Here is a 72,089-nt window from a genome sequence, read left to right as displayed (position 1 = left end):
GCTTGGAGATGCTACTGCATTGAAGTCAGTGTAGAGTTCTTCCCTATTTCTATCCAAGTGAAAGCTTGGATTGAATTTTTGCTTACTTAAAATTTTGGACCTAATTCAAGCTTAGCACAGGTGTAAGCACAATACTGATCAGATGTAGGAATCCTATAAAATGCATAAATTTAGGTTTGTTTTTTTTTGTTTAAGAAGTCACAAAATAGAACAAAAAAGTGCAGGGTTAGTCTATTAAAGCCAACTTGCAATTCAAGCTTTCTTTCTTAATATTGTCCAAATTAGTTGTTTTTAGCTTGTCTTGCTTGTGCTGGGTTCCCTCCACAAACCAGTAGAATAGGAGTGGTATGTTCACAGCGGTAACACTGCAATCCATTAAATTGTGATTCCCACAGTAGAATATAAAGTAAATCCCTCCTTTCTTAGAATTAAGGAAATTAAATGTAACAGCCTATAAGATCTTACTGCTGCCCCCTCCCTTTCAAAAATTAGAGGTCTCCATTAACAGTGGTGTAAGTGGGTTTCATGCTCTGAGAAAAAGAAAACTGTAGTGTTCTGCTGGTACATCTTGCATACAGCTTTCTCCATAAGACCAGTAAAAGGTGTAATTACCTTCCTGAGAGCATTTCTGAAGTTGGGTTTCCAGCAAACTGTCTGTATCCTATTATTTCCTCCAGTGCTCTGCAGACATGTTTTGTGTCAATGTGTTCTGCTCAAAGTGAGATCACACTGAAGCAAAGTATCTTGCCTTAAAGGTTAAGATCTCAGTGCTTGTGAGAGCAAGCCCAGGGTATCAAGCTGCCTCCATCCTCCATAAACTCAAATAGGTACTAATTTCCTCTCCAAGAGCTTCCAAACTCATTGTAACTAGTGGGTGCTTCATTTCTGTATATCCAACTGTAGACTCTTCCTTTGAACTGAGTTTTAATAAAATTACTGAGAAAATGTGCTTTGAAAATAAAGTCCTTTCAAATCTTTTTTTTTTTTTTTTTTTTTTTGTGTGTGTGAAGAAAACATTAAAGCAGGTGAAAACACCAAAGAACTGTTTTGAAGCATGTCCCAAGCTTGAAGGGACATTTTCTTCCTCTTGAACTGTATTCTACTTGCAACTGAGAAACAAAGAAATCTTTTCTTCATTTGAAAGCCAAAACAAGCCAGAAAGCTAAGTGCTAGATTTTTATTTACTTTTCCTTGCACCTGAACTAATATTCCTTAAAAAAAAACAATAAGTATGATTCAGATTATATAAATGCAAGGTTCTTCACCAGCCGGATTTGGTTCTATCTTCAGTTAAGAAAAACATTATATAGGGCTTGTGAAGCCCTTCCCAGTAAAATAGCTACATTATGGTAGAAATAGTAAGAAAATGAAAGTATTTTAAATCAATAAATCTCAGTAGACTATAAAGCCTTCCAGGACTGTGTAGGCATATTGACTGAAAATGGAATATTGTGGTGAAAAAAGAGGTTAAAATGACAGAAAACATAGTAAAAGCTATGTTGATTTGTTATGCACTCCATCTAGCCAGTTACCCTGGCCATAATGCATTTATTTTTCATTAAAATTGAGTTAAAAACAATTTTCTTGTGAAGAACAACTTTCTTGTGAAGAACAATTTTCTTATTTAAAATAAATGTGAATAGAACTTTTCCCTGGGTATATGTGGGATCCATATGTTTTAAAAAATAAATGAAAAATTATTTAGAATTTTTTGTTTGTTGGAACACACAAAAAACACAGGGAAATCTTTCTTGTATAGCAGAAGGACAAAAAGACAATGGTCTTTTGTGGTTGGATTCCATCATGGAAATCTGGAGCAAAGGGAAATGCTTCAAGAAGTTTTGTATCAGAAACTTCCAGACTTCCTGAAGATTATGCTGCCAGCCTGCGGCAGAGTTCTATAAACAATCTGTGGCTTGGATCCTACTGCTTTACCTCTAATCTAGATTTCTTTTGAAATGCAGTCTGTTGAATACTGTGTCTTATTCAGGAAAAAAGGATCTCAGATATATTTCAGACTGATGTGCCACAACCTTAACCACTGCCATAAATTTTGCCAAATATTTTCAATGCATCAGATAATTGTAATGCTTTTTACAACTGCCATAGAGCAAATTCCCTGATATCTTACCAGGTTTTCCATTTAGACCTGATTTATTGAGTAGTTCATTTTCAAAAATACCATCTTCTTAACCCACAGCAGACCCAGAGAAGATTTTTTCCTTTTTTTTTTAATGGAAATTTCTACTGAATAAAATTAAATTTTAAAGGATGGATTCTAGCATAAACATATATTCGTCACTAAAATGCCAGGCATTAAATTAATAAACTTTGTTATATAAAGTTTTTACCATTAATAAGAATACTAAAGTCAAAAGAGTTGTTAATGAGAGAGAAAGATAGTCTCTGCTTGTTATTTACATTAAATGTCTTCCAACCATTTTGTCATGCAAAAATATGGGGATTACTTTTGCTACTTTTGCTAACTTCTCCCCGTCTTTCCATCCATGTCTGAGCTTGTCAGAATTTTCAGCTGGAGGAAAATGGGGACCATTTATCAATTCTGCTTTTGAAAATCAAAGAAAAAACATTTCTGGATACATAATATGGCACCGAATTATCTTGCAAATGACTTAGAAGTGGCCACATATCACTGGCAGTTAATTACCTTTATATGGCTGAAATCTGAAAAGCAATTTCTATCTGTAGCCGTTTTTATTTTTAGCACATAGCCTTTTCCGGTCTTTGAGTACATTGTATTCCTTTAGAATTGCAGTCCTTATAAAACTGAATTTTCATTGTAATGCCCTTTCTTCATAAGAGAGATGAAAAGAAATGCTAACCTGAGCCAATTTGCCCCACAAAGAGTGGATATAGTCTTGATTAAACCACTTAGATTAATGTTAAATACAAGATGGAGTGGCTACTCAACTGACTGCTTTCACAGAAAAAACTTAATGAGTCATCTAATCCTGTTTTATACTACAGTCTGCTTCCAGTTTCAGTAAATATCTCCTGAAAGTATTGCTCGTGTTTACTGCCACAATAGTGTTTCAGGAAGAGAGAAGCTTCAGTTTTACAGAATGACACAGGTCCAAAAGCCACTAGTTCTCCCAGTCAGCGCAATGACATGTACCTGAATCCTGATACAGCAGGCTTAGGCAAGCTGTAGGTGAGGGTACATGCTCATGGCCTCTTCCTGATTGCAGTATAGAAGCATCTCTTATAAAGGACTGTAAGGAAAGCTGCTGTTAGCCAGACCTGCAGTCCCAAAATGGGAATGGAGCCAAATAATACTTCTGGGCTATGCTGACCTTTGGACCGTTACAAAAGAAAAGTGAAGATCACTTTTTCCATTTGATGTTTTCAGGCATGAATGCATTGTTATGTACATATTCTGAGACAGTGTCTGAGGAAAGTGCATAGACTGGCATGAGAGAAAATTATTATAGAGCAACAGAAAATGACCAGTTGGTACGATTTAAAATTTCCCCCTCATTTTCAGAATAATCACTAAAATGTAAATCTGAAAAACTGAGTTAAAGATATGTGTGCATATAATTTGTTCATTATAAAAATTATATTGTGTAGTGCTTCACATACACAGTACAATCATATGCAAAACTTCAGTTTTAAGGCATGACTTTGTCGGAGATGGACCCTTAAGGGTGAAAGGAAAATTCTTGCACTATGCTGACAGTTTCAGCAACAAAGGGCATCTCTGAAGTATTTCACACAGTTTTTTGTCCCATCAAAGGAATCTATACTGTTGAAAAATGTATGTTTCAGATTATAATATGCTATATAGTAGTATGCAGTAGTATATAGTATACTATAATATAATATTAAATAATACTGCAATTTTACTAGAATTAGTAATGTAATTATGTGAAGCATTTAATATATAATTCTGGGAAGTTATATTCTGTGACAGAGTAGTGATTTCCTGTTCTTTGATTTAAAAGGAAAATTCAAATATACCAGAAGCAAGATTCACAAAAAAAAAAAAAAAAAAAAACCACAAACCAAAAACCAAAAAACACTTGTCCAGTTTTCGGTATGAAAAAATTAAAGAAACATGAAATAAGCAAATCCTTTTATAGAATATTAATAAGAGACTTCATACCCTGAAGTTGCTCAATTTCTGTAGGGGGTGACTTTCCTTTTAACATCTGCCAGCCTTCATGTTCATATTGCAGAAACACAGAAAAAAACTGACAAAGTCTTCACCAGTGTGAAAATCTCTTCTTTGATCTTGTTGTCCATGGAGGGTGATGAAAAAAACAACACTAATTTGCCTTTTGTATTTTAGGTTGATGAAACATTACCAGTTGTCAGAGGATTTTTAAGTATTCATGAATACCCATGCTCTACAACATGGATAATACAAGTGTCTCGATTATTTATAACCCAAGACATCAAACTGGAGGCTCTGAGCCAGCCAAACATTTAGCTTACATTCTAGCTCTTTTATTTTTATTTGCTTTTTTGCTTATTTGTTTCCCTAGAAGAGATTGCTTTCTGTTTCTGAGACAAATTCATTGCTGAGAAGCATTTGTAAATGAGAAAGCAGTCTTTTTTCCTTGTGGTCTTTCTCTCAGAGTGTCATTTTAGGCTGACTACGCTCAGCTATCTTGTACTTGATGTTTCTCTTCAGTGGTACCAAGTGAAGCTGATGCCATTTTCTGCATTGAATAGTGGCTTTGTGCTTTCGAAACTTGCCAATTAATAAAATGGGTGTCTTACTTAAAAACTTTGGGGTTTAATTTTTGTGAACTAAGAAAGGTCAAAAATATGTATAAAATCCTTAAAACTGTTTTTTTTGTTTTTTTTTTCCCTGGAATTTGATGCAATTTAAATGTCATTCACAGGCTTTATAATGATATTCTAGAAGACAACTGTTAAATCACAAAATGAAGGACATATTTAGTTGGGTCAACAACTGTGTCCAAGATTTAGCTGCCTGGTGTGCAGTGTTTCTGTGCTAATTTTTCTCACTTGCCTCTTGGGACTACATCTCACCTCTAAAGGTGCTTTTGTAGTCAGCTTAAATTTGTCTCTTTGCATAGCATCTTAAAACTGAAGTTCATAACTGCAATCTTCAGTTCTCTCAAGTAGCTTGTTGTTTTGTGCTGCCTGAAGCTCAATAATTAATTACCATAATTAATTTCTAATGCAGTCACTATAACAATGATACAATATTTCTTTTTATACATTTGTTTTTATATTTTCAGTTTTCTGAATATTTATTCCCTTGTAGTTGATAGATCTGAATCATGATAAAATCTCACCTTATTTCCACTTGATGCAACAGTTCCCCTCATCTCTTTCTACTCATTTGCACAATCTTTTCTCAATGTGGAATTTGCTAATCAATCCTGATTTTATTCAAGTGTGCCTTGGAGTTGCTTGGTAGATCCTGCTAATATTTCTTCCATAATTAGATTATTTACAACCTCTCTCCCTCTCTCCACTGTGTACTCCAGTGCTCAATACTGTATGAATTTGCTCTGCAACATTTTTTGAACCATCTGAAATGTTTGCATGAGGAAATCAAAGTATCAAATTTGTATCTATAGATCTATTTTGAGAAACACGTATAACTAACTTATCTGTGGAAAATATTATTCCTATATCAAATTTGTTCAATATTTGCTAATGGGTGTGACAGTTATTGGAAAAGGGGCAGAGGAAAGAGAGAAGTAACAACTAAGAAGGAAACTGATACACAGCAAGATACAAGCCTAGACCATGACTGAGTATTTCTCATTTAGAAACAAAAGGGATTTGTTTCTGATTATTCTATAACACTCATTAAAATCTATTCTCATTCTTTTCTGTGTTTTAATATTTCATTTGCATTTATTAACTTGCCATGTTCCATTACATTTTGCGTCATTCGTACACTGTTTTGTTTCAGGCCTTTTTATACATCATTTTCATCTTTCAGTGCCTGAAGACAATCTGTTCTACAACCATTCCAGGAAACAACTGCTTAATTAGCTGGCTATATCTCTTCATTCTCTCCTTTCATAGAATAACAAAATCACAGCTTGGTTTGGGTTAGAAGGGACTTTAAAGCTCACCCAGTCCCAATCCCCTGCCATGGGTAGGCGCACCTTCCAGTAGACCAGGCTGCTTCAATCCCTGTCCATCCTGGCCTTGAACACTGCCAGGCATGGGGCAGACACAGCTTCTCTGGGCAACCTGTGCCAGGGCCACACCATCCTCATAGTGAGGAAATTCTTCCTAATTGTATGCTCAGCTTAATTTACTATACAGTATTATGAGTATCTTTGGAATCTTCTTTTTTCTATTCAGCCCTTTGAAATCCTTGAAAAGTTACTGTACAAGCTGAAGCTGAAAAAGCAATGGGAAAAAAAAAGAAAGGGAAAGGAGCAGTCAAGATGGAAGGTGATAGTAAGGATATAGGTAAGGTACTTTTCACAACAGGTGACTTGCCAAAAGAGAGGAAGAATTAATGCTATTGTACTCTTGCATGTGCAAGAGTATGTGAGCCCTGTAGAGTTATGAAGGGGAAGTAGAAAGAGCTTCAGCTCAGAGAAAGCAGTCCTGCATATTGATATGTTGTGGCATGGTAGAAACATAGAGTTCATGACTGTTTGGCTACACTACTTATATACAATTATACATGTATCTGTGACTTTTAAGTAAAAGGTTCTGAGATACCGCTTAGATGATTGTTAAAAATATATGTAAGTCTTTGAGAGTGCCATGTGTTGTGCTTTGCAGCACAGTTTTCTCAGCAGCAGTATGTAAGCTGAAAAACTGCCTGGATTAGATACTGATATGAACAATAGTCCAATAACTTCCATAGCCATGTGCAGTGGATGGGAACCTAGATGACAGTTGATTTTCCCTCTCATGACTGAGAGACATAACAAAGTATGGTTTTTGTCACAGTGTATTTGGTATAGTATACATGTGCATGTTCATTATGGCTGCTTTTTGGAAAGAGACAGGAAAATATAGCTGAACAGCTGTTCTATGACCTTCATACTTGGCCAATGGTGTGGCACATTGCCAATGCTCTTGGGGTGGACAGCAGTGAGATCATGAGAAACTGCATAGCTTCATGAGTAAACAATTAGAAATCTGTCATGAAACAGGTTGTTCTGATAAGGGTATAAAAACAGGATTCTCTTGTGGCCATGGGAGAAGCCTCACCTATGGGTGAGTGCGTCACATCGGAATTTTCCCAGTTACCTGAGACTCCTGGCATTGGCTGCAGCGGGGCTTCCCAGCTGGAAATGTGGGTCTGGTTGATGATACAGCGGCAATTGGTGATATATTTCTTCTTAATCTCTGTTCTTTCTATGCAGTAATGATTTGATACATTGCCAACTTTCTTCGGTACTTTACTTGTATACATGTATCTCTGATTTGCTATGTTGTACTTGTTTGGTATAGCGGGAGAGATATTTACCTGACTCGCATTAGTGTGCTTTCTTGCTTTAGTGTGCTTATTGGCTTTAGTGTGCTTGTTTAATAAATTGTGCATATTATACAACTCGTGTGTTGTCATTTTGTGGTGTACCCTGCTGTCAGCAAAACACCATGGGAAAAAGGTAGTTGCGTAGGAAGCATTACTGTGGCACCAACTGGTGGTGCAGCAAAGTGAAACATTAAAGTTTATGGAGTAGGGCTGTGCTGCTTGCATATTGATGGTTTAGCTTGCATATACATCCCTGTATTTCGGAGCTGCAGAGACCAAAATTCCTCACAGAGGTGTATAGGACACAGAGATTATTTATTATATCTTGGCCATCTAAACAAACATCTCAGAAACTCCTCACTGGCATGCACAATGCCAAGTGTGACAGGGGAATCCATTCCAGCGATTTTCTGGTTCATTTTTCTAAGAATGTTATCAAGCCATTGGATCAATACAGTCCCAGACCTGCTGACTTTGTAACTGTCTCGCACACAGTGTTGCCAGTGAGAGGATGCCTGGCCTGCCTTCCATGCTCCCACTTTCCCCTCTTTCTCCTCAGGGAAAGAGACATCTGCAGTTGTCTCCCCGTATCTAGGAGAGGCTTGATCTCCAGCAAAGACTTCAGCTAAGGTCTATCAGTCTGAGGTCTGTGTAGGGAGGCAGCATGTAACTAACTGGGTGTGCTATAAATTTTATAGTAAGGAGAATATTACTGCACATGGGTTTGGAGAGGTACTTTACAAGCCTAGGCCACCAGATGAAGTGGCAAGAAGTCTGTTTCAGAAGCCTTTTACCTCTTTCTTTGAAGAGGATTTCCAAGAGGATTAGCCAATCCTAGTAAAAGGTGAGAAAACTGTAGGTTGTGTACAGAGTAGCAGAAAGTACGGCCTAGTATATTCACTACAGCACAATTTGTCCACTTAACAAAACCATATATGGTGCAAGAAAAAAAGCATTCAGTGTAGAGATGTGTTTAGGTCTATAAGATTGTAAATATTCAGTGCTAGCAACTTGCACGTACATATACAAGTTTTTGCTTCCTGCTTTGACCTACAATTTTGCAGCATCATATCTTTTTTGCCAGAAACAATGGCAAACTTTAAAGAGCTTGAAAGCTTTCATCCTAGTCATAGTGTCCGATTTAACTTCGAAAAAATACAACTGTCCTTTTGGGAATGGAAATAAATGTTTTACTAAACCGATGATGTTTACATTTCAACCTGTACTGCTTATGAATAAGGTACTAAATGGCCAAGCAACTACACGCAGAAATAACATAATATTGTTGCCCTGCAACTCTAGTGTTCTGAAATTACTCTCACCAATAAAAACATGGAAAATTGTTCCATATTCAAAGTAAAGCTGCATTAGTACATGTTATTCTGTTCCACTCACAGATTATGATGTGGCATCTTTAGAGTGCAAATGGAATTTGGAAAGGTACTAAACCTATTTATGTACCTTGAAAGATGTTAGGCCAATTTCTGTTTCAGCATGTGTCAATCCAACTCCAAATGATAATAGAGAATATTTCCACAGGGATTCAAGCTGTATCTCAGTCAGCCTGCTAGGAAACAAGAAGACATCCTTTTGTGAATGTGCTAAACAGCAAAGTGCAAACAAAAAGCCAAGCAAGACAATAAAAAGAAGGGAAAATGTAGAGAAAGAGACAGATGAAAGCTCTGAGTAGTCCTTAAGGCTGGAAGGCTCTCTGAATCCTTTGTCTTTGCATTACTTGTCTCCGCCTCTGACAAGGAATGAAGGATGGCTTTGAGTGTTGGCCAGTTTGCATTTCAGATGGTCAATGTAGTCCAGTTTAGCTCCTTCAGTAACAGAAGCTAGGGATGGGACACCATGCGGCTTAGCTTCCCTAACAAACTCTGCTTCAGTACTGGAAAAGGATAGAGAAGATGGAGAGTCATTATTCATAATTATGTACGATGTCATTTATGAGATTAGCTACTGATGAGAAAGTACAATAAATACCTCGTGTGTGAAAATCAACCACAAAGATCCTTGGAAGAAGATATGAATAATGTTTTAGAAGGGAAAGGAAGAACAAGCTGTCCCCCACTAGTACTCTTGATGTGCCAGTGCCATGACCTGGCTTTTTATATTGCAAAAAAAAAAAAAACAAAAAAAACCCACAAAAAAACAAACCCAAAACTGAGCAAGAGAAACCTTCCTGCACTGAATAACACACATTTCCAGCTGGAAACCTCTATTTCCCATAGCAATTATGAGGTCAGCTAAACTTAGGCACTTCTGGTCTTTGTCCCACATAAGAATACAAGTAAAAGTCACAAACTTTCTTCCATTCATGAGACTGTTTGCCCTATTATCTCACAGGTGAAGAAGTAATTTCATTTCCTTATGAACAGGCACCTGAAATTGTTTTTTGGTCAAAAATAAAAGGTATAAAATATAATCGTGAAAGAGAAAATAAGAGTAGATTTTAAGGCAAGTTTTGAGCAATTTAGTGATTCAGAATAAATACAGCTAACTTTCTAAGTGCATGCTTTACTGTTGCTGAATGAATTGTGATGGAGAATACAAAGTGCTATGAATCAAAGCTGTTTGAAAACAGAAAGCAGGATGAGGGGACACAAGAAATGGAGATGCCTCAAAGCACTGAGCTGCTTGGAAGCCTTTCATGTGACAGTCTGCAGCTGCTGAAGCTGCAGCAGGTGAGACCCTCTGCAGAGCCATATGTTACCTGTAGCAGAATATCTTTCACAGCTGGATCTTTCTAGCCTGTACAGATAATTACGTGCTGTGACAGGGCCATATGCACTGGTGGATAGCACTGCTGGAAAGAGGTTGATTGCAGGGGAGAAAACAAAATGAGTCTTTTGCTGTGATAAGCTGAGACATTTTTTCACATGAGCAGCAATGAAGAAGTGTTTGGTTGTGCTGTATCCTTTACCTAGAGATTCAGTGTTCAATGCAGTAGACTAAGTTACAGTGGGCATTGTTTTATGAAGCCAACTGACACGCAGTTTTGAAATATGAATTCTGAAGCTATTACAGTAGCAGTGAGGGATTAGGGAAATGAAACACCAGGTGAGAACTGTTCTACTGCTCATAGAGTTTAGTTGCAGTGCACCTAGGAAATAAAACCTCTTAAATTTTTAGAAGTGTCACAAGCGGAAAACCAGTTTTTAGAATATGAAACAGAGTACTGCAAAGGAAAAGGGGACCACTTTGACATATGGCTTTGTGGTATCATCCAAAATCATTGGAAATCATTCCTTTTGTTTCTTTACACACTGAATTTAGGTAGAGCACACATAAAAGTTGCCTGCTGAGTTGTTACGCCTAGGTTGTTTTGGGGTTTAGGTTTGTTTATTTTTTTAATTCTTGATATCTAGCAGTACTAAAGAGATTTAAGAGGTTAGAGAATTATTACAGAAGCTAGGGAAAAACTTATTTTGCAAAAACATTCATTAGAGAACCACAGATATTCAAATATTGGCAAAGAAACTCAGAATTAAATGGCAGACATATCCTCAGAATTTAACTTTTAACTTTAAGTGTGTATCTTCCAGTATGAAATTGTGGAATTCTGTATTTATTACTTTTGATAATTCCTTGATTAACTGGTACTCTTTACAAGTCAAATGATGATTTCCTCATTGCTGAACACACAACCTCACTATGACACTGAAAATCAATGATGTGCTGCATCCGGTCACATAAAAAGGATTTCATAACTGCAGCTCTCTTCTACATGAAGAAAGAAGATAAGTAACAATAGCATTCAAAAATGTGTTTAATATTAAATGGGTACTTACTTGAAATTCTGTGACATACCAAAATTTCTAACCACCACAGATTTTTCAGAGAATTCTTCACTGCTTACAAATCTATCCAGATGACTTTTTTTCCTCTGATTGCTGCAACCATGCTTCTGGTCAGAAGGCCAGATCAGCTGTCCTAACCTCTAAGAAAATTTTAATTCAGTTTTGGTTTTCTGCTTAAAACTAAATAATACACTCCACATGAAAAATATTCTATATAAAGAAAAAGTAATTCATACAAAAATGATAGAAAATAACACGTATTGCTATTTTTATGAAGGTAAAAAACGTTCCTGGAAGTCTAGCGGGTGCCTTATATGAAATGAAGTTTGAGCTTGGTAGAAAGTTTTATCCTGGTGGTTTTTTTATAGCTAATGAAACTTTAATAGCCTGTTGAGGAGGCTTTTAAACAAACTAATATGGCAACTTATGAAAATGAGAGACATGAAAGCAGTAAAAAGTACACTTACTACATAGTTTTGGATTACAGTTGTAAACTTATCTGAAGTGGATTCAAAGAAAATTTCTACTTGTTATATGCATTTCATATAAAGTTAAAAACTTGCAATATATCTTCTTTTAGAAGGTAGAAAAAATTTATTACCATCAGCTGCACCTATTTTGCTACTCAGGAAGAACGGCAGAAAATCTGATTTTTACATCTCCATAATTATAAATTTCCTTTTGGAACTACTTATTCTCAAAAGAAGCAATTTGACTACTTGTTTGCAAAATGTTTATCAGCTCTAAAGAAGTCATTCGATTGCTATTCCAAAACTGACCTTTGGGTCAGAGAGGGTTTACTGATCCTAATAGCATAAGTGAGATCAGTGAAACAGTGAAATATTTTAGGCAGCTAACACCTTCCATGAGAAATTTCCTACTGTTTACAACTACCATCATTGCAAGCAAAATACTTGAGCTACAAGGCATCAAATGCATCTCCTATAAATAAACTGTGTTAATTTCTCCTTGCATTCCTATTTAAAGATTTCTGTTTCCTTCAAAGGTACCACAAAACATGCATTTAGATAACCTAGAATAACAAGATCATTAATCAGGTATCAGTGTTTCAAGATACTTTGTTGATCAGCAATTCTTTAAAAATATTAGGAATCCTATAAGTAGACATTGAACTGAATGTAAATCATCCTATGGAAAATCTTGTCAGCTTTTGTAGACTGTATGATAGTGTAGCAAAATCCATTAATTTTGATTTCCTTTCCTGGTCATTGAATAGCTTGGTATGGGAGGAATAACACCCCCAGGATCTCCGAGTACTGACTACTGTGTTCAGTGTAACATTAGTGTAGTAGTTATTCTGTACCTAAACTGTTGGAATAAGAGAAAATAAAAATAGAGCATGGAACCAAAGAGAAAATAATTAAAATGACAAGAAAATAAGTTCTGAATAAGAAGCCTGATTTATCAATCATTTCATTAGTCTTACGGTGATGAATGAAATAAAATCTGAGTTAGTCTTGGTAAAATAATTCCAAAATTAAAGATTTAAGGTTTGAAAGTTTCTTCTTGGATCAAATATTATACTGAAAGATTAAAGACTGGTTTTGCCACCGAATAAACACACTTATTGTCTTTTTTGAATTTAATATTACAGAATTTCATTTCATGCAAGAACCTCTGCTGAAAGATTAGAAGCAGAATTAGGTAGGAATCTCCTTCTGCAAGTATCCAAGAAGTCTTTATTTTTCATCTGGGGAAGCAGATTAAATATCACTAAGGACAAGCATTCAACCCCATATCTTTGAGCTGGTGCAGATAGGTAATTGAAGCCTGTTGTGGTGATGCTAACATTAAAAACATAAATTTTTATTTAAGTATCCGAATAAAGCAGCGTAATTTTTAGAAGAGCTTAGTTCCCACATATTAATGAACACTATACCTCCATGTCTGAGAAGACGACCACTTTCATGTAGGAATACTAAAGAATCATGCATGTAACATTAGACATCACTTTTTGGAAAATCTGTTAGGTTTTGGACCCCCCAAAAATTTAACAAATTTAGTGCTTACAATCAGTGCCTAAAATAGCAATATATATATCAGAAAGTCTAAAGTTGTGTTGTATATGAAAATAACAAGATGGGTTCAAATAGCTAAAGATTTTCAGGAAATCCTTTCAGTTTGGATTCATTAGTTGGTTTTTATCATATATATGTTCAATAAGTATATATTTAAAGTATAAATTGTGAATAGCACCTTCTAACCTTCACATTCTGGTAATTTTTGATTCCTTATTGGACCTAAGATTTGAATAAATTATATACATGAAATGGAGAACATGTTTAAAAAGGCAAATGATTTTAAATCACTTTCTAAGCATTTTGAATGAGATTTGGGTTTCAATCTGATGAAGAAAGAAATAAAACAGAACCCAAACTGAAGGTGATTTGCACACAGAGAATTATGGGAATGCTTTGTGTTGTTAATGTGACACAAAGTATTTCATTCATTTTCCCATCAATTTTGCCATTGATCCTATTCCTGTACTTCTCACAGGGAAGCAGGACACCTGTTATGATTCTGCTAGCTGCTTTAATTCCTCTTTATTTGGAGTCTGGTAAGGCATTGTGCAGGTTTTTTTCTCAGCTTATTTTGGTTTTCTGATCACAGAATACTGTACTGAAATAAGTAACTTACCACAGATATTACTGAACTCAAAACAGAAGACAGATTAAACACTTGCAGGCAGGTTTGGGATTATCCTTCCTCCAGAAAATGTTTCTTTGATGCAACTTTTGTGTGTCAAAAGGCAAAAAAATTTGCTTAAGAAACTTAATGTTTCAGAGACTGAAAAAAGTAAATCTTTCTGGTTTAACAGGATGTACGATGGAATATTTGTAAGCTTTCAGATGTCAGACAGGGAAAGCAAACAGTCAAAGGTATACTATGAAATGCAAGGCTTTTGATTTCTATTTTACATCAATAGACTCTAAATATGTTTATTCCTTTGGAGCCTCATTAGCACATTGACAAATACTCTCAACCCTGCATGCAGTAATGATACTGTGCCTTTGGTAGCAATTCTGAAAACAGACAGGAAAAGCTACTATTATTTTCCCATTCTGCAAGACTTTCACTTCAAGACAGATATACTTCACCATTTTTACTGGCCTGGTCTTTCATTAGATGAAGAATATTGTTCTGTTATGATTTACAGTAAAGTACTCCAGCATTTAGTAATTATCAAGCCTTTAAAAATCTTACAAGTTATTCACAAATTGTTAAAAAATCCACTTCAATTTTATACTATTCAATTAATGTCTTGTATTAGTTTATGAAGATTGCAGTAGTTGGTAAGTCTGTTATACAAAAAGCCCTTACTAATACAAATTTTCAACAGTATTTGCATATAGAAAGCAGTCTCTATAAACAACCATTCTGGAATAGAAATAGAATACATTAAAAGGTATTTTAATTCATACAATTAAAATTAATGGATGTTTAACTGCTTGTTAAAGAGTGTGCATGCTTATATATCTGTGTAGATATAGATTATCACATAGTTAACAGCGTTTGCTAAGAAACAGCATCATTCTGAATGTGGCTTTGTACCATGGAAATAAAGTTAACTAGAAAGGAAATTAAAGCTGACTAACAGCTATTTTTACAACTTAGGAGATTTGAAATATCAACAGTAATTAAGACACAGCAGTATGAAAAATTGTTATTTCATGACTTCATGAATAAACTATGAACCTGGTTTACAACTAATAATATTTAAAAGTAACTACACTTTTTGATTATTTCTCTTTGAGTTTCTGAATATTTAGGTGCAGCTTTAGACACATTTTAAACTTCTGTCCATAATTTAGAAGGTTCAAAATTTATAGGAAATGTAAAATAAGACTTGCACAATCACCTGACTCTAGAAGCAGAGAAAACTAAAAAATGTTGACTTTCACAAAGCTGGTAATCAGGTTAAAAATTAAAATAATGAATCTTTAAGTGACAGAAGTATTTTCCATTTTAATTGGTAGAAGTTTGTAAAAAATATAAAGAATGAAATACTCTTGCCTACATTAGAGGAAGTACGGTAATTGACAAAATACTTAACTTTATGTTCACTTTATGCGTAAACCTTGAAAGGCCTTGAAGAAAATATGAAAAGGGATAGAGCCTTTTTCCCAAGATATAGAAACTCCTTGAAGACTGCATGGTGTAGGTGCCCCAGTAGCAAAATTTTTTGTCTGTACCCTCTTACGCTTAGTTGTGTCAGTTGCATAGCATAAGGCACAAGGGCATAGGAGAATATGATTGGTTATGCTATCTGATGACTGGCTACAACATTCATATCCTTTTCTACATGCGCACAACCACTGCAGGAGAAGAATTTATAAAGTGCAAGATTATGTTTAGAGTTCAAATCCTCATATAAGTATCAATGTGGAAAAAGCATAACACAAGTATCTGACAATATAACAGGAATTTAGCATGTCACTGTGATTTCTAATGTTTATTCAGGCATGACAGGATCCATTTGAACATTTTGGTTAAAATTACAGTGCATATTTAATATGAGAAATCAATATTGTATCTTGTGTGTGTTGCACCAAACACAATGCAAGTTAGAACTAAATCATAACATTTTCTGCTGCCTCAGCAAACGTCTGTTTGTATCTACAGCTTTCTCAAAAGGCAATAAAGCAAAAAGCTTATTCATGTCGCTATGGGGATGTAAATTCTATTTACTTAAAATGACATGCTGCTTCCATTTTTGTATGAGTGGTTATTGCTGTCATTTAGAAGCAGCAAATCGTCACCCTTGGTAAAACTGACTTGCAGATGAAAATATCATATTTACTTAATGATAAACAATTTCCAGAGGAGATACTTGTCCTGAGATAAGTCATGTGAATTTTTAAAATTAAAAAGTACTAGTAGCTTGCATCTATTAGGGATGTATTTAATCAAATGAGTATTCTAAGTGTGTGGGAACTCAAATGTTTCCTGGAGTACACTCCAATCAAGTTTCTTAGAAAGCAGCTTTTCACAGAATCCCAAGGGTTGGAAGGGACCTCAGAAGATCATCTAGTCTAACCCCCCTGCAAGAGCAGAGTAACCTAAAGTACATCACACAGGAACTTGTCCAGGCGGGCCTTGAATATCTCCAATGTAGGAGACTCCCATTTAGAAAAGGACAAAATATTTTATAATGAATATCAGCCATCTTGAATCTCCACACAAAGCTCAAGATGATTCTTATTCACTCCTACTTAAAGGCATTAAAGTGAAGTGCTTGGTACTACGATTAGAGTGATAAAGTGGGAAATACTAGGATGAGGGCATGCTCATTTTACGAATGTGCTGCCCTAGTCTGGTTGGTGAAGGGGGACTTGCTACCATGTTAGGCTAAAAACATTAGGTGAAACAACAAAGCTGAGAATTTTAAAATGTTCTAGATATACTCAAAGCAAGGGAGCTGAGGTATCTGCATTCATACCTGGGGATATCAACACATTCTGTGTCCAGAAACAGGCTAAGATGTAAACAGGAGAATCGTTTCTTCAGAGTGGGAAGTTAGATAAATCTAATAAAAAAAAAAAAAAAAAAAACCAAAGATCAAGCACATAATTCCGTTTTAATTTTTGCTATCCACACTTCAATCTTGGAGGAAAGAACTAAAACTGTTCCATTTTAAAGATTTTCTTATTCAGCCACTTTAATCAACTCGCAGCTCACAGGTCTCAGCAACGAAAGGGTTGACAGCACCCTCTAGTGAGGAGGCCTGGGTCCTTAGCAAAATTAGGAAATGGAGCTTTAAGTGAAAGAAGTAGCCCTAAGGAAAATAGCTCCATATCAATTCTAGAATGTTAGATAAGGAGAGTTGTAGTGTACAGGCCATTTTACAGCTGTGACGACAGTTGTAATATGCAGTTTGATCCAGAACTCAAAACCTCCGTTACTGTGTATATTACTTAATGATCTCTTGATTTCAGTCTTCTCTTTAGTATCTTTCTCTTTGGTCCTGTATGGGCTGCAAGTTGGGTATCTGCTCCACCATGCACCCCCATGGGCTGCAAGGGGATATCTGCTGCTTCATGGGCTGCGGGACAAGTTCTGTGCCACTTTGGATCTCCCTGGCCTGCAGGGGCACATAATGAGCCTGCCATGAGCTGCGCCATGAGCTGCAGGGCAACCTCTGCTCCAATGCCTGAAGCACCTCCTCCCCACACTGACCTAGGTGTCTGTATACTTATTTCCCTGAGATATTCTCACATTTCTCTTCAGCTGCAGTTGTTGCTGGGCTTTTCCCCCACCCCCCTTCTTAAATATGTTATCCCAGAAGTGCTACCACTGTTGCTGATGGGCTTGGCCTTGGCCAGCAGTGGGTCTGTCTTGTAGCCAGCTGGCATTGGTTCTGTCGGACACAGGAGTAGCTTCTAGCAGCTTCTCATAGAAGCCACCCCTATAGCTCCCCCCCTCACCAAAAGCTTACCACAACCCCAGCACCACTAGCAACTTTATTCCATGTACTAAACGACATTGAGTTTTATCTCAACCACAGTGCTTGAGATATGTATATGAAAAAGACCATATATAAGCATTAGTTGGCAAATAGATTTCCAGTTTGGAACAGCTAAGGCAGTTTCCCAAAGATTTACAGTTAACAGAGAGGAATGAGCAGTTATCAAGGGCACAGCCACATTGGTTGTGGGGAGCATGTTTCCTTCGTGGGAAGCAAAAGGGGAATTTATCTTCTATTGGCAGGGGACTTATGTCACCAAGAGGTGAATTGTGGGGAGTGAAGGTAATAAGATTTGCATGAAAAAGAGTTTGGGAATGAGCTCTGAGGCCTTGGTGCTTTGACAAGCCCTGGGGTGATGAGTTGGAACCTTAAAGGACAGGGAAGGTAAACCAGCAAGCCCTGGGAGGATGGGCCAGGATGTAGTTGTGGCAGGAATTTCAGTTGGAGGCCATATGGATGTGGGGGTTGTAAGAGGGTTTGCAACATTGTGATTGGACTATTTACCTGGAGAATTTCACAGTGGCCAATGAGATTGAATATTGTATGTATGTGCAGGTTGGGAAAATACCGAACAGGGGGATGAAAAGAGCTTGATGATAATAAACGAGGATTTGATTCTCTGCATCAACTTGAGTCTGTGTTGTGATATGCCACAATTAATTTTAGTTTCATTTATTTTAAGAAACAACTGTCAACAGGCTTGAAAAAAAAAATGCAGAAACCTAACAAAATTAAGTATCTTTTTTCCTCTACAAAGTTTTATTAATATTTGAAAAATCAGCTAGTGAGGTCGATTCAGTGCAGGTAGAGGATTTTATTTAAAAAAAAAAAAAAAAAAGGGAAAGAAACCTGCAGGCACGAACAGACCCTACTATTCACTTCTTAATGCTGTTCTACAACCACAGTCATTTAAGATTATGCATGCTATCCATTTAATATTTAAAGTTCCAGCAGTTGGGTCAGGATTGAGCCTGTACTGTTACAAAGGGAAGCTACAGGCATCAATGTAAAACTCCAGTCAAACCAGACTTTTGCAAAAGTACAATGATGTGCTACGTAAATTACTCAATGGCAGCAAATCAGTAGCTAAATAAACAAATAAATAAATAAAGAAAGAGCTGTGCAACAGCATGTAGCATTGACATACTCTGAGTACACTGAAGGAAATGTTTGGAACAGGAGGAATAAAAGGGAAGAACAGAAGAAAATGATTAATAGTCACATGCAGTTGGCCCTTGCATGGATAGAATATATAGAATGATAGAATGACGGAAGGGTTTGGGTAGGAAGGCATCTAAAAGTTCATCTGGATCCAATTCTCTGCCACAGGCGGGGACAACTTCTACCAGACCAGGCTGCTCCAAGCCCCATCCAGCCTGGCCTTGGACACTGCCAGGGATGAGGTAGCCACAGCTTCTCTTGGTAACCTGTGCTAACGTCCCACTGCATTCACAGGGAAAAACTTCTTAATATTGAATCTAAATCTGGTGTTACATATTTAAAATGTTCAGAGATGCAACTGGTGGGCTAGAGTAGAAAAAAAGATTGTGTTTTACAGATGACAGCATCAGCTGCCTCAAGCAGAGCCATGTTCTGGTTGAACAAATCTATGGCCAGAGGGTGTTTTTCCCAGCAAATTTACTGACTGCCACTTGTGTTACAGAAGAAAAAAGAAGGATCAACTTATCACATGATACAGATGGCTGCTGAAGTAATATGCTATAATAGCTTCTTTGATATGAATTGCCTGTATAGATTCTGAAGTGCCAACAACTCTGGAAGAAATGGTTGAATTGAATTTTGTAAGGAATATACCACTACATTTTGAATAACGTAGCAACTTTACCAAAATATTTCAAAAGTAATTTAAGGGTCTGCTTAATTATTTGCATGTATTCCTAGGCCATCCAGAACCATAGCATTGAATCATTTTTTAACTGTACATGTTAGTGCAACCTGATCTTCAGCAACACAGATATGGAAATTCATGTGTGCTGGCAAATTGCAGCAATTTATTTGCTGCGTTTTAATTTCATTAACACACATTATAAGAGAGATTGAGCTCAATATCCCTCCTTTTATGTACAAATAACACCCTGGGTGACATGTAATATGAAACCCAGTTACTGTACATAATAAAATGACAGCACAAATAAAAACATATTTCCTAATTCAGTTATACTCAGAGATGAATAGTTAGTAAACAGGCATTTGGCACTGAGTCAGTAATCAGAACCACTTTCTTGGTTGTGGATTAATCTAGAGCATATGATCCCTGGTAGCAGCAGAAGAGGATGTTGAACCCATGCTGGTTCCTGGCCTGTTTGCTCTTTTTTCCTGCCCACTGGTTGAAGTGGGTAAATTGAGGTCTACTATGGAGCAGCTCCCTGGGGCACTCTTATGATAGATAGGTCTGGGCTCTATACCAGCTATCCATAGGATAAATTTCCAGTGTTTCTCTAAAATTGCAGCCAAGTGATTTGTGAACCCATCTGCTCGGGACATGCAGATGCAGGTTTAGCAACTGTAAGATAAATGTGCATCCATTTATCAGGATCACTTGTCATATCTATTGTAATGCAAGATAGGTTAGTGATTTGTTGTCTAGAGACTCTAGAAACTGATTTCAGCAGATCTATTTCCTGTTCCAAAGAGCTCATAATACATGTATCTTATAGCTTGTTTTTAGGGGACCATTGAAAAGACTGACATTGGTATGAATTGGCATTTGAGCTGTGGAGGTAGACAGAAGTGGCAAAACATGACTGCCTGCATCTCAAGTAGTAAAAGCAGTCATAAAGCCTGTCTGTGGGGTCTGTAACAGCCCTGGCACAAGGTTGTGTGGGGAGTTAAGACTGATTGGAATACATTTTCTCGTAGCTTTGAAATAATGCTCTGCCATGAAATGATATAATGCTTTGCCATTTATTTCAGATTCTCCTTACGTTCCTTATCAATTTAATTATTTTTGTGTGAGAGCTAGAACTGGGAATTACAGCTAAATGAAACTCACCTTATGATTCTTTGAACAAGCATCACCAAGACAGTGGTCCTGGCTTAATTAAGCTTAAACAAAAATGTGTGGTATAAAAGCATGCAAGACAGAAAGATTATTTCCTTTCTGTGCCTATAATTCTCTCTCCTCACACTATCTATAAGCAACATTTGTCTTCCATATTTGCTTCCAGAAACATTTACATCATTTTAGACTCATTAAAAATGCAGGCAAATATAAATATTGTTATTTATCAGTTTGCATGACAGTAAACTTGACGCTGCTCTGGGGGCTGTTGAGCTGCATGTTGTTCTTATTAGTAATATACATTTTCAGACCTCAGACAAGAGAACACATACTAACAATAATCCTTTCAGTGTTAACTGATGTAATAGCCTCTGCTTGTTGTTCCAGTCCCTGTTGTAGAATGTCATGAATTCATAAACTTATATATAGGATACAAATAAATACATTTCCTTCTACATGAAAGCAGGACGATTTATCAACCCTGAGGATACTGTCATGAGAAAATAAGTCAGTTGCAGTAATGTTCTTGATACACTGGTTGATGGCACCGCAAGACGTAAAACACAGCTTGAAAAAAACCGATACAACAAAGGGGTCACTTTTCCTCAAGGCTACCCCCCTCAGAGATGCATGAAATGGCCTCCAAAACTTTGGAAGGAGGAGAGCAAAATCACATGCAAACATAAACAAGACATCTTTCCTTTAAGGATATCTCTGAAATCATTTTGGGTACCAAAAATTGGCAGTGCAGGAAATGCCAAGAGCATACTGTATGAGTAAAGCAATTATTTATTGTAGAGTTGGAACCAGTACTAAAAGATTCTGAGTTTAGACTTGGTTCACAGAGAATTTGAAATTTTGGGAACTTAACTGCAGCTTTTGGGCAAAATGAGGTGTGCATGTGCTTATCTTGGGCACTTGTAACTTACCTTTGCAATGGGACAATGAAACAAAATTTTTTAGAGATTATAGCTGAATCTTTGATCCAGAATAAGAGTAAGGTCAATGATGCAATATGGTATTTCATATCTTTATTTCATTATACCCTATAGGCACCCCAAAGTATGAAGATAAAAGATGTTGAAGATAAAAGGTGCTGATATGAAGGAATGACACATGAAAACTGGTTATCATTTGACATCTTTGAAATTATGCTTTCAGCAACAGGTTTTAGTTTGTCTGGATTTATATTTCTTTTTCTATATACTAGCCAGAAAAATAGAATTCCAAGTATTCTACAAGAATTAGTAATAAAAATATTTTGTAGACATTTTCTGAAGCAGCCAAAAGAAGCTTCAGGTGAATGTCCTTTAATAAAGAAAATCTGAGAAATCATTTATGTTGAAGCAAATTGTTCATTTCTTATGAAAGTAAAGAAATATAGATTATAATATGCATCTGTATGTGCCTTATAAATATGTATCACCTAGATAAATTTTGCATTCATTTCCTAATGTTTAAGCAATTCTGTCCTTGTTAATATAATTGCTATATTAACCTGACATTAACATAAGTTTACATAAACTTCCCCTTTAAAAGCAGCAATTTACATTATTCTGCAAAGCATTTTGGCTTGCAAATATTACTATGCTAAATATATAAACATGCATTCCATGCAAAAAAAAAACCCAATGTGCTGCAAGGCACCATTTGCCAATGACATACCTCTGTACTGACCCAAATGAACTGACTGAACTGAATGAAATGTTCTTCTTACTGACCCTTCTTTCCATCAGTAAGAACCTGTGACAGGCTTGTCCTTACACTCTTAGGACTGAAGACTTAGAATTTTTGTAGTACTGGCCTTAAAGCTTAAAGTGTCTGGTTTTCCCTTTGTTTGAAAGTGGTGGTTAAAAAGAAGGCAACAGAAAGTAAGTGTTTTTTTCTTGTCAAATAAAAGGTATAAAAAACTTCAATAATAATCAAGAACTTACATCTCCAGCTGTTAGAAGACATGTAATGTAATGGTCAAAAAGTAAGAACAGATTCTGACTATTAATTAACTTAGTTCTAAAATGTTCTTTCTAATTATTTTATCTTTCTAAAGTGTAGTAATATCTCTTGATTCACATTGATTTTTTTTCAACATGTTCTTTAGTGTTTCTTATATTCTTATTCTTGCATATACAGACTGAAAGTTTATATTGCCTCAGTGTTTACTATTGACACCCTTAGCTATGTAACAAGCCAATTTTAAACACAGTGTGGATTCCGGTACAGAGATTACAAGGAAGATAACTGGCACTTTGTTTTTAAGTTTTATTTTAAGAAAAACGTCTGGAAGCAGGTGTAGCCTGTTAACACCATTTTATGTCAAAGCAAGCCTAGTGTTTTTGTTTCAGTGGGAGCAGGCCTCTGGGAGGGAAAGCTTTTCATAGACGTAGCTCTAATTCTGCAGAGCTTCATGAACCAAGAAATTTATAAGCAACACAATTTCCTTTGCTTGGCTTTCATATTCTGTTTGAATTCCTTACCTTCTGATTTTAGACTTTATAAATGGCAGCTAAGCATAAACTTTTCATTAATCTGAAAATATATTCCAAATGGACTGCAAATCAGAGAAGAAAACTGCTGATATATCATGTCCAGTTGCAGTTGAATGGGACAGTAAAGCCTGAAACTAGACCTAGAGCACCAACACTCATACTTTGGAAGCAAGACTGCATGGAAGACACATTTTTGCCGTCCTGTCTTAAGACTTACAGCATATTAGATTTGCTGAAAGTTAGTCTGGTTGGGACTGACATTAGAACTCTAATTTCAGTGCTAAACATGGGAAAAGATCTGTGGGCATCTGAGTAGGTGCAGGAACACAAGGCTCCGCATTAATGTTTACTAGTGGCAAGCATGACATAATGCTGTAAAACGAACACATGCTTGAAAATTTTTTATTCAGAATATTTTTATCGTCTGAGTATTTTAGTATAATAGAAATTCTAACACAACAATTATTTTCTTGAGAATTTCCACTTTTATTGAAAACTAGCAAAAGATGATATTAATGGTCAAGATTTTTTAACAAAATATCTGGGAAGAATCCCATCTGCAGACTGAAATAGCAGAAGAGCAATATATTTAATAACCCCTAGGTAAGTACATCCCTATATTTGTATAAACCATCCAGAAAGTAAAGGTATTACAAAATCCTGTCCACTCTGAGAAAAATAAAACCACTATCATATGAATTCATTACTTCAATATTGAATTAATATTCACGTCAGATCCATATCCATTTGAAGGCAACAATGCTTAACTATAAGACCTTAAATAGGATAAATTCTCTTGATGCCAAAGACCTCTGTATTTCAGTTACGCATTTGTATTTAATGGGGATTCATCAGCCTCTTTTCATGTGTGAGAGCAGCAGTTTATTTTCAGTGCAGTGGTGCTGGTTGCAAACTTGCATCCAAATATGAGAATTTTGAGGGTGAACTTAAAGGCTTTAATTTCTCCTGAACTCATTCAGCTGAGCTATGGGGACAGCTCATACTACTGTGATATTTATATGTTGGATTGTTAACCCTATCCTCATATTCCCTGTCTTGCAATTACATAATTACATTGCTTTATAAGAGTGTGAGGTTGCCTGAGGAAATACAAAACTTTTCTTGAAAGCTAAAAATAGTTCCTTTCAATGGGACAAAACAGGCAAATTTGAAATTGTATAGCTTGAGGAAAATGAGTAATACTGTATTCATTTCAGAGGAAAAAAGTACAACAAATCCAAAACACCTGATTCTCTCTTGTCTTACGACATTGAGTACTGCCATTGCATCTGATACGTATGGAATCTTCAGTATCATAGTAGTTGTGATTTATACTGCTGTTACATTTCTTCTGTCAAATTAAGTAGTTAATATAAGCTCAAAACTATTCAGAAACTTCTTCACGTCTTAAGAATAATTAAAAAAATGCGTATGAACATTAGAGGCTTAAACATTTTAATTCCTTTAAAGCAAGAAGTTTTTTCAGAACAAAGACTGGTTTTGATTCTCAAGTAAATGAATATGAACTTCGCTTTTAACTCCTAGATTTTCCAAGATTGCAATATCTTATTCAGATAACAGTGAATGTATTGTTCAGTCTTCAGTGAAATATTTCTAAATAGTTGTACAGGCTTCTGAAGAACAGGGAGAGGAACATCCTTAAATGAACTCAGATAAGTCCTGTGGTTACACTTGTAATAAGCATACACTTGATTTCTGTGCATGTTATAAGGAATACTGAATTGCTTAGAACATTGCACTAAGGAGACTAAATAGCTAGTAGTAAAATCAGAGGCATAAAACCAGGAGGCTTTAAGAAAGAAGCTGAAGAAGAAAACATAAGAAATATAAATACAGGAAGCGTGGTAAATTGCCAAATCAACCGAATGGATGAAAATGAGAGTGTGAGAAAAAAGTAGAGAAAAAGCTTTTACAGAAGACTTGAAGAACCTGCACTATGAAATCAATTACTTCCCAACAAAAGGAGAAATGTTCAAAGACAGTCAAGAGTGCAGAATTCTCAGACGACACAGATCACTGCCGAAGCAGAAACAGAAAGCAAACATTATGTGTTACGCTTATTTTTCAACTGTATGTATTTTGTCACTTCTCCCATCTCTCCCATGAGTGTCCTGGGGTTAAATCATCTTTTCAAATATGACAAATTTCATGGAAAAGCCAAATAATTAATTTCAAAGGCTAGGACAAGCAGGGGAGGGGGTTCCCTTCTTGAAAGCTGGTACAAGTGCTTGCCTCCTATCTTCATTCCTTATTTTTTTCATTTCTTGATACCTATATCTCAGATGGCTTTTTATAATGTCTTCTAAGTGCTTTTAAAGAAACTAAGCTACAGTGGAGTAAGAGAGAAAATTCTGCCATGGGTAAATAACTGTTCAAAAAAAAAAAAAAAAAGAGATAGAAAACAAGCATAGCTTGTCAACTGAATGAAGGGAGGTCATCAGTAAATTTTGATGGTGTGTTGGTTCAATGTCTGTGTTGTTTAACATATTCAGAAAGGTTGTGTGAGCAGGAAGGTGCCAAAGCTGGCTTCTGATACACAGTTCAGATAGAAAGGGTAAGGGCAGGCAGTGAATAACTGCAAAAAGACTTAGAATGCTTGAGTAATGAAATTGCATATGAAATTTAGTGTAGAGAATTGTAAAGTGATACACATAGGAAAAAAACATTCTAGTTTCACATATAAAATGATGGGTTCTGGGCTGATGATTTTCAGTTCTTGTCTTGTAATAACACAGTTCTTGTCTTATAATAAATAACTCCGTGAAAACTGCACTTTCTCCTTGTGCTTCTCTATGGACAATGGCAGAACCAGCCTTTTATTTTCATTCTTTTGTTTTATTAATAATAATGCTGCCAGAGGTACTCCAGATAATGAGCCTTTTGAAACACTATTTTTCCAGTCTAGTAAGTCTTCAGTGTTTGTCTTGTGCCACTTTAAGGCCATTTGTTCTCCTGATAATTAGTAAATGACACTCATAGTGATCCCTTAGAATTGTGAAATTAATTTTTATCATTGTGACATCATGCTGAGTACACACAGAACTTTGTTATCAAGCTTGTGAGATGATACGAATGTCAGGATTTATAGTGGAAGCTGACAAGTGCACTTCAGAAAAGCCATATATGTGAAGCCTCTGGCCCACTGTGTAACAAAATGGTCAGTGACTAAGGATAAAGGTTAACAAGGTGGAAGCAAAAAATCTGATTTTAGTGAAGAGCTCTTGATATAGATCTTAATATCATATCTTAATTTAGCTGTGTTTTCCACATGACATAAGAATATTTTTTGCTTCCTTTTCAATAATTACAATACTTGAAAACATAATCAAGAAAACAGACTAGTACAGTAGAGTGCTCAATTGCTCTCTGTTCATAATCTTTTTATGGCATTTTGTGGCATTTTCAAGGCATTTAAAGACATTTTTTCTCTATTTTCAAGGTATTTTAAGACATATTTTCTTTAAAGATTGAGCTTGAGTGAACACTGCACTGACTGGGTCTTTGGGGAGTCACATCTATGGACAGTTCTACCAAGTGTTCAATATCTTAAAAATAGTCCTTCTACCTCTTAAAGACAGAAGATTTCCAGACTCAGACTTCATTATAACCTGTACTGGAACATAAGATTTTCAATATTTTTCATTTGTAGACAGTTGGAGGAAAAGTGCTGCGGGAATAACCTCATTTCAGTCAACAGGCTGGCTTTGTTTTACATGATTCCACTACAACTGCTTACTGACTCTTAGTGGTAGAAAACAAAAAAATTGTCGAGGATTTGAATAATTGGAACTAAACCAGAAAAAAAGCCTATTGTTTCATTTTGTCTGTAGGGGATTGGGAGTTAATTGAATGTGGTGCACACTACTTGAATGAGCTGATTCACCTTATTATAACTTGTGAAAACAAGTGTTTGTGTTCACATACTTTAGCATATTTTGGCATAAACTTTAGACACCTCTGATGGTCTATTTTCACATCACATAATCACTGTTCAAATATTTGTAGTCTAACAGTCCCATGCTGGGCTTTTACTAATTTAGAATGAAACGATACGAAATAATAATAAAACTTGATGATGAACACCAAACATGACAGAACTTCAACAGAAAATAAGCAGAAAAAGAAAGAGATGAAAAAATTGAAGCAAAAAGTAACAGAAAATTTCTGGAAAAAAATAAGAATGAAAACCTAAATTATTATCTATCACCACAATAGTTTAATTCACCACAAATAGTTTAATATCTTTCACTATAAATATTTTTTTGTAATATATTTCCCTACCTATTACATGGAGGTTGGATTAGATGACCTTTGAAGGTCCCTTCCAACCCAAACTATTCTGTGATTCTGTGATTCTGTAAATGAAAAAAGAAGCTGCATAACTGTCTTGAAGGTCACCTGTCAATTTTCAAAGACAGCTGCTGAGAAATTAACATATGTCTAATCAATGTGTCCACTGAGAATTTTGCTAAATGTAGCACAGTCTTGTCAGTAGAACTCGGAACTCATTGCCACAGAGCTGAGGGTGGAAATTAGTCACTACTTGCTTCAAAGTGCAGATAATTGCCCTTGAAATAAAGCCCTGTGTTGACGATATCTTCCTTCTCCAAGCAACAGGGGAACCAATTAGAAGAGGCGTTGTGCTGGACCTTGTCCTCACAAACAAGCCGGGGCTGGTGGGCAATACAAAGCTTCTATGATTTTATGAAAATAAAAAAAAAAAAAAACCCAAACAAAGCCACTTACAATAAACTTAAATCTGAAAGAATAAAAACAACAAATAAACAAAAAAGCTGTTCTGATTATGTCTTATATCTAAAGATTTTCACTGCAAATAAATGACACAGTCAGAGCAATTATTAGAGTTAAAATAGTTAGATTGTTTTAACAGGAATTCACTATAATGCCAATCACACACAGCTAAGCAGCTCAGTTTGCTTTAAAATGTATAGCATATAGCCCCACCTGGGGAAACTATCTGAATGATGCTGAGGCAGAACAGTCATAAGGTTAGTTCAGGTGGAGAAGCAAAATCAAGGGTCTTCCCCGTTAAATATGGGCTGTAATTCCAGGGTGGCTGGAACCAGATGACCTTTGAGGTCCCTTCCAACCCAAACCATTTTATGAAATAAACCTCGCACGTATCTTAACTGCAGTACTTGTTTAATTACAGTGTTTATCTTGTACTACTCCTCCAACTGTAAGAATTCACGTCCTCACTATACTTGCAGTCCTCCTAAGTGGTGTGCTGCATGCAAGTTTTCTTTGTTATCTGCTCACCACAAATCGAAAAGGAGAGCAAGGATGAGCAGAAGCTCTGAGCAGTCTTCCCTCTGTTGTCCCTCCATCCTGATACTGAGCACACACAGTCAACTTACACACGGTTTCCCAAACAAAATTTCATCTCACATTTTCCTTTGCTTACTGTCCTGGGTTCAGCAGGAGCAGTAATTTTTCTCAGTCTTAGTAGCTGGCGCAGTGCTGTGGTTTTGACTTTCAGCCTGGGAACAGTGCTGATAACACATCAATGTTTTTAGTTGTTGCTAAGTAATGTTTACTCTGACCAAGGACTTTCTGAGTCTCATGCTCTGCCAGAGAGGAGGGGAAGCCGAGAGGAAGCAAAGACAGGACACCTGATTCAAACTAGCCGAAGAGTTATTCCATACCTCAGCACATCATGCCCACTATATAAACTGGGGGCAGTTACCTGGAAGGGCTAGACCACTGTTCGGTCAGGCTGGGTATTGGTTGGTGGGTGGTGAGTGGTTGTATTCTCTTCCCTTGTAATTTCCTTTATTGTTATTATTGGTGGTAGCAGTAGTGGTTTGTGTTACACCTTAGTTACTGGACTGTTCTTATCTTAACCCATGTGAGTTGCATTCTTTCGATTCTCCTCCTTATCCCTCTGGGAGTTGGGGGGGAGGAAAGGGGAGGGAGTGAGCAAGAGCTGCGTGCCTGGGATTAAACCACAACACTTCCTTACAGGAATGTTAGGTAAGATAGCATAAAAAACTTTACCGAGGACACATGGCACTGTCTGCTTTTCCCTGCCTGAGCCCTTTTGTCACCATAGGGAGTCTGATTGCTTTAGCATGATTTTATCTTAATAGATTCATGGTAGCTGCCACTAATCTTATTATCTTTTAGGAGCTTTCAGATTGTTTCTCTGAATATTTCTCCCTGTCTGTTTCTTAGAAATGTGCACTTTTTCACTCCATAGATTTTTCTATTATCCCTCAACAAGACTGGCACCATCCAGACTCTTTGCCAGGCTTTCCCCAGATTCCACACATCCTGGCAGTTCACTATAAAATATAGTTAATGGTGCATTGTATAACTCAGTAAATGCAAATTATCATTAAATTATCATTAAAAGCTATTAAAATAGCAGGAGTTTATTTTCATTACCTGGTTTTAACTTTACTTTTTTCTCAAAAGTAGTTGGTTTGTACACTACTGATGCATATTATAAATGATACAAACCTTTATAAATAATATTTTGGGAAGTAAGAATTCACATCAGTTATAATCTGTATTTGTTTGTGAGCATTCATTTTCTGTGTTGCAGAAAAGTATAAATGTACGTATTTAGCAACTGCAAAGGAAATTTTACAGTGAAAAATATTTTGTGAGCTAGTGATCAGAGCAAAGCACTTTTAGTCTTGCATGATAGTACATCCTCAGTGTATGATAGGCTTACGTAAATCTCAGACGAATTTAAGAGAAATAGAGAACATGAGGAGCTCTCTGGTGAAATTGTACTTCCTTCAAGATAATTTTTTATGTTAAAATGAGTCATGCAATTTGTAGTTTGAATTCCAAGGCAAAAAGAAGAAAAGAAATCTCACTAGTTGTTGAATTAATCTCTCTAAAGAAAACCCTTACAAGATCTCTAGACAGCATTCTAAGCTAGCCTAAATGTATAGAAAACATCCAAACATTATGATATAGGGCTGGTTAGTTGCAAGTTTTGGATAAGAAACCTAGTGACCTGCTGTCCTATATGAAATTACCTGTAATGTCAATGCATCATTTCTAACACTGTTTTCTGTTTTCTGCCTATAAATTTTTTTTTCATATGATGTTTCTATATTATCACAGTACTTCAGGAAAAAAAAACAAATCCTTGAAATAGTATTAATTAAAAGACCTAAAAACAAGGGGGTAGGAATGATAAAATGTATTCTTAACTTAGAACAAAAGGGGGAGATCAGTTGTCTATAAAACTTTCCTAAACTGTGAACAAATAAATAGTAAGTTGGCAAATATTATTGCATTTGAAACAGATGCATTTTATCTTTCTGTTAAGAAGTAAGGTTTAGAAGCTTAATTTGTACTGCTCCTTTTCTTCATTAAAATATCTACATTTTCCATTTTTTAAATCAGAAATCCCAGTTTACTTAAAAACAGGACCAAACCAGAATATCTGGCTATAACAAGGTCTACATTTTTTGTCTGGGTTTCACAATCTATGGTTTCATTGCTGTTCTGCTAAAACATATCTACATAAGCAGCAAAATCATTCAACACAGGTAGACTTACTTCAATCCAAACCTCGATGTCTGTCTGGAGACCGGTAACGAGCGGTGTCCCTCAGGGATAGGTGTTGGCACCGGTCTTGTTTAACATCTTCGTCGCTGACATGGACAGTGGGATTGAGTGCGCCCTCAGCAAGTTTGCCAATGACACCAAGCTGTGTGGTCAGGTTGATATGCTGGAGGGAAGGGATGCCATCCAGAGGGACCTTGACATGCTTGTTAGGTGGGCTGATGCCAACCTTATGAAGTTCAACCACGACAAGTGCAAGGTCCTACACCTGGGTCAGAACAATCCCAGGCACAGCTACAGATTGGGCAAAGAGATTCAGAGCAGCCCTGCGGAGAAGGACTTCGGGGTGCTGGTTGATGAGAAAATGAACATGAGCCGGCTTCAGTGTGCGCTCGCAGCCCAGAAAGCCAGCCGTATCCTGGGCTGCATCAAAAGGAGTGTGACCAACAGGTCGAAGGAGGTGATCCTGCCCCTCTACTCTGCTCTTGTGAGACCTCACCTGGAGTATTGTGTGCAGTTCTGGTGTCCTCAACAGAAAAAGGACATGGAACTGATGGAACAAGTCCAGAGGAGGGCCACGAGGATGATCAGGGGACTGGAGCACCTCCCGTATGAAGACAGGCTGATGAAGTTGGGACTGTTCAGCCTGGAGAAGAGAAGTCTGCATGGAGACCTCATAGCAGCCTTCCAGTATCTAAAGGGGGCCTATAGGGATGCTGGGGAGGGACTCTTTATCAGAGACTGTAGTGACAGGACAAGGGGTAATGGGTTAAAACTTAAACAGGGGAAGTTTAGATTGGATATAAGGAGGAAATTCTTTCCTGTTAGGGTGGTGAGGCACTGGAATGGGTTGCCCAGGGAGGTTGTGAGTGCTCCATCCCTGGCGGTGTTCAAGGCCAGGTTGGATGAAGCCTTGTGTGGGATGGTTTATTGTGAGGTGTCCCTGTCCATGGCAGGGGGGTTGGAACTAGATGATCTTGAGGTCCTTTCCAACCCTAATTATTCTATGATTTTATGATTCTATGAGCAAAACATACAAGACCTACTATTATATTGATTTTTTCTTTTAATTGAACATGTCACTTCAGACTGAAATAAAAAAATCTAAGACACTATTTAGATGGTAATCTGGAGTACAAAACCCCAAATATAGTCTGTGCAGAAATGAAGAAGTTTTCTATATATACATTTTTATCAGTAAAAATTTCAAAGCTAATATAACTTTTCATATTCTCATCATGCTGTAAAGAAAATGAGGATGGTATATTGATAGAAAGGTAAAAAAAAAAAGATGGAAATCTGTTTTTGAATATAGTCACGTTCCTACCATAACTGTGCATTCTAAAGAGGAAACACAAAGCATGTTTGACAGTACTAAAGCGTCTTACTTAAAAAAAGAATGAAAAGATTATTGTTTTCCAACTGAAAGAGGTTTTTTTTCAGATTTTTAAATGTAGCATACCACACAATAAATTTAAACACCATTTTAAAATGTTAAAAAAGAAAATTCTTCTTATTATAAATTATTAAATTCCTTACATTATACTTAAAACCATTCAAAATGTTTTTATTCAGAACTAAAAAAATCTTCAAAATCCTTACGTTCTTTTAAATAAAATTACCTTCTTTGAAGTTATAGTGCTCAATTTATGGTTTCTAAGACAACATTTCTAAAGAAGATAAAAAGTCATGATTCGGGAAAATAAGGTTCATTGTTAGCCTCTTTAGCAAAAACAAAACTCTTATTCTTTCTCAGATGTATAGCAAGATTTGTATCAGCAAGATTTTCCCAGGACAATTTTTAAGGTATTGAACTTCAGTGAACTTTTAAATTGCCACTGAAACACAAATGCTATTGTACCTTTTGGTATCGGTGACTGACAGATATTTTGTATTATCCTACCTAAACCAAAGAAGCCTAGATGTTGGTTTAATAACATATTGATTTAATAACAATATTTAGCTATTAACACCTTCTTTTACTAAGGAATTTACATCTTTAACACATTCATCATCAAAAACTGATTGAAGTAATACGGTAACACTCATTTTGCAAAGGAGAACCGAGGGTCACTTCAGTAGAGGAGTAAACAAAAAACTCTCTAGTCCCAAGACTATTTATGCAATTTTCTAGGTACTAACTAAATATTTTGACATAAAATACCTGGAATGAATCTAAGATAAGTGCCTGGGAATGCAGAAATACATGGGATGTTTCGGATACACTGACCCATATTTCTGGTCTATAGTGGCTGTCTTGAAAAATCTGAAATAAAAACCGTATCAAAGCTTTTAGGATAAATATTATACATTTCACTTTTTTCAGTAACTTTCCTTTTTGTAATAATATGGATTATTTCTACATTTTTATTGCAGTAAATAAGTGAAGAAAATACTTAGAAACTTGAGCATAAAAACCATTTAGTAGTGAACCGAGTATATTGAAAAGTTCTAAGTTAGTGAAACTGTTCTATGTTACCAGTCTCGTGCTTCCAATTCAGGAAATTGTTAATAAAGTAGTTTCCTGAATAGGACCATGTATTACACTTAAAATCAAGGCCTAAGAATTTAAAATTCTAGGAAAACTCAGTCCTCTCAAAGGGCAAAAAAAAGATTTATTTCTTCAAACGTATGTGGTATGTGCACATATCAAAATGATTGGTGGACGTAACAATTATGACTTTGCATGTCTTATTTGACAGGAGCCCTGCCTTCAGTATAAATTATATCACTACTTTTGCTATTTTTACTATGGCTAGTTTATATTTTGCTTCTTAGCAATAGTCCTGGAAGACAACGTGAAAATTAAAAACATAATGGCAAATGCAGATGATTTAGTGGTTATCTTAATTTCTGAGAGCAAAAGTTGGATTTGTTTAGTCCTTTTTGACAGTAACATTTTTCTGAGTAGCAATAGAAAACTAACATTGGTGTGATGTTTGCATTCACCATAACCATTTGCTTGGTTGCCACAAGAATTGTGAATGTCAACCAGCATCAAACTGCAGATTTACTAGAGACAATAAAGTCATAGTGCATGTGGTCCTGGGCCAAGGCAAGGACCTACTGAAATACTAGAATCCCAGGCTGGTTTAGGTTGGAAGTGACCTCAAACCTCACCTAGTTCCAACCTCCTTCCATGATCAGGGGACACCTTCCTGTCCAGCCTGGCCTTGAACACTGCCAGGGATGGGGCAGCCACAACTTCTGCCTAAGATCATCTCATTCTCCCCTCTGGAAGGTTAAAGCCATTTCCCCTTGTTCTGTCCCTACAGGCCCTTGTCAAAAGCCCCCTCCAGGTTTCTTGTAATCCCTTTAGGCACTGGGAGCTGCTCTAATGTCTCCCCAGAACCTTTTCTTCTCCAGGCTGGACAAGCCCAGCTCTCTCAGCCTGTCTTCATAGGAGAGGTGCCAGATAGGGAAGGATAATCCTTTCACAGCACCACAGCTCTGAATGATTGAACTGGGATTTGCTAACATTGATTTTTTTGGCAAATATCATCAGAAGTCTTCACTGTTAACCATTATACAGTGATATGATGAGTTAGAGAGCAGGTGCTGGAAACACCCATGCCACTTAGGCATCCAGCCCAAGAAAAAAACAGCAGCTGCTGCTATGGATGATTTAGGCGTCATTAGAAATGCACTGCTTGTTTCAAGTGCTCATCTCACCAAGTGCTTTCAGCTTGTTTTTGTTGATTAAATTAGAAATCCAAGTTATCATCTGACCCATTATCATTGCAGAAATAAGATCATGCACAATGGTTTTGACACCGGGGTCAGAGGTAAAAAGCAAGAGAGTGACCTGCTTGAGCAGTTGCACACAGGAAAGGTCTTTATCATAGCATATTTTATCAGTGTGGTTGAGTGCAATTGATTCAAACCTTCTCAAAACACCATAGACCTAACTTTGTAATACAGTACAATTTCCACTCAAAACCCCCACCTGTTGAATAAAGTATGTAATTAAGCGTGAGAAATTTGAGTAATTTTAGGTAAGAGTACCTGCAGACAGGGTTGGTGTTATGCTTTATATAAACAGAAGTTAGCAATTCGCCAGTAATGAATCGGTCTGCTCCATTAAGTGGATAAAAACGTTGCTGAAAATAACAAGTACTCCCCCACCAGTTGTAAAACTGGTGCCTAAAGCCCATGCCACTGGTTTTATAATCAGGCACATATGGTAATATTCTCTCCATTCTCCGGATATGTTTTTCATGAAACTACTTTTGTCACCAGACTCTATGGGATTGATTATGTGGGAAAATACTTCCACATACAAGGCATCTGTGCAGTTAAAACCTGAAGGAGCATTTAACACCTCCCATTATAGATAATGTTAGCTGGTCGTGATATTCAGTGATATTTCAGTGTATTGATTTCTGTCGAACGCTCATCAAAATGGCTGACTACAGGATCAAGATGGACTTTATTCTGCGAATCAAAAATCTCTTAAGTTTATTCTTAACTGGTTTTTAAGATTATTAAGTTTGTATTTCATGTTTCTACTGATGTCATTCCCTTGGTGTATCTACAAATAAGTTTTTGTGCCACTCACTGTAAGGTCCTTGTTACGTTTATCCAGGAATGATCTGCTCATCCAAGTGATACACCTCCCAGAGGCAGGAATCAGTTCCCCTTCTGCTCACAAAAAGATACCACTTTTGAATTATGATATAAATGTCTTGAAAGACTGTCAAATCATAGCATTCAGCAATGGCTTAATTTATGATGAAACAGATATGAGGATTAATAATAGCTTGAATGTTTTGGTGGCTATACAGCACAATACAGCCATTTCATTTAAAAAAAATATGTGCAGAAAAGTGAAGAAAAAATATATTGAGATCTTTACTACACTAGTGTATCTGCTGTCTAAAAGTACAGATAGGAAGACTGTTCTCTAATGCTGCTCATGTATACTTAATTTTGATAATATGATGTGCAGCCTTTTTAACAGTAAACTGTCATGTTCTTTTGTTTTCTTTCATTTTTATAGCAGTTGGTAAAAACAGAACTTATTGTTTTATCTATGCTTATACTTTGAAACTGTCAAGTGCATATTTGACTAAAATTTTAACCTCTGTAGAAAGTCTATCAAAATTTCCATTTGGTATGTTGTATAACATTTAATTGTTTTTTTGTCTTCTTCTGTATGCACAGGTTCCTGTAGGGTTTGTTTCTTTTAAGTAAGATATAAAGTTTAGCATTGGTAAGATGAGGAAGAGGCAGACATTAGGAAATAGTTACACTTTACTCCTAACCAACTCACATTATTTAGTTCCTCGGTGGTCTCATAAATAATGCCAGGTTATTCAACAGGTCATATCTCCTAGTGTTGAAAGAACATGGATTAATGCTCTTAGGTTGGGGTTTGCAGTTCCAGCATTCCAAGGCCATCTTGCCATATCAAAGACCATAAGAGATTATCGGCTGTGATAATATGATAGAGTCATGGAATGGTCTGGGTTGGAAGGGACCTTAAAGCTCATCCCCTTGTACATTGAATATTGCCAGGGATGGGGCAGACACAGATTCTCTGGGCAACCTGTGCCAGCGGCTCACCACCGTCACAGGGAAGAGCTTCTGTCTAAGATCTCATCTCAGTCTCCCCTCTGTCAGTTTAAATCCATTCCCCCTTGTCCTATCTTTACATGTCTTACTAAGAAGTTCCTCTTCAGACTTCTTGTAAGCACCCTTTATATATGCTCTAATATGTAAGCTCTTAAATATTTTCCTTGTTAAGTCCTTGTCAAACTTCTAATTTTGATTTCATATCCTTTCTGTCTGAGAAAACTATTTCATCTTCCTGTTTGTGTAGATGCCTATATGTCTCTTTTGTCCAGGACTGGAGTTTTCTTCCAGTAACAGACTGGGCAAACATGGAAAAAAAAACCCAAACCAACATTATACTTAAAAGCTTTTGGTATCTGTTTGAAGAGAGCATAACCATCCAAATCTAAGAGCCAAATTGCTCTTTCCCTCCCCACAAGCTACATTAGACTTGCACATTCTCTTCATGAGCTGTGTATGGACAGCTGGTGTGGATTTTCTTTCTTTTTACTCATTACTGTTTAGAGGACAGAATGGCATGTTATTTAGGTTCCAGAAATCTAATTTGGTATGCTGAGGTAAGCACTAAAACACTTGAGCAGCCTGTTACTGCCTCCTCAGAGATCTAGGCTGTCAGTTTCCATCTGGATCACAGCAATGATTTCATTTCTGAGCTCCGTATAGGCCTTTCTTCAAATAATAATGTCCTCCTGAGAGGAGGTCTCAGTCCTTTTTGTGGCTCAGGTTTCTGATGGGCAGTTTGCTGCCATTCCACACATTTACAACTCTTCTTTGTGTTGCACCTCATGTAATAAATCCCGATTCTAAACCATAATGAAAATGGAGTGAATTCCTCTGGGTGAAATGCAGGTGAATCTGTAGGTTAAAATTCCCAGATCCTGAAAATTTCTGGATTTATTGGGAATGAAATTCCATGAACTATTAAACAATTTCAAAGTTTCTTGGTTTTGTGTAATCTTTTGTTATTCACTGTCAATCTGTTTCTATCTTTTGTCATTCACTGTCAATCTGTTTCTATCTTTCTTTAGATTACTTGCCTTAGGATAAAATTGATGTGATAATCTTAGGTCATGTTAACAGTAAAGATGCATTTCATAACAAGACTGTTTTATTCTCTTAAACATGGACTGCTTAAGAGACTAAAAATTGCCTTCAAATTCCAAAAAATTTTTTCTTCTAAACATGCTTTTCCTCCTCCATCATCTGCATATGATGCAGACATGCGTCATAAAAAGCCTGTCTTTTGTGGAAGACAATAAAAGTAGTAATTACCATGTAAGAATTTTCACCAAAAAAAAGTATTAGTAACAATCAGCCCTTATTTCCGGCTGAATAAATGCTTACATTAAGCTTGGCTCCACATATTGGATTTTGGTAAGAGAACATATATATATACTCAGTGATAAATTAAACAGTAGGAATAAATTCTTCCCTGCAAGGGTGGTGAGACACTGGCACAGGTTGCCCAGAGAAATTGTGGCTGCCGTATCCCTGGAAGTGTATATTTAAGTTGTAGACATATCTATATATTACTACGAGAGACTATTACAGCTTCTGAAAAGCATTTTCTTTTAAGATGTCACATAAAGCTCAAAAATTCAATGTGAAAAATTTACCACATTGCCTAGTTATTACCTATAGAGAACACATGGTTACATTTGAGATTGAGAAAAAGAGATACATAATAATATTTAAATGCAAACAAAGAAATTACATGCACCAGTATAAAAAAAACCCATCAAAACTGTTCCTGTAACAAGCTGGTCCTCAGACTTTCTAGATCATTGTATTTTTGCTGCTTTCACCTCTGCAATTTTTCATTTTCCTTCCAAGGGATTCTTGTACTGTTTGCTATAATGCAGTATTTGTAGTTTTTCGTCTTCATCTTGCAGTGTGTAAATGAGATTCAGGCCTGTGGGACACTCTGTCTAGATTGTTGTTCTTCCCCAGGAAGAGACAAGGAATTTATGTGAGAACAGAAAGCAGTACCTAGGCAACTCACCTGGCTGCTCTTCCTGCCATCAGAGAACAGAAGAGGAAGCAGCAAGGGAAAGCTTAAAATACCTCCTCTGTCTAGCATCCGCTTAGCTTGACTCTTGGAAAGGTGGAAGCTGAAGTTGTATTTGGTGCAGTCCTCTACTACAGAATCACAGAATCACAGAATCCCAAGGGTTGGAAGGGACCTAAAAAGATCATCTAGTCCAACCCCCCTGCAAGAGCAGGGTAACCTACAGTACATCACACAGGAACTTGTCCAGGCGGGCCTTGAATATCTCCAGTGTAGGAGACTCCACAACCCCCCTGGGCAACCTGTTCCAGTGCTCTGTCACTCTTACAGTAAAGAAGTTCTTCCTGATGTTAACGTGGAACTTCCTATGCTCCAGTTTACACCCATTGCCCCTTGTCCTATCACTGGATATCACTGAAAAAAGCCTAGCTCCATCATCCTGACACCTACCCTTTACATATTTGTAAACATTGATGAGGTCACCCCTCAGTCTCCTCTTCTCCAAGCTAAAGAGACCCAGCTCCCTCAGCCTCTCCTCATAAGGGAGATGTTCCACTCCCTTAATCATCTTTGTGGCTCTGCGCTGGACTCCTTCAAGCAATTCCCTGTCCTTCTTGAATTGAGGGGCCCAGAACTGGACACAATATTCCAGATGCGGCCTCACCAAGGCTGAGTAGAGGGGGAGGAGAACCTCTCTTGACCTACTAACCACTCCCTTTCTAATGCACCCTAAGATGCCATTTGCCTTCTTGGCCACAAGAGCACATTGCTGGCTCATGGTCATCCTCCTATCCACCAGGACCCCCAGGTCCCTTTCCCCTTCACTACTTTCCAGCAGGTCAACCCCCAACCTGTACTGGTACATGGGGTTGTTCTTCCCCAGATGCAAGACTCTACACTTGCCCTTGTTAAATTTCATCAAGTTTCTCCCCGCCCAACTCTCCAGCCTGTCCAGGTCTCGCTGAATGGCAGCACAGTCCTCTGGTGTGTCAGCCACTCCTCCCAGTTTTGTGTCATCAGCAAACTTGCTGAGGGTGCACTCAGTTCCCTCATCCAGGTCATTGATGAAAATATTAAACAGCACCGGTCCCAGCACCGACCCCTGAGGAACTCCACTAGTCACAGACCTCCAGCTAGATTCTGCGCCATTGACCACAACTCTCTGCCTTCTTCCTTTCAACCAGTTCTCGATCCACCTCACTACTTGATCGTCAAGCCCACACTTCCTTAGCTTATCTATGAGGATGCTGTACAATTTTACTACTCAAATCTAAGCTCGATTAGCTTAGATTTTGGAACGTTACTTTGTTTCAGTAAGTTTTTCTTCCACACAGTTTAAGATTCCTCTGCTGCCTATCTCAGAGTGTTGAATTTCTTTATCATTTTAGTGGTCATTCACTTCATTGCTGGTGCTAATGTGATGTATCTTTTCTTGATGATATTACCAATAGGGATCTTCCACACACTCTTTAACTCTAGGTTGATCTCACTGTTTAAAATTTATTTTAATTTTTGTTACTAATTTTTCTCCTTGCTCTAGCTTACTGAAAACACTATTTTCACACACATATACATACATGTACATTATAGAGAAGACACACTATCTTCTTTATAAGAATTTCCATATTGAAAAGACAGCTCATCATGATTCAATGCATTTTCTCTTTGTTTCACAGCTTCTGTAAGTAGCAGCAAGAGTCTGAAAATTCTCTGGTTTTCCTTCATCTTTTAGGTGCCGACAGTTTCAGTTATGGAAAATGAACTGTACTGGTTTAGTACTTGTCTCTCTGAGTGCCTTAGTCATCCCACGTGTAAAATGAAAATAAAGGAAGACTTTTCATGAGCTGATTTTGTCACTGTGAGATCTCCAGTGGGTGTATTTGACACACTCAACTTATACTCAAATAAGTATACAGCTGTGCATTTATTTCTGGAGGATGGGGTCTATTGGTATGACAGCTCATATGTTCAAATTTTAGTAACAGCCAGAGTTAGGAATTAAATTTGTAACAAGAGTTTCAGTATGACTGTGCACCTTTTCTTCATGGACAAAAACTAGAGATGTCACTTAGAAGGGTGGAATATATTGCAAAATAGACTGGTTCTGATCTAAAAATCTATATTAACTATATTTTTTTTTTTTGTGAAAAAGATAAAACAACTTGCTTTTCCCCCTTTCCAAAGTAGAAAATTGTCCTGGGTTCAGCAGTAGCAGCCATTTTTCTCCTTCTTAGTAGCTAGTGCAGTGCTGTGTTTTGATCTTTTAGCCTGGGAACAGTGCTGATGACGCTGATGTTTTCAGTTGCTGCTTGAATGTTTGCTCTGGCCAAGGACTTTCTGAGCCTCATGCTATGCCAGGGAGGAGGGGAGGCCGGGAGGAGGCAGAGACAGGACACCTGACCCAAACTAGCCAAAGAGGTATTCCATACCACAGCACGTCATGCCCAGGATGTAACGGAGAGTTACCCGGAAGGGTTAGGACTGCAGGGTTGGAGGAGGTATCGGTCAGTGCTTGGCTGGGGGGAGTGGGGTGAGTTATCTGTTGGCTGGTGTTGAGGTGTTGTATTCTTTCCTCTTGTTATTTCCTTTAGCACTATTATTATTGGTGGTAGAAGTAGTGATTTGTGTTATACCTTAGTTACTAAACTGTTCTTATCTCAACCCGTGGGAGTTGCATTCTTTTTGATTCTCCTCTCCGTCCCTCCAGAAGCAGGGGGAGGGCAAGAAGGGGGGGAGTGAGTGAACAAGGTTTGTGGTTGGGTTTAAACCACGACAAAAATCTATTAATGAGAAATGTCTTCAGATAACTTGCACTTTCAAAGCTGAATAGGAAGTGTCAATGATGTAACTATATAAATGTATTTCTGAAAAATAGATTCCATTTCTGCAATAAACATTCATTACTTGATCATGGAAAACAGAAAAAATATCAAAATGAAAGTGCAAAAAAAAGGTAAAAACTTTTTTTTTTTTTTTTTTTTTAATTTGCTTGAATTGTTCTGAGCTCTTTTGTGCATCTGGATCCCAAGTTCTGGAAAAGAAAAACTTTAACTTTACTTGTGCTAGTAGTCTTTTTTTCCCTAGATTTTTATATGTACAAACCAAGTAATATCTAGGCCTACAACTAGAAAAACAATCAGAAATTCATAGCATAAAGTTATTGCTAAGATAGATCATAGTAAGACCACTTTTCTATGACAGGTGACTGAAGAGCTTTAAATCTTTCTGTATATTGCAAAAATTATCAAATTGTCCCTACTGCTGCTGCACTGGAGCAGTGTTTTGGCTTGCAAGATTCTCCACTGTATTATATGTAGCTGTGCAGAAATTCTCAAAACTCTAACCATAACTATGCAGCTTTGTCAAAAACACACTCTTGGGACTTTAAATTCTCTTATGTTAATTATCTGTCTGACCTGACATCAATATAGTGTATAAAGTTTGCATTCAGATCTCTGTGTGTTGATCCCCACTACTGATACAGCATTGTCCTGGAAGGAGATACCCATATTTATATAAAACTTGAACTAAAAAATTAATGGATAAATATTGTAACCAGGGGTTTTGAACACTGAAGTGCCTTTGGCATCAACTGGTAGGGGTGACCAAGAAAGGCCTGTATAGTAGTAGTTGGAGTCTCTATTTTCCACTTGCAGAAGATAGGTTGTTTTAAAATTGTATTTCAGATGCAATACAAATCATGCATTTTAGGACATTGATTTTTTTTTCAATAAACACGGTGTTATCTTTTATTGAAATAGAAAATTGAATGCAGAAAACAGTTGCATGATTGTAGTGCGAAACCATGCAACTGAAAGACACAATTATGCTCAAAAGCTTTGTCAAATATCTTATATTAAAAATGAGTAAACAAGTATGACTGAGATCTAGGGAAATGAGCAGAAACCGGCTTCTAACTTCTCTCCTACTATTTAAGATTCTGATCCCCATGTCTCAAAACATCTGAGGGTTGGTTTACTTTAATCCTGCAAAATTACTACTGAAGATGACAGCTTGCATTGTTTAATTTAAACAAATACCCATGTGTACTCGAGAGTCTCTGGAATTCCTATTTGTTGACATTCAACCTGATATGTCATCCAATTTGGAAAAGGACACCTGCAAAAAAGTCTGCAAAGACAAACAGGTAATTTGAGAGTCTGATTAAGGATACTAAAAATTACATTTGGCCTGGTAAGTCCAGAAAGAAAAGAATGTTGCTTATTGCTATCAGTTTATCAAGTTAATAAACACTAGGGCAAGCAAAGAGCTATTAAAGTTTAAGAATTATTCTGGAAACAGAATAAATTAGTATAAATAGATCATGCATAAATTTAAGGTCAGCATTAGAAGGAGGTTTCTAAACGTTAAGGAACTGATGTTCTAAAAAAACCCTTTGAACAAAAATAACTGGAAAAATATCTAATTCGTTGTAAGAAGTAGCTACTGCTATTTGTAATCAGCAGTTCCACTAGTACCTGCAGTTTCCAGGGACTGTAACGTTGACTCAGAATTTCTCATCTAGCCCTGTACCTTGCCTTCTCCTTGGTGTGATACAGAAAATGTAAGGTTCAGATGTACTGTGAGCCCCACTCTCATGCAGGTCTCAGACCTCCACTTATTAAACAATTAGGAAAGATCCACAGATACAGGAAAATTTGAAGATATTATGGCATTTTTGTGTAGTAGGACTCACCATTTCTCAGTCTTTCTACACAATATATTTACTTTTAGAATCATAGAATAGTTAGGGTTGGAAAGGATCTCAAGATCATCTAGTTCCACCCCCCCTGCCATGGACAGGGACACCTCACATTAAACCATCCCACACAAGGCTTCATCCAACCTGGCCTTGAACACCACCAGGGATGGAGCACTCACAACCTCCCTGGGCAACCGATTCCAGTGTCTCACCACCCTAACAGGAAAGAATTCCCTCCTTATATCCAATTTAAACTTCCCCTGTTTAAGTTTTAACCCGTTACCCCTTGTCCTGTCACTACAGTCCCTGACGAAGAGTCCCTCCCCAGCATCCCTATAGGCCCCCTTCAGATACTGGAAGGCTGCTATTAGGTCCCCACGCAGCCTTCTCTTCTCCAGGCTGAACAGCCCCAACTTCCTCAGCCTGTCTTCATACGGGAGGTGCTCCAGTCTCCTGATCATCCTCGTGGCCCTCCTCTGGACTTGTTCCAGCAGTTCCATGTCCTTTTTCTGTTGAGGACACCAGAACTGCACACAATACTCCAGGTGAGGTCTCACAAGAGCAGAGTAGAGGGGCAGGATCACCTCCTTCGACCTGTTGGTCACACTCCTTTTGATGCAGCCCAGGATACGGTTGGCTTTCTGGGCTGCGAGCACACACTGTTCATTTTCTCATCGACCAGCACCCCCAAATCCTTCTCCGCAGGGCTGCTCTGAATCTCTTTGCCCAATCTGTAGCTGTGCCTGGGATTGCTCCAACACAGGTGTAGGACCCTGCACTTGTTGTGGTTGAACTTCATAAGGTTGGCATCAGCCCACCTCACAAGCGTGTCAAGGTCCCTCTGGATGGCATCCCTTCCCTCCAGCATATCAACCGGACCACACAGCTTGGTGTCATCGGCAAACTTGCTGAGGGCGCACTCAATCCCACTGTCCATGTCAGCGACGAAGATGTTAAACACGACTGGTCTCAACACCGATCCCTGAGGGACACCACTCGTTACCGGTCTCCAGCCGGACATCGAGCCATTGACCACAATTCTTTGTGTGCGGCCGTCCAGCCAGCTCTTTATCCACCGACTGGTCCATCCATCAAATTGATATCTCTCCAATTTAGAGAGAAGGATGACGTGTGGGACAGTGTCAAACGCTTTGCACAAGTCCAGGTAGATGACATCAACTGCTTTGCCTTTGTCCAGCAGTTCCATAGCCCCATCATAGAAGGCCACCAAATTGGTCAGGCAGGATTTCCCCTTAGTGAAGCCATGCTGGCTGTCACCAAGCACCTTGTTGTTTTTCATGTGCCTTAGCATGCTGTCCAGGAGAATGTGCTCCAAGATTTTACCAGGCACAGAGGTGAGACTGACTGGTCTGTAATTCCCTGGGTCTTCCATTTTCCCCTTCTTCAAAATGGGGGTTATATTTCCCTTTTTCCAGTCATCGGGAACTTCACCTGACTGCCATGATTTTTCAAATACGATGGCCAGTGGCTTAGCAACTTCATTCGCCAGCTCCTTCAGGACCCGCGGATGGATTCCATCAGGTCCCATGGACTTGTGCGCATTCAGATTTTTAAGATGGTCTCAAACCAGATTCTCTCCTACAGTGGGCCCAAGGTCTTCATTCTCACAGTCCCTGCATCTACCTTCTAAGACCTGGGTGGTGCAGTCAGAGCCTTTGCCAGTGAAGACCGAGGCGAAGAAGTCATTCAGAACCTCAGCCTTCTCCAAATCCTGTGTAGCCATTTCTCCCGAAAGCTTCCTTTTACAGTAAGACACACCTATACTAGTGTATTTTGAGATTCACGATTTTCCTCTCACAAGGGGAAATTAACAGATTCTTGTTCTGCTGGATATAACATGCAGTTTAGACTATACACTAGTGTTAACTTCATGATTAAAAGCTTTTCTCAAAGAAATATACAGGACAAGCCAGTCACCTAAAAGTTTCAGGCTCTGCAAGAAAGAGGTGGAAATTACATGTAACATTCCTACTATAGGAAAGCTTCACAGACACACTGCTGCAGAGAAAAAATACTAAGCAATGTATGAATTCAGGTTTGCAGAGAAAACTGCACAGCCAAAGTGAAGGATCCTTGAAGCCCAACACTTTCCCTCAGAAATGTCTTATAGCTCAATTACTGCAGTAGTGGAAAACTGAAATGTCTTATATAAAAGGCATTAAAGGTAAGACTGAAACTAATTTCTGATCATCTATTTAATATGCATGAAGATGGAATTATCAAAAAGTACCAGATGACTAAATAAAGCTCCCCAGAACTGAAGATTTAAGAAAGGTGGTTCAGCTGAATGTAAAAAATGACAAGTATTTCTGTTGGTGCTAGAGAAAGGTTTATAAACAGGATGATATTACAGCATATGACACTATCTATAGAAATACAAACACTGAAGAGAAGAATCCATACCTTTCAAAGCCTGGGAGATTGCACGTGGAACAACTTTTCTGCCATTAGTAATTTAACAAATGCTAATAAGTGTTAGCTTCGCTGACCTTGTAACAGCTATTGTGATAATTCAGATTAACAGAATAAGGAAGGCAATGTATAGGACAAGAAAGAGTGGTTTACTAATTAATCGTCATGAAAACAGTGACTGCTGGATAGGAATGAACCAAAGAAAAAACAACAGGATATTTAGAATTAGTAACAGAAGTAAAATGGGTGTTAAACTGAAAACCAAAAGGTTAACAAGGTGATGGAAAGCTAAAATCTCTGTAGCAGTAAAGCATTAACAAAGTGACCTGGGAATCATCTGGGGAAGTTAGTAAGAATAAGCCAGGATCCCAGGATCAGAATTTTTTGGATTTTAAATGTCAGAAAATCAAGAAAAGATAAATTGCAATAATTAGCACAGAGGCACAAGAAGACGCCTAGTAATGGTTGTCTTTTTTCTTAAAATAATACTCAAGATTACAAAGCAAGCAAGTAGCACAATTGCATTATTGGAGAAAACAGAACAGAATATGAATTAAGGAAAATCATATGTGATGCAAATCCTTTGTAATCCTATTTAAAATCTGAAGTTTTAGAAGTCTATTCTTATTTCTCCTTATTTAGATGAAAGTTCTTCAACTTGCTTTAAAATAGGATCACTATCCTGTGTCAAGAGCACTGAAATACAGTTTTAGGCATCTTGCATGCAGGCTGCTTCTTTGTCAGTAGCCCAGTACAAGTCCATGTCAGAGTGTTAAGCAGAAGCTCGCAAGTGAAGAGCTGCAACTGCCCAAGTAACTATTGAGAGAATAACTTATTTTGCCTAGAGTTAGTCACGTGCTTGGGTCATTTGGTTTTGATATTCCCTTCAGGCTTGTCCTCTGTTTGCATTACCTTCTTCCACAGAGCACAGCAAAAGCAGTTAAATTACATTCGTGGACTCAAGTAAAATTAAGTGCATGCCAATGTCAGTGCAACATGACATAGAAAGAGTGACCAGCAGGTTAAGGAAGTAAATTCTCTCTCTCTCCTGTGCTCTGGGGAAACACACCCCCTGAAGTCCTGTGTCCAGCTCAGGTGGCAACGAAAAGTCTTTTTCCCAAAACCATAATAGTCTCAACCTAGAGACCACAGTCTCCTACCTAGGAACAGTAAGACCTGTATTTTTATCTATTCATTTATCTCATCAAAACAAGACCTTCACTTACCTTTATGTACACAAGGAAAAAAAAAAAAAAAAAAGAAAAAAATCCACATTATTTCTGGTTTAAACCTACCACTTTGTAACACATGCTATATTCTTCAAACTGCTCACTTCCTACTACTCGCTGCAAACCAAAGCCTCAGCTCTGACACTGCACAGATCCATAACTTTGACTTAAACTGATGGGGAAGAGCTGTGAGGAAGTTCATAGAGGGGTAAGAAATAAGAGAAAATAAACTGTTAAGATTAAATTGTTAACAGATCAGTGAGTTAAAGGAAAAATTCTGCAATGCGAAGGTATAAACATCCACAGGACAAAACTTGGGATCCTGAATGGCGTTCAGTTATTGGGTCATCACGTCAGGTTATCAGCATCACCTGTGCTGAGGAGCTGGTGGAAAATTGCATTTTAGGAATGGAAGAGCTAATTCACAGAAGTCTGTATAACTCCAGACTACTGTTACAAGATTTAAATGGTAAAATACATCTTTTAGCCAACACGGTCTAGAAATGCAGTTTCTAGCCTATGTGTTTTCTAGCACAAAACAATTTGTCTGACAAATGTTCTAAGGTAAAGTTAGTTTTAGAAATCAGGTCAGTGGATAATTATAGAAAAGAAAAAAACAGTCTCATTCATGTTAGCTTACTTTAGACGCTTTCCTACAGTTGACTGCAATATCTTTAAAATGTTAATAGGAATTCAACACTTCAATAAATAAAATGAAAAAATGAAATTTCAAGGAGAAAGAAGAGCAAGTTTTTCTGCTTCAGGGGATTTTATATTTCAGTATTTTCCACTGTGATAGGTAATTCTCTAGTTTGTTGCAGCAGAATCCAAATTACATTTCATACATACCTATATATTTTAATTCTACTAGGAAAACAAGATTATGAACAACACTTAAGAGTAATCTTACAGACCTATGCAAGTGATGGGGGCAGAGGGGAGAAAAAGGTTTTCTTTAACTGAGGAAATCTACACATCTTCACTGAGTACAGAATTCAACAACTTTTTTTCTAAAACATTAATATATAGCCCAGCAGTCAGGCTCTGTGTTTGAATAATGCAGATCAGCTCCTGAAGTACAAGCCTTCGGAGCTATCTCCACTGATATGTATTGGAGTTATCTTCGGAGTTATCTCCACACTCTATGTGTCACTGTTGATGCTTCAGTGATGTTGATGTGTCACTGATGATCAACAATGTCTGTTGATTTTTTTTCTAAACATTTTTAAAATGTCATTCTCTTTTAATCTTTACATATCCTTTAAGAATGAAGACATTAGGTCAGGTCCTTGTGAATTTAAAACAGTTTTACATTATTCTGGCAGAATAAAAAGACTTTAAAGAAGGAGTAGATGAAGTCTAGATTGTATACTTCCAGAACAGGGTGAAGTACCTGTGGCCTTAATGAGATTCTGAACCTTCAGATTTTATTCTTTTTTTTTAGTATGATGGTGTGAAAATCAGAAATGCTTTATATGTGCCCTAAAACATCTCTAGGAAGTAAGTTCAGTTCACTGGAGTATTTACAAGGGTAAATGAACAGCCATGTTTCTATCATCTGCCTCATCTTTCCTCCCTTTGGCTGGCTACCCAAGATTACTCCTCTTACTGACCTGATTCCACTTAAAAGCATGTTGACCCAAATGGAAATTTAAGGAGAAGACTCAAAGTGAAAACAATCATTAACCATTTGGCTTAGGAACAAGTGTGTTCTCTTACCACTGTGCAAGTAACTTCTTGCTGGTTAAGCTATGTCAGAACAGGAAACTATGTAGAAATGGGAAACTAAGGTCAGCAGGACTAGAATATCATATTAAAAATTCCAAAGTTTGAAATTTGCATTTAAGGTCTCTCTTCAGTCTTGGAAGACACTGGAAACAGTCACATGGAAGATAAACCTTTGGAAGTGTGATATTCTTGCTTTATAACATTTGTGAAAAGAAACTTTGTTCACAAATATTGTGTCCATTGTATCTCCATAGTAGCCATTTCAGAAAAAGTATCGTTTCATAATATTATTAGTGAAGTAGTTTTAAACTTTTTTGCAACTCTACAGCTTTGTAATTCCTTATTTCAATATTATTTAGGGAATTTAAACAACTTGGGCTTTTCTTATGGTGTATCTGTATTACTGGTTTGGGTGAAAAAATGTGATTTTAAAGTAAATCTCATAGTTGTTGCTAGGTCCCAGACTTTAAATTACATTGCAGAGTAGCCTGTGCTGGGTTGCCTTTGAAGAAACCAGAGAGAAAGATACCAACTAGCTGCTAGTGGCCTTTTTGTCTGAGGCATGAGTGTAATGGTGGTCCAAAGTCAATTCCCAGTTTCCTGCCCTCAATCTGAGCGTGTATGTCAGGTCCTCAGCTTCAAGTCTTTTACTCTGTAGGTCTTTCCTGCTGTGCTGCTGTGTTTTGCTAAAGCGGACATTACCTTAGTTATGTCTTGGGAACACCGGGGTTTAAGACTACAGATTAGAAGTAACGTATTTGTTACTTCATCCTTCCTTCGAAGGAAATATTGGTCGATGGGTTCCTTTACTGCTACATCAAACACTGACCTGAAAGTTCTTTGGATATCAAATTGCATTCTGGAACAGACAGATTTTTTGTATCCAGGAGATTAAAAAGGTCATAATCAAATAACTGATCTTCTTGTAGTAAGGAAGGGATGTATTATTTCAGAACTGACTAAATTTCCAAAGTCATGCGTGAGGCAGTACAAATCATGACAGAGATTCATTCAAGAAACTCTCCTCTGTTTTTTTCCAAACTCTAACAGAAGTTTGAAGTAGATACTGAGTGATACTGCAGTAACCATAGAGGAAACCATTTGGTTTAGACAGGCCAAAGAAAATGCATGATTGTCAGTATGAAAAATTGTCATTTGTCAGCCCACAGACTTTTGCAGTCCATAATCTCTTTTTTGCTCCTGTTGCATTACATGCAAAACTGGGATAATCAGCCATCTGCTAGGTAGGAATCCCAGGTTTAAAGTGTGTTTCTCAGGTGATATTGAAGGTAATACTATGTATTAAAATACTTTAAACTAGGTAATTATTTGCCTACACTTGTTGATATTCTTACAGAGATAGATGGAATTAAATCAACAATGCTTGTTAATTCTAAGGATACTCAGGATCCTATGGAAAAAGAAAGATAAGAGATATGGTTACCAGTACCACTCACCTATTTTCCCTATTTGCTGTACTGTGCAGATTACTCCATAGCAAGCAGAATGTATCTTTTGTCCCTGTTGAGGGAAAGAGCTATATGTTTATCAGTGGAGAAAGCAGGGGGTTTATTCCATTTGTGAAATCCCCTTTTTACTCCCAGCTGGAAATGCTGAAGAGTAGGAAAAAAGTGTCAGCTTTGGTTTTAGTACAGAAAAAAAAAAAAAAAAGTCTCATTTTACTTGACAGTGACCCCAGATCCCAAGAGGTGGTGTTGGCCTCGCACCATTTCACAGCACTGGCTGACCAGGAGTTCTGTTAATCTCACTCTAGTAGAAGCTTTTTTAGCTCTCTCAGCCAGAAAAGAGTCAAAGTGACATATATGAATGGTACAACAATGGAAAGACTACATTAAAGGAAAAAAAGAAAAATGCTAGACCTTTGTGAGGACTTAGGTCAGAATACATAGAGATGGAATATTAACTGCAGCACTGGAAATTGTTTGCAGCAGTTCTTATTGAAACTGATGCATCTTGAGACATTGTAAAAAGAGACTCTGACATAGATCCACAAATTTCTTTAGCAGAAATTTCCATTAATAAAATGAATATGACAATTCACTGAAAACAGCTGAAAACCTGTTCTGTGTACGTTGCATAGGCAACAATCACTAAGTAAAAAAAGTGTGTAGGTGTAGTACTTTGCAGTAAATCACTGATTTCAGAAGTGCCAAATGTGTACAGTTCCTATTAGATTTCAGTGGGAGCTATCAGTAGCAGCAGTGAAAAAATTAAGTCAGATCTGGTAGGCTCTTAGCATTCAGGTGACCTGTGAATAGACTTTTGTAAGTAGCACTGCACAAGTATCAGTAGATAGTAAATTCCCTGGAAGTGGGGCTTTTTATTTGGGTTTTGGTTTGGTTTTTTTTTTCTTTTGAGTTGTTCCGTAGTTATTCTTCCTCAAAATAGGAAGACTTACAACAGCTGACTCAAAGTTTAGAGAAGGTATTTTGTTAGAATGTGATATTTTTTTCAAGAATTCCCTCATCTACTTCACGTTTGAACAATATTTCAAAAAATAAATGCCTTAACCGTGGGTTTAAAAAGGTTTTCAGTGTCTCTTACTCTCACAGAGGAAGTTATATAGTAAAAAAAATCTTCATTTTTTTGTACGAATCAAGGGGCAGACTGGCACGGGTGATACAGTTGTGGGGGTCTATTACAGACCTCCTGATCAGGACGAAGGAGTTGATGAGGCTTTCTACAGGCAACTGGAAGTAGCCTCGCGACTACATGCCTTAGTCGTCGTGGGGGACTTTAACTACCCCGATATTTGCTGGAAGACTCACACAGCCAGTCATTCACAGTCTAGGAGATTCCTTGAGTGCATTGATGATAATTTCTTAATGCAAATGGTGGACGTACCAACTAGGAAAGCAGCGCTGCTAGATTTAGTACTCGCCAACAAGGAGGGTTTGGTCGAAGTGGTGACGGTCAATGGCAGCCTTGGCTGCAGTGACCATGAGATGGTGGAGTTTAGGATCCTGTGTGGGAGGAATAGAATACCTAGCAAAGCCACAGTTCTGGATTTCCGAAGGGCCAACTTTGGCCTCTTCAGTCAACTGCTAAGGGAAGTCTCATGGGAAAGTGTACTAGGCGGTAAAGGGGCTCAAGATAGTTGGTTAGCATTCAAGGACCGCTTCTTCCAAGCTCAGGATCGGAGCGTCCCAATGAGTAGGAAATCAAGTAAGGGATCTAGGAGACCGGCGTGGTTAAACAAGGAGCTGCTGGGCAAACTCAAGTGAAAAAGGAGAATCTATGGATTATGTAAGGAGGGGCTGGCCGCTTGGGAGGAATATAGGACAGTTGTTAGAGGATGTAGGGAGGCAATTAGGACAGCTAAGGCCTCCTTGGAACTCAATCGTGCTAGTCGGGTTAAAGACAATAGAAAGGGCTTCTTCAAATACATAGCAAATAAAACTAACACAAGAGGCAATATAGGCCCACTGCTGAACGAAGTGGGTGCCCTGGAGACAGAGGATATAAAGAAGGCAAAGGTGCTGAATGCCTTCTTTGCCTCTGTCTTTACTCCTGCAGACCCTCCCCGAGGGCCCCGGATTTCTATAGCCCCAGAAGGAGTCAGGACAAAGGAGGAGTTTGCTTTGGTAGATGAGGATTGGGTTAGGGATCAGCTATGCAATCTGGACATCTGTAAATCGATGGGTCCGGATGGAATGCACCCACGGGTGCTGAGGGAGCTGGCGGAGGTCATTGCTAGGCCACTTTCCATCATCTTTGGTAAGTCGTGGGAAACGGGCGAGGTGCCTGAGGATTGGCGGATGGCAAAGGTCACACCAATCTATAAGAAGGGCAAGAAGGAGGACCCGGGTAATTATAGACCGGTCAGCCTTACCTCCATCCCTGGAAAGATGATGGAACAACTTATTCTTGACTCCATCACTAGGCATATCAAGGATGAGGGGGTCATTAAGAACAGCCAACATGGTTTTATGAGGGGGAAGTCATGTATGACCAACCTTATAGCCTTCTATGAGGAAGTGACTAGGTGGAGGGATGATGGTAGAGTGGTAGATGCAGTTTTTCTTGATTTCAGTAAGGCATTTGATACTGTCTCCCACAGCATCCTCATAGATAAGCTAAGGAAGTGTGGGCTTGACGATCAAGTAGTGAGGTGGATCGAGAACTGGTTGAAAGGAAGAAGGCAGAGAGTTGTGGTCAATGGCGCAGAATCTAGCTGGAGGTCTGTGACTAGTGGAGTTCCTCAGGGGTCGGTGCTGGGACCGGTGCTGTTTAATATTTTCATCAATGACCTGGATGAGGGAACTGAGTGCACCCTCAGCAAGTTTGCTGATGACACAAAACTGGGAGGAGTGGCTGACACCAGAGGACTGTGCTGCCATTCAGCGAGACCTGGACAGGCTGGAGAGTTGGGTGGGGAGAAACTTGATGAAATTTAACAAGGGCAAGTGTAGAGTCTTGCATCTGGGGAAGAACAACCCCATGTACCAGTACAGGTTGGGGGTTGACCTGCTGGAAAGTAGTGAAGGGGAAAGGGACCTGGGGGTCCTGGTGGATAGGAGGATGACCATGAGCCAGCAATGTGCTCTTGCGGCCAAGAAGGCAAATGGCATCTTAGGGTGCATTAGAAAGGGAGTGGTTAGTAGGTCAAGGGAGGTTCTCCTCCCCCTCTACTCAGCCTTGGTGAGGCCGCATCTGGAATATTGCGTCCAGTTCTGGGCCCCTCTGTTCAAGAAGGACAGGGAATTGCTTGAAGGAGTCCAGCGCAGAGCCACAAAGATGATTAAGGGAGTGGAACATCTCCCTTATGAGGAGAGGCTGAGGGAGCTGGGTCTCTTTAGCTTGGAGAAGAGGAGACTGAGGGGTGACCTCATCAATGTTTACAAATATGTAAAGGGTAGGTGTCAGGATGATGGAGCTAGGCTTTTTTCAGTGATATCCAGTGATAGGACAAGGGGCAATGGGTGTAAACTGGAACATAGGAAGTTCCACGTTAACATCAGGAAGAACTTCTTTACTGTAAGAGTGACAGAGCACTGGAACAAGTTGCCCAGGGGGGTTGTTGAGTCTCCTACACTGGAGATATTCAAGGCCCGTCTGGACAAGTTCCTGTGTGATGTACTGTAGGTTACCCTGCTCTTGCAGGGGGTTGGACTAGATGATCCTTTTAGGTCCCTTTCAACCCTTGGGATTCTGTGATTCTGTGATTTTTGCCAGAAACACACAGTCCCACTAGGTTGGTTCTACCAGCTCAAAGAAACAAATACCAGGACCTTCTGAGTAATGAGTTCAAAATTATACATATTCTCCAAAACCATCTTCAAAGAAATATCACTATATAACACACTTCAGAGGTAGGATGTGTGTTCAAATATCCTTATGCAGCGCAAAGAATGGCCAACTCTGAAAGATAATTTTAGCCTTTTTTGTTGCTGAAATATCAGACCACAAAATACATGGTTAGCAGATTTTGAGCAATTTAGTGATCTCAGCAAATACCACCTCTTCATTTTGCATACCTGAGGCAGTACGGCTGTTTTCACCACAGACTGTCATTAGAAATAAAGAGCTAATTGCAAAATTCCTGTTTTGAGGCAGATTGTAAAAGCCCAGCAACAATGAAAAATCACATAAAATATTTTAGTCAGGGCTGATGTCCAACTCTGAGCTAAAACTACAATGAGTTCCAGTGGTGTCTAAGCCACATCAATTAGAATGAAGGGTGGTGTGAAACTCATGGACACCCACAGTGTTTTGTGTGCAACCTGATGTAAAGTCAGATCTTGAAAATCAAAGGGAAGGGTTTTGTTTGTATAACTTTGGACAGCAGCCCATGGTTTGACAGAAGGGATGACAGTGGCTTTGTTGGATCCAATTTCCATATATTTATTTTCCTGTCACTGAATTTAAAAGGGTTTTTCCTGGCATGGAAAGCTGGCAGAGCAGAAGCAAACTAAAACCGTTATTTGGCAGTTTGACTACTGCTTGCTTCTTCTTGTGAATAAAATTCCTATAATATACATATGATAGTGACTATACAGTCTACAGTATCTTGTGAGAAGAAAATTAGACAATCCAGGGGTAACTCAACTGTCTCCATCAAGGTATATGGCACATCAAGACTTCTTTTTCTTTTCACAATATTATCCTTGGTATAAATGCTCTCAAACAAAACCTATTGCAATTTTATGAAAAGCAGGCAGCTAAAAAGTTTTCCCAGCTATCTGGTGATGCTGGATTTCTGTCAGTATGTCCTGTGTGCCGAAGAAATAAAAAAGTAATCTTCTGTTTATTTCACAGTTCTCTTTCCCCACTGAAGTCTTTTTTTAAGCTAGTCGTATATTTCTTTGTGCATTGGGAGTGAGGGTTGAGTCATGCTGGGCAATATTCTGCAGCTTTTTCTTATTCTGTACAACTTCAAGGAGAATGCAGTCGCTCCCCATTTTGCTCACTTAGCAATATGGATACTTGAACATCAACACTTCTAAATGAGATTGCCTATAGAGTTTAATAGATAAAATCCTTAGTCAATTTGAAATGTTACTCCAGTGATAGTGAGGTGTCCTTCCTTTAGATGAGGACAAGAAATCAAATGAGATTAATTTAATCATGCAACTACCTGCATGGTGGTGCAAACTGTGAGCCATAACAAACACGTCAGAGAGTCTTTTCATTTTTGGTTTTGGTATTCCTAAGAAGAACCTCTTTAGTGGTATTTGCAAATATACTGTAAAGCGTAATGATCCAGGCTCTGTTGCAAGCTTGTCATTATGCTGTTTCTCTCAGATAATAAAAGAATTAAAGTCAATAGATTTATGATTGCATGTCATGTAAAATAAAAAGCACATCACGTTTAAGAGCGCTCTCTCTTTCTTTCCTCTGGACCCCTTGTTAGTAAATTGTGACTTCTCCCACCTGGGACAAATCTGGGATTTGTAACTGGAAACAGTTTTATTTTTCCATTTCACTAGTTCGAACAACACAATCAAATTCATATCACATTTCGAACTGGCATGTCTTTTGACAATCCAAGATTGTACATGTCTGCTTCGGCAGTGTGAGTTGACCTCCAGGGGACCTCAGGAAAAAAAGGCAATAAGCACTATCACCACAAGCTCCTAAAGGTCTGTGAAGAAGGTCATCTCGAAAGCAGAGGTCAGAAGCATCCTGCCCTTTAGAATGAATGAATTACAACAACAGAGCTTCTATCAAGATTCTGTCCTGGTTTGGGTTGAGCTAGAACACTGTATACTTTGACATCTAGTATAAATCAGATTACAAATAAAATGTGCTGGTACCACTTTTTCCTCTCACAGCATTTAAATGTTGACGACTTGGTCTAGATGTTTGTTTTGGTTTCCTCTAGTAGATGCCTACCACTGAAACTGGTCCACTTTCATGGTTTCAGTACTCTGATTTTGACAGATATTAGGTGTCCCAAACCCCAGAGATCATGTATTATTCTTTGTACTCTTACAGAAAGTGCTCATCCCTAGAAGTGTTCATGGCCAAGTTGGACAGGGCTTGAAACAACCTAGTCTAGTGGAAGGTGTTCCTGCCCATGACAGGAAGTTGGAACTGGATGAGCTTTAAGGTCCCTTCCAACCCAAAACAATTTGTGTTTCTATGATTCTATGAAATACTTGATTCATGTTTATAGTCATTCTATGTACATAAAAGTACAAAGACAATAAGCTGAATGGGAGAAGGTTTTAACAAGCACAGAGAAACAGCAAAAAAACAAAATAGGAGCCAAACCTGATTCCACTTGCAAAGAAGGGCAGTAAAATAATAGAAGGGGAAAAGAAATATTTTAAAAAGTGATAAGGAATCAGAACTGTTATTCAACTAAACATTCTTCATTGCTTCCCATGAGATGTGGAGTACTCTTTAATATATCATCATAGCCAGGGTGTATGACAACTAAAAAATTTAGAGGAAATGTACTTTGAGAGATGTCATTTTATCACAGTTATGAATAGGACATAATTTGGAAGTTTCTGCATTTATAAGTATGTCATGGGGTTTGATGGTGTGTTAGAATGAGAACAGAACAAAGCCATAGGGTCACAGTCAACCCCAAAGGCATCTACATTAACAAAGACTATTCACCCCAGGGAGATGATACTCCTTTCAGAAAGCCAGACTGAGAAAGCTGCTACAAACCTGGATTTCTGAACGAGACTGCTGACAGAAGAAATAGTAGAATTTCAGTCTCCTGATTGCTTCCAATTGCAGCTGCAAACAGTGTTTGCTAGCCTATCTCAGCTCATGTGAGTCATTTTTTGAGATAATGCCTATCCTTTCTCTGTTCATGAGCTCCTGACAAAAAAGTGTATGGGCAGTTTGTTTGTATGGTCATCCTTGCTGTCACATTATAGCCTTTAAAAAACAAAATCCATAAATTATGACATTTGTAAAATTTTGTCCACACTGACCCTTGAATTAATATAACCTGTATTTAACTCAAGGATACTGACTGAGAAGCCTTTCTAGGGTGAATCTTCCTAAACAAACCTTCTGTATTAAAGACATGAAACAGTCTTTTGAAGCTCCCTTTCTAAAAGACTATCCAGCAAATGACTCTTTTAAGATAGATGCTGTTGTGCTCTTTATATCCCTTACGCTACAGAAGTTCCTTTTCCCCAGTTTTACTACATAGCTTATAAAACATTTTAAACATGCACAGCAGAAGATGTAGGGGTTTTTTCTTCTTTTCCCCTCCTCTCCTCTCCCCACCAAACCTTAAGAAAAGCAGTGAATCCTCATTCTCTTTTCATTTTCAATAACATGGAGAAAACTGCAGAGAAATTACTAACTTATTGCAGAGATCTTTTCTGGCCTTTTGATACTTCTTGTTTTATATCAGAAGTGAATAATTCTCAATGTGGCAATATTCACGTATGTAGGGAGAGAACAATGCAGTCTTTCAACTTACTCAGACACAGAGCCACCACAGCACTACTTTATTAGTTGTCAACCATATTAGATTAATGATTAGATTAATTATATCCAAAGGCCCAAGATACCACTTTGTAAGAAAATTGGAGTGTGGGTGTCCTGGGTTTACCAGGAGCCGTTTTGCTCCTTCTTAGTAACTGGTGCAAGCTCTGTGTTTTGACTTCCAGCCTGGGCAGAGAGTGAGCTGATAATACCGATTGTTTTTAGTTGTTGTTAAGTAATGTTTATTTTGACCAAGGACTCTGTGAGTCTCATGCTCTGCTGGGGACGAGGGGAGGCCAGGAGAAAGCAGAGACAGGACACCTGACCCAAGCCAGCCAAAGAGGTATTCCATACCACAGCACATCATGCCCAGGGAGGTAACTGGGAGTTACCCAGAAGGGCACACTCTCTCTTCAGGGGGGTCAAGCTCGTTCGGCGGTGGTATCGTATTCTCTTGTTATTTTCTCTTATCAATATTATCATTGGCGGTAGCAGCAGTGATTTGTGTTATACCTTAGTTACTGGGTTGTTCTTATCTCAACCCGCGGGAGTTACATTCTCCTGATTCTCCTCCCCATCCCTCCGGGAGCAGGGAGGGTTGGGGGGGGGGTGTGTGTGGTGTGTGTGTGAGTGGACGACCTGTGTGGATTGGTTTAAACCATGACACCATCCCACTATGACTGACCCCAGTTGATCACCCTGCCACTCTCCATCTTCTTGGGCAGGTTTTTTATAAGACTCATTGTTCCTTCCAGCCAGACCAAGAACCCAGATGGCCCAGCTGGCTATATTTGCAGAGGGCAACTGGAATAGCCACAGCAGAGTAAATATTCTGCCAAAGTCCTCTGGAATGGCTCTGAGATAGGTGTTACCTTAACGAGCTATTCCAGAAAGAGAGGGGGAGATGGCCGCAAGTGATTTCCTGGGGTACAAAGCATTTCATTAATTATCTGGTTAATCTTGGATTATTTTTTTCATGCGTTATCCTCACATTTAATAAAAAAAAAACAGGCTCAGCTTCTATAACATTGGCATTGGGGGAATATTTTTCATCTACATACAGATTGTTATAAGTTTAGCAGTCTTCATTCACAGAATCACAGAATCACAGAATCCCAAGGGTTGGAAGGGACCTCAAAAGATCACCTAGTCCAACCCCCCTGCAAGAGCAGGGTAACCTACAGTACATCACACAGGAACTTGTCCAGACGGGCCTTGAATATCTCCAGTGTAGGAGACTCAACAACCCCCCTGGGCAACCTGTTCCAGTGCTCTGTCACTCTTACAGTAAAGAAGTTCTTCCTGATGTTAATGTGGAACTTCCTATGTTCCAGTTTACACCCATTGCCCCTTGTCCAATCACTGGATATCACTGAAAAAAGCCTAGCTCCATCATCCTGACACCTACCCTTTACATATTTGTAAACATTGATGAGGTCACCCCTCAGTCTCCTCTTCTCCAAGCTAAAGAGACCCAGCTCCCTCAGCCTCTCCTCATAAGGGAGATGTTCCACTCCCTTAATCATCTTTGTGGCTCTGCACTGGACTCCTTCAAGCAATTCCCTGTCCTTCTTGAACAGAGGGGCCCAGAACTGGACGCAATATTCCAGATGCGGCCTCACCAAGGCTGAGTAGAGGGGGAGGAGAACCTCTCTTGACCTACTAATCACTCCCTTTCTAATGCACCCTAAGATGCCATTTGCCTTCTTGGCTGCAAGAGCACATTGCTGGCTCATGGTCATCCTCCTATCCACCAGGACCCCCAGGTCCCTTTCCCCTTCACTACTTTCCAGCAGGTCAACCCCCAACCTGTACTGGTACATGGGGTTGTTCTTCCCCAGATGCAAGACTCTACACTTGCCCTTGTTAAATTTCATCAAGTTTATCCCCGCCCAACTCTCCAGCCTGTCCAGGTCTCGCTGAATGGCAGCACAGTCCTCTGGTGTGTCAGCCACTCCTCCCAGTTTTGTGTCATCAGCAAACTTGCTGAGGGTGCACTCAGTTCCCTCATCCAGGTCATTGATGAAAATATTAAACAGCACCGGTCCCAGCACCGACCCCTGAGGAACTCCACTAGTCGCAGACCTCCAGCTAGATTCTGCGCCATTGACCACAACTCTCTGCCTTCTTCCTTTCAACCAGTTCTCGATCCACCTCACTACTTGATCGTCAAGCCCACACTTCCTTAGCTTATCTATGAGGATGCTGTGGGAGACAGTATCAAATGCCTTACTGAAATCAAGAAAAACTACATCTACCACTCTACCATCATCCCTCCACCTAGTCACTTCCTCATAGAAGGCTATAAGGTTGGTCATACATGACTTCCCCCTCATAAAACCATGTTGGCTGTTCTTAATGACCCCCTCATCCTTGATATGCCTAGTGATGGAGTCAAGAATAAGTTGTTCCATCATCTTTCCAGGGATGGAGGTAAGGCTGACCGGTCTATAATTACCTGGGTCCTCCTTCTTGCCCTTCTTATAGATTGGTGTGACCTTTGCCATCCGCCAATCCTCAGGCACCTCGCCCGTTTCCCACGACTTACCAAAGATGATGGAAAGTGGCCTAGCAATGACCTCCGCCAGCTCCCTCAGCACCCGTGGGTGCATTCCATCCGGACCCATCGATTTACAGATGTCCAGATTGCATAGCTGATCCCTAACCCAATCCTCATCTACCAAAGCAAACTCCTCCTTTGTCCTGACTCCTTCTGGGGCTATAGAAATCCGGGGCCCTCGGGGAGGGTCTGCAGGAGTAAAGACAGAGGCAAAGAAGGCATTCAGCACCTTTGCCTTCTTTATATCCTCTGTCTCCAGGGCACCCACTTCGTTCAGCAGTGGGCCTATATTGCCTCTTGTGTTAGTTTTATTTGCTATGTATTTGAAGAAGCCCTTTCTATTGTCTTTAACCCGACTAGCAAGGTTGAGTTCCAAGGCGGCCTTAGCTGTCTTAATTGCTTCCCTACATCCTCTAACAACTGTCCTATATTCCTCCCAAGCGGCCAGCCCCTCCTTACATAATCCATAGATTCTCCTTTTCCACTTGAGTTTGCCCAGCAGCTCCTTGTTTAACCACGCCGGTCTCCTAGATCCCTTACTTGATTTCCTACTCATTGGGACGCTCCGATCCTGAGCTTGGAAGAAGCGGTCCTTGAATGCTAACCAACTATCTTGAGCCCCTTTACCGCCTAGTACACTTTCCCATGAGACTTCCCTTAGTAGTTGACTGAAGAGGCCAAAGTTGGCCCTTCGGAAATCCAGAACTGTGGCTTTGCTAGGTATTCTATTCCTCCCACACAGGATCCTAAACTCCACCATCTCATGGTCACTGCAGCCAAGGCTGCCATTGACCGTCACCACTTCGACTAAACCCTCCTTGTTGGCGAGTACTAAATCTAGCAGCACTGCTCTCCTAGTTGGTACGTCCACCATTTGCATTAAGAAATTATCATCAATGCACTCGAGGAACCTCCTAGACTGTGAATGACTGGCTGTGTGAGTCTTCCAGCAAATATCGGGGTAGTTAAAGTCCCCCACGACGACTAAGGCATGTAGTCGCGAGGCTACTTCCAGTTGCCTGTAGAAAGCCTCATCAACTCCTTCGTCCTGATCAGGAGGTCTGTAATAGACCCCCACAACTGTATCACCCGTGCCAGTCTGCCCCTTGATTCATACCCACAGACATTCCACTTGCTCCTCATCCGACCCCGGACAGAACTCAATACATTCTAGTTGCTCTCTCACGTAAAGAGTAACTCCACCACCTCGCTTCGCTGACCTATCTTTCCTAAAAAGGACATAGCCATCCATGACCACATTCCAGTCATGTGAACTGTCCCACCATGTCTCTGTAATTGCCACTAGATCATAACCTTTAGCCTGCACACAGACTTGTAACTCCTCCTGTTTATTCCCTATGCTGCGTGCATTGGTGTACAGGCATTTCAGGGAGCCAGTCCTAGTACCCTTTTTCCTCTGTGGGACAGGGTCTAAAAAGCTATCCTTTCCCACAAGTGAAACAGGAGATTGATAGTCCTCCTTAGCCCGCCATCCTTCAATCCCTAGCATGTTCCTCTTGGGCTTGTCCCCAACAGGCCCAGTTAAATCCCCTCCCCCCTTCATAACTAGTTTAAAGCCCTGTCAATAAGCCCTGCTAACTCCTGCCCCAAAACCCTTTTTCTTCTCTGGGACTGGTGTATCCCGCCTGTCACCAGCAAACCAGGTGTCCCATACAGCAGCTCGTGACTGAAAAACCCAAACCCCTGCCTTTGGCACCAGTCACGTAGCCATACATTAACCTGCAGAGTCTTCTTATATATCCCTTCACCCTCGCTTGCAACAGGTATGGAGGCAAACACCACTTGCGCTCCAGACCCTTTAACCAGCCATCCCAGGGCCCTGAAGTCTCTCTTCATTGCCCTTACGTTCCTCGTAATAATTTCGTCACTGCCAACCTGAAAAACCAGCAGCGGATAGTAGTCAGACGGCTGCACCAGTTCAGAGAGTTTCTTTTTAACATCTCTAATCCGAGCCGCAGGCAGGCAGCAGACCTCCCTGTGGGGTGGATCCGGTCGACAAATGGGCCCTTCTGTTCCCCTCAGAAGGGAGTCACCCACCACAATTACTCTTCTTTTCTTCTTGGTTGGGGAAGTTCTGAGGCATGGGGGTGAGTGACTCACTAGATAGATTTGCCTCACCATCTCCAATCACCTGGCCCTGAATTTCCAAGACCTCGTACCTGTTATTCAAGGGCAATTGGGAGGGAGGAAGGGATTGTGAGGGTTTTCGCTTACCTCTCCGAGGAGGAACCTCCCTCCATACATCCTTGTCCATTAAGCTCTCTCCTTCTGTCTGATGGTAGGAGGGAAGGGGATCCATATCTTGTTGAACCACTTCCCTCTGCCCTTGCCTTAGGGTGTGGTTCCACCAATCTATTTCACTTTCACACTCTCTAATGGCTCTCAACCTTTCAACATCCTCCCTCAGTTCAGCCACCTGCCTGAGCAGGTCATTTATTTGCTCACAGCTAACACAAGCAGTGTCACTGGCTCCCTCCAATACAAGTGCCAGGCTCAGGCATTCGCTGCAGCCAGAGACCTGCACAGCTGCATGTCTGCAGGAAGGCTCAGTCTGGATACCCACATTAGTACTCACTACAGCTTTCGATCGTGTTGTAACCATGATCTATCTGGTCAATCAATCCGTCTACGTCTCTCAGCACTCCTTCCCCCTCCTGTACTCCAGGCGAGTCCTCTTGATGAGGCGGATGGAACGCTTCCCTGCCCGCTTCCCTGCCCGCTCGCCTGCCCGCGCGAACTGCCGCGCAAACTGCCTCGACCCTCTGCCTCGACGCTCTCTGTTTGCCGGCTCTGTTGCGCAAACTGCCTCGACGCTCTCTGTTTGCCGGCTCTGTTCGCCGTGCTCCTGGTCGCCGCGCTTCCTGGGAAGGTTTTTTAGCCACTCCCAGCTGGTGCCACTCCTCCTGGCTCCGCCCCCTGTGAGTCAGCCCCTCGAGGGAGCTGAGCTTCCGAGTCCTGGGCAAGTCCTGTTGAGGACTTGAGGCTCCCTCCTCAGTGGCTCTTGTCTCTCTGAGTTGAGGCTCCTGGACGCTGATCTCTCCCCTCTCCGCTCCGGTGTTGCAGGTGTCCTCTCTCAAGCTACTCACCTCAGCAACTGATCGAGAGTGGCCGTTGATGGCCGGTTTGAATCTGACACCGAGCCTCCTGGCTCCGCCCCCTGTGAGTCAGCCCCTCGCTGGAGCTGAGCTTCCGAGTCCTGGGCAAGTCCTGTTGAGGACTTGAGGCTCCCTCCTCAGTGGCTCTTGTCGCTCTGAGTTGAGGCTCCTGGACGCTGATCTCTCCCCTCTCCGCTCCGGTGTTGCAGGCGTCCTCTCTCAAGCTACTCACCTCAGCAACTCAAGTTACACTTTTTCTTTCAAAATACTTAAATTATTATCACCCATTATATTTATACCTATTATAATTGGATCTATTTTAAAGGTACAAACCAGCTTTATACCAATGTACATGTATGTTCGTGCATGCACGCACTTGCATATTTGTGTAAACATGAAAGCATACTTCTACACATGCAAGATTCACTATATAAATATCACTTATGTCCCTTCCAACCCAAACTATTCTGTGATTCCATAAAAACAATTTTTTGCATAAACATTAGTTATCTATGGTTTATTAGCCACTTTCCCTATCTTTAATAGCTAGGAAATTGATTTTGTCAGTGATTTTAATGGAACTGTACTTGATTGCAGCATCTGCCCTACCATCGTCACTCTTAATAGCAGAAGTTAATCTAAGCCTAATATTTTATTATTTCTTGAACAATGCTAGGAATAATATTTTTGCCCAGAGTGGCATGCTTTCAAAAGGACTGAATAAAATCTGATAGTTCCAGAGCCTGCTCAGCCTCACTGCGTGGACTACCAGCTACTGTTTTTTTCCACAGAAGATTATCAGAATCTCCCTATATTCACACATCAGTAACTTTCTATTCTCTGTTATTATACTGTGTTTAGAGTTTCAACATGAGCTACCACCAAATAATATATTAATGTTGACAGGAAATCATGCATGATACCCTTTTTATTTTTATAGGAAGTTACACTATGTTAAAATAATTTATGAGTAAACATAAATTAAAAAGTTAAGTTAAATTACAAGGGCATTTAGTGGTGACTCAAAGGAGAATGGCCTTAAGCTGACAGAGGGAAGATTGAGATGAGATCTTATGCAGAAGTTTTTCCCTGTGGGAGTGGTGAGGCACTGGCACAAATTGCCCAGAGAAGCTGTGGCTGCCCTCATCCTGGCAGAGTTCAAGGCCAGGTTGCATGGGGCTGGGAGCAACCTGGTCTAGTAGAAAGTGTTCCTGCCGGTGGCAGGAAATTGTAACTGGATGACCTTTAAGATCCCTTTAAACCCAAACCAGCTGGGGATTCTGTGATAAACTCTAGTAAATTATATCATATGACATTTTAAGTTATTCAACATGTTTATGTAACTGAGATGGAGCTCCTGATGCATAATATTTCAAATTTCATTTGTCAAGCAAAGCTGTTTGAACAAGAAAAATCTGTTACTCTCCATTTCTCAAACCTAAATTCAATAAAGATATTACCCACCAGAATATTATTAGATGTTTTTTAAATAACATTATAGGCAAAATAAAATTGGTTAACAAAATTCAGGAATGGTTAATCATGAGTAAATCTGGTTAACAAATTCCATGATCCCATAAGGTTTCACTGGTTTTAAACTGGAAGTACTTAAAAATGAAATTTTCCAAAGGATACAAACAAAAACCAAACAAACAAACTGCACCTTGGAATGTTGTATTCCAAGAAGTACAACTAAGAGTCAGCAGATGGAACTGTTCTTTCTGAGCTAATGCATCAGCATTATTTGATTCACTATTTACTCTCGCTAGATACAACTTCTGATCTTTCCCTTATTTTCATTGTATATCTGATGCAAACAGTGTATGAATGACCATATTACTAGTTCACAGAGCTTACAGTTAACTTTATCTCTGAAAAAAATACATTCTTGTTGTGAAGTTTTTGAAAACCAAATCTTTAGCTTGCATCTGGGCCAATGGAGTCTGTGTTAAATTCTTTGAGCAGTTCACTTACCAATCACAGTTTGTAAGAAAAATATTTTCTCATTGAACCTACCAAGTATTACAAAATTTTTCAGCCAAGGAGTTTACACATGGTCCTATCAGCTAATCTTATAAAACAAAATTTATGTATTAAGTCCCATTTTTTCCCCCGAGGAGCCATGGTATGTGCTCTCATTTCTGGTCACTTGTGGTTGAAAGAAACAGGAATAATTGCTTGTGTGAGGATTCAGACCAGACACTCTATTTACCCTTCATTATTTATCATGAAATACATATACAGTGTCTGGTCTGAATCCTCATACTAGCTGAGGTGAGTAGCTCGAGAGAGGATGCCTTCAACACCTGGAGCTGAGGGGAGATCAGCATCCAGGAGCCTCAACTCGGAGTGGCAAGAGCCACTGAAGGACCTCCAAGTCCTCAACAGGACTTCCCCAGAAGCCGGCAGCTAACCTGACATGAGCAGCTGACTCACAGGGGGCAGAGTCAGGAGAAGCAGCACCAACCCTGAGTGGTTAAAAACTTGTCCCAGGGAGCGTGAGTCACCAAAAGAACGGTGAACAGAGGGGGCAAACAGGGTGGGTCAAGGCAGTTTGTGTGGCAGTTTGCACAGGTAGGTGAGCGGGATGGTGAGCACTTGCCTTATGACCAGGGCCCGCTCTGGGAGCTCTGTCCTGCCTGCCCCGGTGGTGGCCAATGTAGGCACCCAGACAGAGCCAATGAGAGGGGAGGCTGCAGCGCAGAGCTGGGAGTGTAGAGAGTGCCTGCACTGGTCTTGAGATGGAAAGTTGCACAATGAGCAGGGCTGCGCCCGGTGCTCCCTGTTGCTCAGGTGGCTGAGCTGCGGGATGCTATTAATAGGCTGCAGATGTCAGGGAAGTTGAGAAGAAGCAGGAATGCTTGGTGCAGGCCCAAACTGTGCAGGGGCCTCAAGCTTCCCCTCTAGTTCACGGAGGAAAGACGGAGGCTGGTAACCCAGAAAATTGAGAAATAGTAACAAGAAAACAACAACAAAAAAAGGAGGAAGAGGATAATTAAAAGCAAGTGGCTTCCTCCTAAATCTGTTTTCCCCATCCAGAACCGCTTTGCTGTCCTGCAGGGGGCTCATGAGGGAACCCACTCACACCAGAAAAAAAACAGCTGATGCAATACTAAAGAAGATCTCTACTGGTGCTGCCAGGAAAAAGCAGTGGGTGGTAGTAGTAGGGAACTCTACTTTGAAAGGAACAGAAGCACTCATCTGTCAGTCTGACCCAGTCTTGAGGGAGGTGTGTTGCCTACCTGGGGCACGGATCAGGGATGTTGCAGAGAGGCTGCCTGCTCTAGTAAGTCCCATGGACTATTACTCACTTCTAGTGATCCATGTGGGTGCTAGGGATATAGACAGTAGCAGTCTGGGGAGCATAAAGAAAGACTACAGAGCCCTGGGAGAGGTGGTTAGGGGCTCCGGTGCTCAGATTGTCTTTTTGTCAATTCTCCAGGATACAGCGGAGGACCTTAAAAAAGCTAAGAGGTTTGGACAGGTTAATAAATGGTTAAAAGGGTGGTGTCATAGTCAGGGCTTTGGGTGTCTTGAGCATGGGACCCAAGTCTGCAGGCCAGGTGTACTGGGGCCTGGTGGAGCTGGTCTACAAGGGGAAGAGCAGTTTTGGTAGGAGGCTTGCCAGACTTGTCAAGGATGTTTTAAACTAGATGTGTTGGGGGAGGGGGGCATCATTCCATCTCAACACACCAAGTCAGTTGCCAGCACCTATAATATATGCTCGGAGCAATGTAAAGATATTCCAGCCTCTCCAGCCAATGAGCCAGCTTCATTTGGAGCTCGGCTCAGATGCCTTTATACAAACGTCCATAGCATGGCGAACAAACGAGGAATTAGAGATGTGTGCACGTCTATGGGGGTATGATATAATAAGCATCACAGAAACATGGTGGGATGGCTCCTGTGACTGGAGTGTTGGAATGGAAGGTTACAGGCTCTTTAGAAAAGACAAGGCTGGCAGGCTGGGAGGAGGAGTTGCTATTTATGTAAGGGATAGGCTGGAGAGTATGGAACTCTGTCTGGGGACAGGTGAGCAGTCAACAGAGAGTTTGTGGGTCAGTGTTAAAGGGAGAACAGCTATGGGAGAGGTTACTGTGGGGATCTGTTACAGACCATCTGATCAAGAGGAATCTGTGGATGAAGCACTCTACAGACAGATAGGAAAAGCCTCACGCTCACAGACACTTGTTCTCATGGGGGACTTCAACCACCCTGACATCTGTTGGAGCGACAGTATGACCCGGCACAAGCAGTTCATGAGGTTCCTCTATTGTGTGGAAGACAACTTCCTTCTGCAAGTAATAGAGGAGCTGACAAGGAGAGGTGAAATGCTTGACTTCATGCTCACCAACAGGGAAGGGCTCATTGGAAATGTGACACTCCAGGGCAGCCTTGAATGCAGCGATCATGAGATGGTCAAATTTGAGATCCTCTGGACAGTGAGAAGAGCATGCAGTAAGCTCTCTGCCCTGGACTTCAAGAGAGCAGACTTTGGCCTCTTCAGGAACCTGCTTAGTAAGATTCCATGGGATATAGCCCTAGAGGGCAGGGAGGCCCAAGACTCTTGGTTGATAATCAAGGATCACCTACTACAAGTTCAGGAGTGTTGCATGCTAACTAGAAGGAAGTGCAGCAAGAGGGCCAGGAGACCTCCTTGGATGGATAAGGAGCTGCTGAGAAAAAATAAAATGAAAAAAAGAGGCTCATAAAAGGTGAAAGCAAGGACAGGCGGCCTGGGGAGAATACAGGGATGTTGTCTGGGAAGCTAGGGACCAGGTTAGGAAGGCTAAGACCCAGTTAGAATTAAACCTAGCCAGGGATGTTAAGGATAACAGGAAGGGATTCTATAGGTACGTAGCGAATAAAAGGCAAACTAGGGACAACGTAGGCCCCCTCCAGAAGCTATCGGGAGAACTGGCTATCCAGGATTTGGAGAAGGCTGAGGTTCTGAATGACTTCTTTGCCTCGGTCTTCACTGGCAAAGGCTCTGATCACACCATCCAAGTCTAGGAAGGCAGATGCAGGGACTGTGAGAATGAAGATCTTAGGCTCACCATAGGAGAGGATCTGGTTCAAGACCTTCTTAAAAACCTGAATGTACACGAGTCCATGGGACCTGATGAAATCCATCTGCGAGTCCTGAAGGAGCTGGTGAATGAAGTTGCTAAGCCACTGGCCATCATATTTGAAAAATCGTGGCAGTCAGGTAAACATCCCAACAACTGGAAAAAGGGAAATATAACCCCCATTTTCAAGAAGCGAAAAATGGATGAGCCCAGGAATTACAGACCAGTCAGTCTCACCTCTGTGCCTGTCAAAATCCTGGAGCAGATTCACCTGGAAGGCATGCAAAGGCGCATGAAAAACAACAAAGTGCTTGGTGACAGCCAGCATGGCTTCACTAAGGGGAAATCCTGCCTGACCAATTTGGTGGCCTTCTATGATGGGGCTACGGGAACTGATTGACAAGGGCAGAGCTGTTGAAGCATTCGACCCTGTTCTGCATGACATCCTTGTCTCTAAATTGGAGAGATATCAATTTGATGGATGGACCAGTCGGTGGATAAAGAACTGGCTGGATGGCCGCACTCAAAGAGTTGTGGTCAAGGCTCAATGTCCAGCTGGAGATCAGTAACGAGTGGTATCTCTCAGGGATCGGTGTTGGGACCGGTCTTGTTCAACATCTTTGTCGGTGACATGGACAGTGGGATTGAGTGTGCCCTCAGCAAGTTTGCCGATGACACCAAGCTGTGTGGTCCGGTTGATATGCTGGAGGGAAGGAATGCCATCCAGATGGACCTTGACACGCTTGTGAGGTGGGCTGATGCCAACCTTATGAAGTTCAACCACGACAGGTGCAGGGTCCTACACCTGGGACAGAACAATCCCAGGCACAGATACAGACTGGGCAAAGAAGCGATTCAGAGCAGCCCTGCCGAGAAGGACTTGGGGGTGTTGGTTGATAAGAAAATGAACATGAGCTAGCAGTGTGCGCTTGCAGCCCAGAAAGCCAACTGTATCCTGGGCTGTATCAAAAGGAGCGTGACCAACAGGTCGAAGGAGGTGATCCTGCCCCTCTACTCTGCTCTTGTGAGACCTCATCTTGTGTGCAGTTCTGGTGTCCTCAACATAAAAAAGACATGGAACTACTGGAACAAGTCCAGAGGAGGGCCACGAAGATGATCATGGGACTGGAGTACCTCCTGTATGAAGACAGGCTGAGAAAGTTGGGGCTGTTCAGCCTGGAGAAGAGAAGGCTGGCTGGAGACCTCATAGCAGCATTCCAGTATCTGAAGGGGGGCTATAAAGATGCTGGGGATGGACTCTTTATTAGGGACTGTAGTGACAGGACAAGGGGTAACGGGTTAAAAATTAAACAGGGTAAGTTTAAATTTGATATAAGGAAGAAATTCTTTCTTATTAGGGTGGTGAGGCACTGGAACGGGTTGCCCAGGGGGGTTGTGAATGCTGCATCCCTGGCAGTGTTCAAGGCCAGGTTGGACGAAGCCTTGGGTGACATGGTATAGTGGTAGGGCGGTTGGAACCAGATGATCTTAAGGTCCTTTCCAATCCTAACTATTCTATTATTGCAGTTTCTTTCGACCACTAGTGACTGTCTGAATGCTAACTGAGAATAACTAATAACCCAAATAAGTATTTTTAGTATTCTTATTGGTGCTAGTCAACTATTCTAATTAAAGTGCTAAAATATAAGTCAGATTATTTTACGATTATTAAGATGGTGTCGTGTTTCAAACCAAGCCACACAGCTCGTCCACTCACTCCCCCCCTTTTCTTAATCCCTCCTTCTTTCCTTCCCCACCCCACCCCTCCCACCCCCACCCCCCACCCCACCCTCCCCCCTGGCTCCCAGAAGGATGGGGAGAAGAATCAAGAGAATATAACTCCCACAGGTTGAGATAAGAACAGCCCAGTAACTAAGGTATAACAAAAATCACTACTGCTACCACCAATGATAATAATGATAAGAGAAAATAACAAGGGAAGAGAATATGATACCACTGCCGAATGAAGTTGACCCCCCCTCCCACCCTGAAGAGAGCCTGTGCCCTTCCGGGTAACTCCTAGTTACCTCCCTGGGCATTACATGCTGTGGTATGGAATACCTCTTTGGCTAGCTTGGGTCAGGTGTCCTGTCTCTGCTTCTTCCCGGCCTCCCCTTGTCTCCGGCAGAGCATGAGACTCACAAAGTCCTTAGTCAGGGTAAACATTACTTAGCAACAACTAAAAATAATCGGTGTTATCAGCTCTGTTCCCAGGCTAAAAGTCAAAACACAGAACTTGCACCAGCTACTAAGAAGGAGAAAAACAGCTAAACCCAGGACAAGTGGCTTTCATCTGTGCTTTTTTTTTGCCATAAAAACAAGTTAACTGTTTTGTTGTGCTTTTTTTTTTTTTTTTCTCCCACCTCTTCATGTTGTACTCAATTTTAATAAAAAGCAGTCCAAAGCTGACAGAGGTTCAAGAAAATTTTCTGGGAGATACTCTTGAAATTATGAGCAAAGTTAGGTCAAGAAGAGAGATTTAAATTGACAGAAATACTGGTGAATCCCATCCAGAAGAATAGCACTTAAATGAACTATAGCCTTTTTGGTACAACTGTGGCTTAGGATTCAGGAAATCTTCCTGTGCATTCAAAGAGGTTCATACATATGAATATCAAAGAGACTCTTTGGTGTAAGCCAAAGTATTTAATTTATTTGTACATTCTGTTTCCAATCTGTATGTCGTCAGTACCTGTAACATTCATTCTGTATGTATACTCTGATTTTGAGCACGTAACTGGGGACAATTCACTGCATGGTTTTGGTTACTCACTCTTGCACAAGGAAGTCCATACGGACTTACTGACCAACCCAGGTTTTAAGCATGCACTGAAATGACCTGTCATTGATATTGTGTGGCACAATTCTTGAAAGTTAGCAAATTGCAAATGAATCCATGGTCAAGGCAAGACGTGGGAAAAAAATAAAATACAGTGTTTTTTTTTCTTAAAACTGTACGATAACTTCTACTAGATATCATTAAAGGTTCTGATTTAAAGAAAATGTATTCTAGTGTTGACTGTAGTAGTGATCACTTCTAACTAGGAAGAACTAGTTAGAACTGGAAAGATCACCTACACAAATAGGTGAACTTCACTGACTAGATTTCAGATCATATAATGAGCTGATTCCATAATCTCCTGGAAGCTTTTCCCTTTTTAGCAGTCAAATCCAGGCCACACACCATTTCAGAATGAAATTGCCTGATTGTGATACATTAGTAACTGTTGGCAGCAGAAAAACAGTCTCTTTTAAAGAATTTTAGAGTGCTGTCTGGACTGCCACCCCTGTCCACATCACTGATTCATGAGTTCATCTCTAGTAAGACAGAAAAAGAATTACTTTGCACAGAGAAGTGATAACATCTTAGGGGAGAAGAGGGTCACACTGTCACTTGGTGAATATATGCTGTAAAAACCCATCAGGTGTCTCAGAAAATGACAGACTTGCTGCTGGGATTCTGTCAGGCAGCAATTTTTACTTTGATTACTTAAAATCACTCCATCTGTCTCTCAACTTTATATCATCTATAACTTCTCACTCTTTCTCAAAAGGTTACTGAATGAATGTCAATCTTTCTCCAACTGTATGAGTAACCTTAAAAATTCAGCATTTGTCCCTTTCTATTACATCCCAAATTCCAGTAAATTTTTGTATGCTAATCTATTTTCAGAATAATGATATTGACCTTTACACATACTAGTTACAACTTCTTGTGGTTTCGCATCATGATCCTATCTCAACCCAAAGAGAGACAACTACAGTTAAAAAAAATAAAAAAAAAAAATCAGAGTTATTTTTTCCCAGGAAAAGAGCAAATGAAATACAAGGCTGCAGCTGGAAGAGATCTTGCAAGAGACTGCATGTAAATGTGAACATGTTTTTCAAAAAGTAGATATATACTCCATCTTGGTAGTTTTGTTTC

This window comes from Lathamus discolor, chromosome 6, assembly GCF_037157495.1.
Source record: "Lathamus discolor isolate bLatDis1 chromosome 6, bLatDis1.hap1, whole genome shotgun sequence".
Taxonomy (NCBI): Eukaryota; Metazoa; Chordata; class Aves; order Psittaciformes; family Psittacidae; genus Lathamus; species Lathamus discolor.
The sequence above is the reverse complement of the archived record's forward strand: the minus strand, read 5'-3'. Positions refer to the sequence as shown.